The 72,089-nt window shown below is 33.0% G+C and overlaps 6 protein-coding genes across 10 annotated transcripts in view; 4 read left to right on the forward strand and 2 right to left on the reverse strand.

The window, feature by feature from the left end:
- Window positions 1-1,871, forward strand: part of LOC120070653 — a 4,482-nt gene extending 2,611 nt beyond the window's left edge. The window contains exon 3 of the mRNA XM_039022485.1: window positions 1,401-1,871. Coding sequence (XP_038878413.1) covers window positions 1,401-1,587 — 187 coding nt within the window. The 3' untranslated portion in view covers window positions 1,588-1,871. The remainder of the gene's footprint in view (window positions 1-1,400) is intronic.
- A 7,671-nt stretch (window positions 1,872-9,542) lies between these two features.
- LOC120071136 lies at window positions 9,543-14,552 on the forward strand. The gene is made up of 7 exons (XM_039023216.1): window positions 9,543-9,876; window positions 10,083-10,215; window positions 10,409-10,512; window positions 10,762-10,933; window positions 11,041-11,178; window positions 11,318-11,573; window positions 11,716-14,552. Exons 1-7 carry the CDS (start codon window positions 9,845-9,847, stop codon window positions 14,388-14,390), a joined length of 3,510 nt encoding a protein of 1,169 aa, XP_038879144.1. The 5' UTR covers window positions 9,543-9,844; the 3' UTR covers window positions 14,391-14,552.
- Window positions 14,553-16,636: 2,084 nt separating this feature from the next.
- On the reverse strand, window positions 16,637-20,505 carry LOC120071909. The gene is made up of 7 exons (XM_039024327.1): window positions 19,773-20,505; window positions 19,394-19,479; window positions 18,445-18,523; window positions 18,309-18,368; window positions 18,032-18,153; window positions 17,640-17,711; window positions 16,637-17,074 (listed from the first exon to the last, which is right to left on the reverse strand). The coding sequence occupies exons 1-7, from the start codon at window positions 20,133-20,135 to the stop codon at window positions 16,972-16,974; spliced, it is 885 nt and encodes a 294-aa protein (XP_038880255.1). The 5' UTR covers window positions 20,136-20,505; the 3' UTR covers window positions 16,637-16,971.
- Window positions 20,506-23,119: 2,614 nt separating this feature from the next.
- Window positions 23,120-28,022, forward strand: LOC120070913 (protein PLASTID MOVEMENT IMPAIRED 1-RELATED 1). Of its 2 annotated transcripts, none has more exons than XM_039022813.1 (5): window positions 23,120-23,445; window positions 23,579-23,697; window positions 23,783-23,962; window positions 24,184-26,505; window positions 26,649-28,022. In XM_039022813.1, exons 4-5 carry the CDS (start codon window positions 24,202-24,204, stop codon window positions 27,804-27,806), a joined length of 3,462 nt encoding a protein of 1,153 aa, XP_038878741.1. In that variant the 5' UTR covers window positions 23,120-23,445; window positions 23,579-23,697; window positions 23,783-23,962; window positions 24,184-24,201; the 3' UTR covers window positions 27,807-28,022. The 2 variants fall into 2 exon arrangements, with proteins under 2 accessions (XP_038878741.1, XP_038878740.1); XM_039022812.1 differs by having other exon boundaries at window positions 23,588-23,697.
- An 11,569-nt stretch (window positions 28,023-39,591) lies between these two features.
- Window positions 39,592-41,557, forward strand: LOC120070699 (60S ribosomal protein L31). Of its 2 annotated transcripts, none has more exons than XM_039022543.1 (3): window positions 39,592-39,712; window positions 39,854-39,962; window positions 41,042-41,557. In XM_039022543.1, exons 2-3 carry the CDS (start codon window positions 39,880-39,882, stop codon window positions 41,319-41,321), a joined length of 363 nt encoding a protein of 120 aa, XP_038878471.1. In that variant the 5' UTR covers window positions 39,592-39,712; window positions 39,854-39,879; the 3' UTR covers window positions 41,322-41,557. The 2 variants fall into 2 exon arrangements, with proteins under 2 accessions (XP_038878471.1, XP_038878472.1); XM_039022544.1 differs by lacking the exon at window positions 39,592-39,712 and adding an exon at window positions 39,713-39,738.
- A 13,359-nt stretch (window positions 41,558-54,916) lies between these two features.
- LOC120071865 lies at window positions 54,917-57,554 on the reverse strand. 3 transcript variants are annotated; one of them, XM_039024274.1, is made up of 7 exons: window positions 57,350-57,554; window positions 57,219-57,280; window positions 57,035-57,118; window positions 56,761-56,815; window positions 56,277-56,487; window positions 55,359-55,409; window positions 54,917-55,267 (listed from the first exon to the last, which is right to left on the reverse strand). In XM_039024274.1, the coding sequence occupies exons 1-7, from the start codon at window positions 57,459-57,461 to the stop codon at window positions 55,168-55,170; spliced, it is 675 nt and encodes a 224-aa protein (XP_038880202.1). In that variant the 5' UTR covers window positions 57,462-57,554; the 3' UTR covers window positions 54,917-55,167. The 3 variants fall into 3 exon arrangements, with proteins under 3 accessions (XP_038880202.1, XP_038880203.1, XP_038880204.1); XM_039024275.1 differs by having other exon boundaries at window positions 56,277-56,412; window positions 57,350-57,551; XM_039024276.1 differs by lacking the exon at window positions 56,277-56,487 and having other exon boundaries at window positions 55,227-55,267.
- Between the last annotated feature and the right edge of the window lie 14,535 nt (window positions 57,555-72,089).

Here is a 72,089-nt window from a genome sequence, read left to right on the forward strand (position 1 = left end):
AAATGTTTTCCTGCTTTTTATTCTATCTTCTCCGTATATGGTATCACTCTTCTAATCCATTTGATTGGATGAATATAAACCTCCTCTTCAACCTTTCATCAATGTAGTTTCTGGCTTGTTGAGTCCCTTTTTACTCATTTAATTTAATTTACTTTTCATTAATATTAGGGCAATGATTATGTGCAGGATATATCATGCATCCCCTTTTTATAACATAGCAAAAAAATAATACTAATTAATTTTTTTTATAAAAAAAATTGCCACATGGCAAGTTTTCATTGGGTAAACTGGCTGGAGCTAGTACCTATGTTTTTTTCTTTTTTTGATAAAGAAACATTTAAGTCTTTTTTCCCTTAATATAAATATTGGTTGGTACTTATGGTGCTGCGACCTCTATGAGTTTATGTCAACTGTTGTAGAGAAAAAAAAAATAAGTCAATTGATCCTAACATATTTCCTAAATGATTTATAGGCCAATGAATGTGTGATGGCAGTGCTGGTTCTAAACTACAAAATTCATGTATGTAAGGGGACGTTTGGGATAATGAATTAGTTATTATAGTCCTAGGTTATTATAGTTGGGTTATGATAGTTTGTGTTTGAGGTTAGATTATTTTAATTTGGGTTATAATAGTATGTGTTTGAGGTGTAAATTATTTTAGTTTGAGAAGGAAATAGTAAACACTGTAGCAATGAATAAAAAGATATAAATGTTAAATAGTAAAAGCCATAACAAATAGTAAATACTATAGCAAATGAGGGTTTAGAAATAATGTTGACTGTAATTAATTGGAGGTTTTAAAATAGTTTTTACTGTAGCAAGAGGTGATTATTATATTTTGATGATAACCCTTGCCTCAAATGCCCCCTTAAGATTCTTCGATTATTTATAGCATCAGCATATTGCATAATAATATATATATATATATATATCCTTCTCACATTTGAGTTCATAGATTTACTTTATGTGTAGGATAATATTTAGAGTTCTCACTGATGTCCTAGCACTTCTAATAATTTTAGAAATATATGTCAGTACTTTCAGAAGAAACGCACAATAAGTATCATAGTTCATAACAACTTCACATTTATATTTATTATGAACTTTCTTTAAATATATTTTATAATACCATACATATTATACAATTTAATCATTAAATTGAACACAATATATAAGCTCAACTCGAAATCATCCTTTCACATATGAGGTACTCAAATGTATCCTTCTCATTTGAGCTATACAACTTCTTCCAGTGCACGATGGTGTAAAACCTGTTTTATTGTTGTCATGCGAAACTATATTCTTTCATAATATTATATCTAAAGAAATATGAACAGATTCTGTGTGTGGAACATGAGGCCAAAGGAATATCATTTTGACATGCATCTTATCGATACAGTATTCCAGGTAGATATGAGTCATTCCATAAGGAACTTGATTACGTAAAACAACTATGGAAGAACAGACAAGAACTGAAGGTTGAAGATGCAGGAATTGCTGCTCTATTTGGTCTGGAGTGCTTTGCATGGTTTTGTGCTGGTGAAATTGTGGGAAGGGGTTTTACTTTCACCGGATACTATGTCTGAGGTTTTTCACTTTGGGAAAACATGGCTTTAGTTCATCCTTAAGCTTCGCTTTCCTGCATCGTTATCGTTTGTACCATTCGAATGACTTGAATTCTGCATGAAATTTTGTTGTTTTCCTGGAAACAATTTTTGGAAGCTTAGTGTTTGGTGAGGAAATCAGTTTACTTACTAATAATCCATGTATCCAAAGTAACTTGGATGGAGAATTATGCTGTTGCTTTCTTTAATTTCCTGCAGAGTTTCTATCTTGAATCATGATATAAATTTCAATTGAGTTCATATCATACCCTCTCTTGTTTTCATATTTTTATGGATGGCAACCTACTGAGACAAATTTATTGAATTTTTGTAGCACAAGACTTGTTAAGAGTCTTCCATAAAAATATTATATTTTCATTTGTACCATTCGAATGACTTGTTGGATATCTATTTTATTTTCAGTTTTTTTTAGCGGATTTTAAAAGTTAAACTTGAAAAAACTTTTCCTTGCCTTGAAAAATGTTTAGGAAAGTTATATTTTTTTTTTTTTTTTTTTTTTAATTATATGAGTTCAAATGTGTTTTCTAAAAAAGGAGAAAAATACAAAGGAACGTGAGGAAACAACATAATTATTAGAGAATCAACGTAATGTCTTGCCTGTGATTGGGTGTTATGTGTAATTTCATACTCGAACTTGACCGTGGGGGAAAATGTGGAATTTCTTTCTCTGTAGACAGAAATTTCAAGAAGTGGAAGAGTGACTTTTAGGAGGTGTTTGGCCCCCAAGTTGGGTTGGATGTGTAAAAATAATTCATCCACCGTTTGGTTTACCAATTATTAAAAAGGTTTATTGTCTCATTATTCGTGTTAACTAACATTTCTCATCTTGTTATTCGCATCAATTATCTCAATTATTCTCTTCCTATAATAATTATCAACTCAATTCAATTCTGCGCACTAAACGCCCCTTTAAGGAATTATAAAATTTAAGTTGTGAATTTTTTAGGTCCATATTGGGACTCACAAATTCCTTGTGCCGAACCAAGAATGAATGCATACTAACTTTTACTTCCCAACTCCATGGGCATGTAAAATTTTATGTGCAAATTATTATTATTATTTTACTAATTTTGCCCATTAAAATTTCAATATTACTTATAAGTGAGATGACTAAATTTGAATTTTGAATTTTTAGAATTAAAGAGAATGCAAACTGGATTTTAACCTTAAATTGATTTGTTCCTTGAACTTCTAAAAATGTCTAATAAGAAATTTTCATAGATGAAAAAAATGGTAAACTATTTATAGAAATAGTAAAAGAAATTGATAGATTTCTATCCGCGTCTATCAATCATATATTTCTATCCGTTTCTATCAACCACAGATAGACTTCTATCAGCTACCGATAGACATAGATAGACTTCTATCATCCTCTATCAAATAAGATTAAATTTTTGTTATTTTGTGTAAATAGTTTTATTTATTTTTCAATTTTTGAAATTTCCTCTTTTAAAATGTTAATTATAATAAAATATATTTTTTTAATACAACTACGATACGAAAGATTGAACCTTTAAACTTACTAGTAATGTTTTTTCTTTTTTTAACAATAGAATACTAGAATATTTTTACTATTATTATTATTATTATTATTTTGATAAAATATAGAATACTAGAATAATTTAATAAGGCAAGGGGCGAAAATTTTCAGGGGAAGTAATTTATTTAAGCGTTATAGAAATTGCTCCTTGTAAGTTTATAACACGACTTCCAAAGCTTTGACCATCGATTGCCGAATACTTCCCCGCCTTAATATTTTATTTCAGTTTTTTTCTGTTGCAATGTTTTCAATTCTATAAATAATAAGCTTGATTGCACTAAAAAAATAAAAATAATAAAAACTTGGCTCATGAATAATAAGCTTTCTTGTACCTCTATTTGTTTTTGTTTTAAATCCTTCTTTTTAAAAAAAAAAAAAAAAAAAAAAATCAAAACATTTTTCAACCTATAATTCATTAGTAGAGCCTTTCCTTCTTTTCCTCCATTTTTTTTTACCAGTGTTCATGGTTGAGTTAGATTGAAAGACTTTTTAAAAACCGAATCTAATTTGTATCGTGTTTATATTTGTAATTTTCAATCAAAATAACGGCCTTATTAATAAAGGTGTTAATCTCCAACCCCAAATATTTAGAAATATGGAGTTGTTGAGGGTTTGTTTATCGGATTAAAATCGATCATATTTAATTATGAAATTTTATTATTTATATAAATGAAGTAAATAACATATAAAGAATATAAAAATCTAAATTTTAAAATATTTTCTATTACATTTGAATTAGATTAAACAACTACAATTTTAAATTTATATTAGTGAAAATTTCTTTTTATAATGCAAAGAAAGAGTATCTCTTAAGAGTTGCTAGTAGAATTAATTAAATCTATTCAAAAAAAATAAAGATGACAAGATAAAGGTAGTTACGTACTAAAATGACCTATATTGATTAATGACAACCTCAATCTCCTCTTTTTTGATAATATATTATAGTAAACGTAGATATTATTGCAAAAATGACTATAGTCAAGAATGAACCGAATTGTTCTGGAAATCGATTCCAATATCTCCAAGATTGGAAAAGGATTCAAATGATTATAATTTGATCAGAATCATATTTACTCCATCAATAACATAAGATCACTTCACGTCTGCTACTCGAAAGTAATCTGAGACCTGTTGCAAGGGGGGTGAGCCGCTCCAAGTCGAATCCTAACTCAATTCTATACATCATAAAGACGAAAAAGACCCTTTGCCACTTCCTTTTTTCGTTGCTTCAAAGGCATATTAGAATTAAATAAAATTAAAAATTGATATATGTATAAATAATTGTGTTATAAGTAATAAAAAATATATTTTAAAGTTAATAATAAATTCAAGTTTCGTTCGGGTTGATTTGGATTAAATTAGGTAAATCCATGAACCAACCCAACCCATAAAATTTTCATTTATTTGAACCCAACCCAAACCGCATGGGTTGGGTTGGATTGATCAGTTTTTTCAGGTCATCGGGTTTTTTGAACACCCCTACTCCAGAGTAGTCTTAAGCTTTAGATAAAACTAATAATAATTCACGTGCAATGTCTGCGTTTATGAAATTTATAGTTTATTTCTTTATTTATTTTATATTTTAAAATTTTAATATGAATGTTGAAAATTCATTTGTATTTATTAATGGTAAATCATGCTTTTGAAATATATTGAAATTGTTTTTATTACTCTATACTTTATAAATATATATGATACATTGAAATCTCTTTCTAAAGAAATAAAAACTATATGATACATTAAAATCTCTTTCTTAAAATGGAAATGGCCAAACAAAACAGAAAAGTTTGTATTTATTCTTTAAAAAATATTTGGTTATTATGTGAAGGGTTGTATACTATTTGTAAGAGACGTGTTTATTTGAATTTTAATTTTTATGTGAAGGGATGCATCAAGAGGATTCCACGTCAAATAAAAAGGTGTGATTATTATTTATTTAAAAAAATATTTAGTTATTATGTGAACATAAAATTAAATTACTTATTCACAAATATTTTTTTTCAGTTATTGTATTTATGTGAAAAATATAAAAATGAGAAAGAAAAGTTAAAAATATCAACAAAAATTCCAAAGAGTACAAATAAAGTTGTTTTTAATTATAAAAGGGTGTAAATATAATTTATAGTTAAGCTACTTTTTCACTCTCTCCTCGCTTCACTCTTCATATTCATATTGTTTTCCTCTCTCCTCCACTCATGCGATCTCTCTATTTACAAAGTTAATTTGTTGAAAACAAAAATAAGAAAAGAAAAAAGCACACATATTTTATGGGAAGGGTATAATTGACATTTAACAAAAAAAAATAGAGAGAGAAAGGTTCTTTCCTTTTTAATATAGTAGAGATAGTATAGATTGATAAATATTATATGAACTATCATGCATTTACTAATGTGCTCACCATTTATTTATTTAAAATTGTATGCCTTCTAAAAAGTAATTCTACATTAAAAAAAATCATCTACCCTAATTTTAATTTTAAAACATTAGAAAAGTTCTTGTTTTGTGACTATTCTAAAATTAAATTCTTATTTTTATTTCCATCAAACATTTGAATGTGATATTTTTAAAGGGTCTTTATCATTTAATATATATATATAGGCGTCACTTTCCCCATCTTCATGATGTCATTAATTAAAAAGGAAAACCAATTAAAATGTAGTTAAAATAGAGGCAGAAAGTTGTTGGCCAGTTCTTTACTTCTTGTATTATTCAGTTTATGAGAAACGGTTGGGATCCAAACAAGATTGAGACTAAATTAAATGAAATTAAAATATCATTTTTTTAAAAAAAAAAATAAACTTCATTAAAGTCAGAAACTAACCCCAATAAAAATTCTTATAAAAAATTAGATGACACATAAACAACGAGACCCTACGACTTTCCTCTTCAAAAGAAGGACCCCAAAGATAAAATAAAATAACATAAAAAAAAGGCCCACATATGCACACACGACTAGAGAATGGACGGCAAAATTACAAGAACGTTTACAAAAACCAAAAGAAACTTCATTAAGCGAGTGCAATAATAGCATTCACCATATTCACCATATTCTTTGTTTCAAACGAAGTTAGCATTAGGATCATTAAGAACCCAAATTATATCATTTTAACCACTAATTTTGTGATTGTTAAATATTCAAATTTAGTTTTAAAACTTTCAATAAACCTTACATACAATTTTTAGTCAATTTATAGTTATATATATATCTCCATTATAATTTTTTTGTGAAATACTTGTTCATTTTCTTGAAAGGAAATTAATATTATTTTTTTGCCAATGCAGATCGGAGAAGCAAAAGATTCGGGGGTCAACTCCGAACTAACCATCTATTTATTGAAAATATATGAAATTTACACATTTGAAAAATATAGGAATTAAAATAAGACCAGAATATGTATCAGATCTTGAATGGACAAATTTTGTACCAAATCTATAGTTTTTTATTGTGTATGGAATCTCTAATGGTCAATGCCTAATTAACTTTATAACAGTGTATCAAATCTCTAATCATTCAACTCAATAATGGCTAATAATTAAGGTTTCATTTGGAATTGTTGTAACTTTGTTTAATAAATTTCAGGATTTAGTAAATAAATACAAAAACATCTACAATAACTAAAATAGATTTATAATAAAAAAAATTGAACTTTTTTTTGTAATTTAAAATTTTAAATAATTGTTTAGTTTGTTTGTTATAGATTAATTTTTAGGTATTAAAAGAAATAGCTTTATTTTAAAAAAATTAATATGGTATACTTTGTTTTTAAAAAATATGGATTTAACTCATAAAAAATAGAAAATAGATTTGATTAGATGAGAAATAGATAAATATATAAAATGAATATTCTTTAAAAATTCTACTAAATTAACTTTTTTTTTTAAGAAAAAAAGTGATTTTAATAGGTTTAATTAATTTTTTTTTATTTTTATCAAAGGTAAAAAAATGGATTTTTTTTTTTCAAATGACTTTTGACACGATTGACCCAATGTCAAATGTAACCTAAATTGGATTAGTTATAAAACATTTTGTTTTCTCTAATATTTTATCATACAATTTAAAATTTCAAAAAGATTAATTTTAATATAAACTATTTTAGGGCAGATATCAATTTATACTCTTAAATTTGGGATATATGAATTTAAACTATGAAATTGTATCAATTTAAATCATGCCTCAATATTTGTTTCGACCATTATCATGTGAAACTTATTAATTATCAAACGTGTAGAATTTTTTAAATGCTAGTTTTACAAAATAGATGATTAAAACAAATAAATGGATTATTTTTAAAGGAAATTTGTCTAAATAGTCTTAAATTGATTTATTTGTAAAAAGTTAGGGCTTAATACAATTATTACATTTAATGAGGATTTTCAAACCAAACATATTGGATGGTGTAAATTGATAAACTTAAAAAAAGTTTATAGTTTAAGTTACAATTATTAATCCAGGGTTTACATTTATACAACCGCTAAAATTTAGGGGTTTAAATTTTTTTTTTCATATATTTTATGCTAACTACAAGTTAGTTTAACGCAAAGTTTCATATTTATATCTATTTGGTCCATAAAATTTCTAAAGTGTTTAATAAAACATAAACTTTCAATTTTGTGTTAGATTGGTCTCTAAAACTTGTTTAAGATGCTCAAACTTTCGATTTTAAGTGCATTGAATTTATGAATTAAAAAAAAAAATCAAATAGATTTTTAAACTTTCAATTTTGTATCCAATATAAATCCATAAAATATTTAATNATATTAAGAGTTCACATTTTTACTAAAAATAAAATTGAAATTTAATGGTGCAATAGACATAGTATATCTAATTGGTCAATTATCAATTATCTTTTTAAATATTAAATAAATCACAAAGTTCTTAAACTTTAAAATTTAGGAACTTATTATGCACAAAATTAAAAGTTCTAATCAAATAGTTACAAATGCGAAGATTTAAAGATTAAGAGTATGTTCAGAATACATTTTTAAATGTTTAATTTAAAAGATAAGTACTTTAAAAGAAATTTGAGTGTTTAGCTAGCATTCAAAATTGTTTTTCAGGGATATTTTGATCGATTTTTATAAAAAAAAATGTTTAAATAAAAATAAATTTTTTAAAGAACTTTTTTCTTAAAGTTAATGCAAATGGACCATAAATTTGTAATTTATCATTTTTGAATGAATATCTTATAACAATTTAGATATAGAGTATCAGAACAAAAATAACCAAAATCATGTTTACTTTCGCCATTATACATAAAGTACAACAATTTTATTAAAATATTACCAACTAAAAAACAAAGGGCTGCACCAAATAGATTAAGGAATGTTCGTCTTTCAAAGAATATACATTAAATTCCTACTACATCGATAATTTTAGAAACATATTTACGTATTATATTTTCTTACATAAAAATTATTTTTATTATATAAGTAATTTCAATGAAATATTAGCGGAATAAATTTACACCATATTAATTTTAAGTTTTTAACTTACTTTTTTTAATTATTTTTTTAAAGTAGGGTTCTCAAACTAACCCTTGGCATTTGAAAATTGCAATTATTCGTAATTCGAAAAGGAAATTGAGAAAGCGTGATTTGGTCAATAAGGCAAAAATAAGGGGAAAAAAAAAGAAAAAAGAAAAAAAAAGTCAGCTATCCATGATTGGTGGGTTACCTTGAACCTTCCCGCACCTTGTTTTTCCCAATTTTCATCGGTTATTACAAATAAAAATTATAAAGGAATAATAAATTATCACTTTTTTTTTCTACATATTTTAGTTCAAATTTCTATTTGATACTTAGATTTTAAAATGCTATATATTTAATCATTAAATTTTGAATCTCGTTTTAATTTAGTCCTTAAATTTTAAAATATTACAAATTTACCTTTGAGATGTTTTAATTTGGTTATTGTATTTCCAGATATTATCTTAATTTTTTTATTAAAATATTCGCTACCTTAATTTCGGTTAATTAATTAAAAATAATTATAAAGTAAAATTTTAAATTTAATTTTAAAAGTGACGAAAATAGCGAAACTTAAATAATTATAATTCTTTTAACGATTTTTAGTTTATTAACATAAAATAACTCTAAACACAGAATGTGATTCATTATTTGGTGAAAAGTTGAGAATAAAAATGTAAATTTTGAAACATAGAGACCAATTGAAACAAAACTCAAATATTAAAAGTAAAATTATATTATTTTGAAATCTAGAGATTAAATTGAGAATAAATTTAAAATTTAAGAACTAAATGTATAATATTTTAAAATTTGATAACTAAATAAAAACTAAACCCAAGACCTAGATTAAAAAGATATCTTTCAATAATAATAATAATATAAAAAAATAATAAAGTTGATGATCGGTACACGTAAAAGAAAGTCCTTTTCAGTTGCTCTTTCTTCGCTCCGACCTTCCTCCTGATTCATTGCCCTCCATTTCTTCTTTTCACTCTAATCTCCATTACTATATCTTCTTCAATCATACAGATTTTTCTTCTTCTTCTTCTTCTTCTTCTTCTTCTTCTTCTTCTACACAATTCAATTTCATATCCTTTGTAGAAAGGATTCTTGTTAGGAAAAAGTTTTTCAGTTGAAGGATTTTTGTTTGTCCCGTCGGTTGAAGGTGTTTTTTGTTGCCGCGTTGAGATCTGGTTTTGAATTCCTGCTACGATGCTGCACAAGAGCTTCAAGCCTGCTAAATGGTTGGTTTTTTATTGCCTGATTATTTTTTTTGTTTCTATTCGTTGTTGAGAATGAGATTGTTCAACTAATTGCTTGGATTTTGGTTTGTTTCCTTATAATTTTCGATTTTTTTTTTGGATTTTTTTGGCTTTTCTGTTCGATCAATTGATCGAATTTTATGCAAATTTGTTTTTCATTTGAATTGAATTTAATTGGCTCGGTGCAGTAAGACGTCGCTCAAGTTAGCGGTTTCGCGGATTAAGCTTTTGAGGAATAAGAAAGATGTTCAAATCAAGCAGCTGAAGGGAGATTTGGCTAAGTTGCTTGAGGCTGGACAGGATCAGACTGCTAGAATTCGGGTACTGTAATGTTATTCTTCGTCTCAGGAATTGATTGTATTTATTTGTGTCTTTATCGAGCCACCATGTTTTTGAGACCTAATGTCATATCGGTAGATGAAATTTATCGTTGCTGTATGATTTACGCTTTAATTCGATGATCTTTGCTCAAATCTCCTTTTCCTGAAGAATTTATATTTTAATCTTATTTCAGGTTGAACACTTTGTTAGGGAGGAGAAATCGAAAGAAGCTTATGAACTCATTGAAATATTTTGCGAGCTAATTGTGGCGCGCATGCCAATGATCGAGTCACAAAAGTATGTCAATCTCTTTTCATCGAAGTTCTTTTTGTTGATTTCTTCTTATCTTTTTCTTATATGATATACTTTGATTTCAGAATGTGCCTTTGTATTTGATTTCATATGAGTTTTGGTTTCTCTTAAAGCAAAACTTCCCCTAGTGTTGTATGTGTTAACTTCTGATTTCTGAACATAAGCAGTAATTTCCAAAGAATGAAAAATTCTTTCACGTACAATTATTAATTCCATCTATGTTTTCATGTTCAGAAATTGTCCCATCGATTTGAAGGAAGCAGTTTCAAGTGTTATATTTGCATCGCCCAGATGTGCAGATATTCCCGAGCTCATGGATGTTCGTAAACACTTTAAATCAAAATATGGAAAAGAATTCGTCTCAGCCGCAGTGGAGCTACGCCCAGAGTGTGGAGTGAATCGTATGGTAAACGTGTTAGCTGTTTTGCGTTGATAAGCTTGGGAAGTGTGGATTCTTTCTGTGAAAATAACTCAGTTTCATTGACTTTCCTTTCCATTTTTACAACTTTCCAGTTAGTCGAAAAACTATCTGCCAAAGCACCTGATGGGCAGAGCAAAATTAAAATCTTGACTGCAATTGCTGAGGAGTATAACATCAAATGGGACCCCAAATCCTTTGGTGACAACATCAACCCTCCGGCTGACTTCTTGGTAAATTTTAGTTTTCATAAAAATTATTTCCTTTAATGCTCAAAGTGATTTTTACCAGGAAATGAAGACTTGGCTGAATTATTTATTTTAGTGTTGAATTTCTGTTTTATTAATACTAGTTATGAACTTTGTTGAGCAGAATGGACCAAATACTTTTGGGAAGTCTAATCAAATACAGATGGAGTCTATTGGTGGCCCATCCTCATTTGATCACAATAACAAAGAATCTTCTAGAATACACGTTCCATTCAAATTTAATGAAAGGCCTCATATACCTGAAAAATCCCCCGAGCACAGTTTGAGATCAAAACATCATTCCCAGCAATCCAACTTTGCTCATGTCGATGCCAATCAAAGAAACATCACTGGCCATCATAATTCAGAAACATCTTCTCGTACGTGAAAAATATTTTTGATTTAATCATCTTAATTTCTTTCCTCTCTATGAGCACATACATATTGAAGATAGTTACTTTTGCTTGGATTTGCAATCGTTGAATATATACTGAAGCCTGTGATATGCATAAATTAATGCAGAGGGGACGCATAGGCACTCAAATTCTGGTGAACAAATTAATTATTCTTCGAGTAGGCAGCAATGGAGTATGGATTTTAAAGATGCTACCTCCGCTGCAAAGGCAGCTGCTGAATCTGCGGAACTAGCAAGCCTCGCTGCTCGAGCTGCTGCAGAACTTTCTAGTCGTGGAAACATATCCCAACCATCCTCTTCAGAGTTCCAACATTCTTCGTCTTGTAATTTAAGGGCAGAAGGACCTCAAGGATACGCTAGTGTACATTTGCAAGATCAACAGCTTCCTAAAGACCAAGACGTCAGAGCCCCTTGTAAAAGTTCTACAACGGATGATAATTCGAGAGATGATGACACAAGAAGATACATGGGGGATGATTCCAAGAATTTTAGTTATCCGTCTTTGAGTGCTAGTAACAATGATGTTAACACATCTGCGACCAATTTCAATGCAGCAGACAGATACTCTTTCAAGAACTCATCCGAACCTAGGTTTAGTGATTCCCTTGGTAGTAGTGCCACTGTGGAGAAACAACCCAGAAAACAAGATGCAGACACGTCTGTGGCCAGTTTCAATGCTGCAGATAGATGCTCTTTCAAGAATTTGTCCGAACCTGTGTTCAGTGGCTCTCTTGATAGTGTGGATGAACAACCCAGAAACTTTGATTCTAATGCATCCGTCACTGATTTTAATGAATCAGACAGATACTCTCTCAAGAACCCAACTGAACCTGAGTTTAGTGGCTCTCTTGGTAGTACCCACATGGAGAAACAACCCAAAAACTTTGATGTAGAATATGTTAGCGATAAGCCGTTTGGTACGGGTTTTGACAGAACTAGTTCCTATGGGGATATGAGGATTGAAAATGATTCAATTAAAGTGCCTTCCCATGAGAAGTTGGGGAATGATGCCTATGAGAACCCTTTTGCCATGGATAAACCAAATGACAGTGAAAGTACTGTTGATACGAGTTTTAATGATCATGCCAGTGTGGTCTTTGATGATTATGGTCAAGATGATGATTATCTTCCAGACTACGATTTCCAGAGAAGAGAATCAATTCCGGAACTTTCATTGCCTAAGGGGAAGGTGCTAATAAATTCATCAACAGATGATACTTGGATCTTCAACCAAAACAAGGATGATTCTCCTGAGAAGGCTGTTTCACACTCGCAAAATTTTGATCGTACTTCTTTGTTTGCTGAAAATATAGGAAGTTTTGAGGATCCTTCCCAGTCTGATGACTTGTTGCCGGCAACTTTTGACCATTCAGATGGACCTAGTTCTGAAAGTGAGGAAGAGTCGAAAGAATCTGAGCTCATTAGTAAAGAAGACTCTAGTGAATTCTCCAAGAAGCAGGATTTGTACTCTGAAAAATCGGAATGCACTCGAAACATTACTCATGGATTATCTGGATCTTCAGATGAGGAGAATAGTAGCATGCCATCCCGGCAGCTCTCTTCTGAGCTAAACCCTGTGCATGAATTGAAGAAGAATGACAGCCCACCAAGTTCTCCTGATATTGTAGAGGAATCGACTTCAGAAGGCTATAGTGGTTTGAATTTTGGGAAACTGAAGGGTGGCCGAAGAAACCAAAAGAGTAATAAGCTTCCATATGCAAATAATTCATCAAAAAATGACTTACCATCAAAACAAGCATATGAAAACGATGCCTCAAAAACTGAGCAGTCTACCTCCGTTTCTTCTTCCACAGCTAGGACTTCGTTTAGATCAAATGCTTCCAGTGAAGATATATATGATAGAAGTGTAGAAGAAAAACCAGTTAAAGAGAAGAGATCACGAGCCAAGCTTAATAGCTTTAATTCCAATCTTGACGATTCGAAGGAAAAGTTCTCGGATTATACTCTCAGAAGTGATCAAGAGTCGCAGAACAATAAAGTGGTTCATGAAGTCTCGAAGATGCCAGCCCCAACAAGAGTTGCAGTTAAGTATCCTGGTTTCTACAATGACGATGATTCTGAGGAAGATTCACATAGTCAAAATATGAAAAACAGTCCTCGTCGAGTTATTGGACTTTCTAGACGGACCAAAGCATCTCCTAAAAGTCCAAGTCCACAGTTAGAGGACTCATACGGGATGCCCACGAGTCATGAGGATAGAACTGAGAGAAAAGCTTCAACTAGTTTCTATGCATCCGCATCACCATTAAAGGCAAAAACTGGAACAAGATACTCTGATCGCTTGGAAACTTCAGAGCAGCCTCAATCATCTAAACCTTTCAAGCAAACTCATGAAACTAAGAGGTCCTATATTGAGGAAAGGTTAAAATCTTCTGCACAGGAACAACACCACATTTATCCTCCAGAGTTAGATAGGCCAGACAATTTTGAGAGTTCAAAGTTTTCTTCTTTTTCAAGAGAGACAACTGCAGCTTCAGTAAAAGCTCGGGCTGAATCATGTAACTTAGAGCAGCCTCAATCGACGAAACCTTCCAAACCGATTCCTGAAACTAAAAGGTCTTTCCATGAAGAAAGATTAAAATCTTCTACAAAGGAATTGCCATCCAATCCTTCACCAAAATTAGCAACACGAGGCAACCCTGAGAGTCCGAAAAAGGAGAAGAATAAGGCAGTTGAGAAAGCTAGTCACGTTCACCCAAAGCTTCCCGACTACGATAACTTTGCAGCTCACTTCCTCTCTCTTCGACAAAATCCCAAGTAAATCCAGTTCCTTGGCATTGATTTATACTTATACATACACATAAGTATATTTTTTGATTTATTATTTTAATTAGTCCATGGTTTTTTGTTAGATAGTTCTTATTCATGATTCAAACACTGAAGGATACATCAGATGTGCAGGTTAAAGGATACAGTTTTCTGACACTTCGACTAATAATTTGTAGTTTAGGAAAAAACATTCAGTAAAAGAACCAATTAGCCAAAAGGTCAGGTAAGCGATAAATTTGTAAATGGAGAAAATAAGTATCTACACCACAATAAAGCTAGCAAAAGAACCAATTCTTAGGATCTACTAAAAAACGGGAGATGTGTTGTTGAAAATCTGATTGTTACTTTGAGTCCCTAATGACCAGAAAAAGGCCCTGACAGGCTTAAGACACAAGCTCTCCTTTTCCTTTCAAAAAGAGTGGTCCATAAAAAGAGAAGTATGGATGACTCCCATATTTGATGCCAAAGGAGTATACCAAACAAGATGATAGGATCCAAGCCCCCAAAATGATAGAAGAGTTTACTTCAGAAGGTAGATATTCGTATGGTAGAAGAATTTTCATGAAAGAACTTGTCATTTGTTGGTTAAAGTGCCATCCCTTAAAGGTCATAAGTTCAAATCAATTTAAATTAGTTGATTAAAGGGCAATTACTAAAAGGTCATAAGTTCAAATTCTATTTAGAAATCATAGGAACTATTCATTTGAAAGAATGTCTTCAAGGCCTAGGTTTTCCATTCTCTCTACAAGTGCTCTTTTCCTGCTCCGGTCTTTCTTCAGGAAGAATCTTGAGCATTTTCTTCATGAGAAAGAAATGGTATGAATTCGTTCGATTAGTAAAGAAAAACAAACTGTAATTAGGTGATTTTATCATCGGAAAAAAGTCAATCTATACTCGTAAATTTAGAGGTTGAGAAGTCTTAAACTTGGAGTTTCTTCATTAAAATTCAAACTAAACTTTCACAAATGATTAATGTAGACAATAAAAATAATACTTATCTGCAGTTAAATGGACAAAATGGTGTCTCAATTAGCTAGTATATTATTATTATATAAATATTACATTTAAATTTCAAATTTGATTATTTATTGAGAAAAATAATGAATATATTTAAATTGAATGTTTAAATTTAGATTATATAGGTGAATAATTTGATTTATATTTATTTCTTTCTACTAAAAAAATTAATTAGCTTTCTAGTCCAAAATTTGAGTAATTTATTTTTAAATTCAAATTATCATTCAAAACTAACCAAGTAATCATGATAAACAATTTAATGATAAAATTAATTATTTAATTAAAATTTCTTCACAATAGTAATTTAAATTAATTGTTTTTTTTTAAAAAAAAAGTAACGAAAAAATTCCCCGTGGGGAATCCGATCCCTGCAAATTCCCCGTAGGGAATCCCGCCCTGATCCGACATCTCCAGTCTCGTCTTGTGGAGATCAACATGTTAAATTGTATCAAATTTCACCAATTTCACCAAATTGACGTGAATGTTAAAAAGTTGTGAGAAGATGCAAATATAACAATTAGATCTAAAATATTAATAGATATAACACAATGCAAAAAAGTTGTAGATATGGCAAAATTTTGATCAAGCTCTTTGAACCATTGATATTGTCGGTAAGAAACTAGAAAATTAAGTGGTCAAATGATTTTTTTTTTTTTAAAAAAAAAAAATATTAGCAATGGGTGATTGTTCCTTTCGTTCTGAGTAATCCATAAGAAAGCTGGGAACAAATCCATCTAGATAATCCCCTTCTCATCAATAAATGGATGGCCAATGAGAGTATGTGAGAAGGGTAATATGCTCATTAGAGAGTGCGGTGAACCATCCGAAGGAGAGATAACTCCTTCCAAAACTACTTTGCAAAAACGCAAAACAATAAAAAGGTGACCCATCGTCTCATGGGCGGCATGGCAAATGACACAACAGTGTGGGAAAAGAGTCATGTGAAGGAGGAGTCGCTACAATTTATCGCAAATTGCTTAATGAAGAGAATGTAAAGGAGCTTTCGGGTTAATTCCCATATTGAGGGGCAATGATTTTTTTGAGAAGGCACCCTTTGCTTCAAGATTCTAGACACATCTATCCTTTTGTATGGTAATATGGACCTCAATGAGACTATCCATTCTTCAATCTTCTCTGTAGTAAAGTTTCTTCCGTAAGTAATAGACCATCCATGTTGTTCGCTCTATAGCTCATGGATAGTAAAGAATTTTTGTGTGGGTATAACTCAAATTCTAGAAATCACTATTGAAATATAATTCTTGTTTCCAAATCATCGTGCATGAATTGGGGAACAAATAGTGAGCCAACATTGGAATACTATCAACCATACTATAAGGCATAATATACAAATTTTGGGTTAATTTCTCTCCTTCATTACTACAAAATTGCAAAAAGCTTCTTACTACTTTCCTAGAGACTAGCTAACAATGATGTGATTCATTCCTATCCTTGACAAACAGAGGAAATTCCCATACAATCTCAGTTTATTCATCATAATATCTCCCCACATTTCCTCTTCATCAACGGAAGCATTCATAAGATAGTAAGGAAGTTCACTATATTTTGTGAGTGCTGTAACCAGCATCTTCTGATGTCAAATCCTCTTTCCAATTTTCAAACTCAGATCCACCAAATACCAATTGTTTGATTCCAACATAGCTGATTTGTAACATAAACAAACGTTAGGAAAGTAAATGTTAAACCCAATATCCATAAAGAGCTCATATGAGTATAAGAGAGTGCATAAGCATTAGAAGAAATGCAAAATCCAGATCAAAAGAATTGATGTAAGTGCATGTTTGGGAGTGGCTTTAAAAGGGTTAAAATCACCGTTGTCATTTTGGAAATCACTCTAAAACATGCTTTTAATAATTCAAAACCAATTTGTATGATATGAAAATTGCATTTAAAAATGTAAAATTAAATATTAAATTAATTTTGAGCTATTAAAGGTGTGTTTTAGAGTTATTAGGAATACGTCAAAAGTGATTTCTAACAATTTTATAATCGCTCCAACATGTTCTTTAGAACTCAAGGACACAGTTGTACAACCTATAGAACAGCTCCTACTCAAGTAAGGTCGTAATAACTCCATCATATTCTAAGTGGGTGAAAATCTAGTGATTCTATTACATACTTCACAGGCAGCAGATGAGCAAAAGTATTTAAATGGAAACTAAATTTGGGCAAGAAAACATTGGTAAGAAGTGTAGTAGGAACTTACTCGGAGCTTATCTGGGTTAGTGCATTTATCAAAATATCTAGAAGCAACGGCTCGCTGGTCCCAATATCAACCCTGTGCATAAAGTAAAGCAGATAAATGAGAAAGAATGTGAACACTGGCATCTTTAGCTCTTTCCTAGTAACAAAGAACACCTTTTAATCATTCAAAATCAATTTTAGTAGCATGAAAAATACATTGAAAAGAGTAAAGTTAAACACTGAATTGATTTTGAGTGATTAAAAGTAGGTTTTGGAGTGATTTTAAATACGACAAAAGTGGTTTTCACTATTTCAAAATCACTCCAAAAAATGCATTAAGAAAACAATGTCTGAAGGAGGAAAAACACTAGAGCTGGACCACGACATCAAGGAAATTAGATTGAGAGATATTACCATATACGAGCCAAGTTGTCCTGAACCTCAAAATCCCCAATGTTATAAAATGTGGTTGGGGTAACATTAGCTCCCTGAATAGCATCATAACTTGGTCGTTTATCCAAAGGAGATTGAGAGAGCTGTAGAGATGAACTTAAATGAACGACAACCAATGTGATTCATAAAGTTTGATGATCTTCCAAACAAAATCAGGCAAACCCTTTTACTAACTTGAAACAGGGCATAGCTAAAGAACATATACGGCGAAATTTAGATTAGGGATATTGGAGTTTACCTGCATATTCATTGAATTGCATCCACCAAGGCGTCCAATGACGTGCCATGACCTTATGGTCTGTGAACAAAGATAATAAATCTAATTCACTGAAGTTCTCTAGGCAGAAGGTAACATAACAGGAACAAAAACTTACATCACAAATTAAGGTGATATCTTTTGCCAATGGAGTGTTGTAGAATTCAAACCATATATACGAGTTTGAGAAATCAAATCTGGAAGAAACATGAAAACTTATATATGTAATGGAATGGGGAGAATGTCATGCACAATTATGTTAGACGACAAACATTTAACAGAACATTCTCATATATAGAGAAGAAAAAGAAAAGAAGACTCAAATGCAAAAATGTTACAAATTATTTTTATTCTCAACTATGTTCTAAAGATTAAAGAGATAATGGATGTGACGTACGTGGGAATATAACTGGGAAATATTCATGTATTCTATCGGTTCATACAGCCAGGATTCAGCATACACGAAGCAATAAAATTCTCAGTTATCAGAAATATACCAAAACTATTTGTGGTGCAATTGCTATGCATACAAAATGGGTCATAAACTACAGTTTATATATGCTTGTTGCCTAAGAAAAAACTTCCTAAATTAGAATTTAGCTCCCAACTCTAGTGCAAACCAAGGAGAAACCATATGCATTTATGAAATCGTGGCTGTATAGATAGTCCAACATTAGAGTTCTCTGTTTTACTGCCTCAGGCATTAGTCAGATGAAATGCATTCATCCATAGATTACAAGTTACATTAATTTCTTGTCCCGCAGTATCTTGACCTTTAACCATTTTAGTGTTGTAAATATTAAGCATTTTGCCTACGAAAAGCTAAATCTAGTACTGTACCAATGAAACATGTCGAAACTTTTTGTAGGACTATAAGTCGTAGGATTTATTCTCATAATAAAATGAAGCATGTCTGAAACTTTTTTGTTTAAAAAATGACTGAAATCCAAAAATAAATGTGCGATGGAAAAGCAAGTTGAGCGGTTGCTTCAATAAAATATGAAATGAGAGTTCGCACTTGATTTCATTGGACAATCCGTCAATTCAAGTCGTAAAACTAATCTTACTTATTGAATGTAACTTTTATTGGAACGCCTGATCCCGTCTTTGGCTGCAAAATCTTGTTTCTTTTCTTCCTCAGCCTCTCTTCCATCTGCAATTTGGACCTCGTACAAGTTAAAACACCGAGAGCTGAAAACGAGAACGCTTCTAATAAACAATCTACATGTTTATCCAGACATTTCAACTTAGGCCATCATATTTGCACTCCTAAAACGAACCAAATACATAAACAGATGACCCAATAAACAGATGATTTCTATTAAGCGGTAGCAAGAATTTGAAGTATAAAATCTCCACTTATTAGTTCGTTGATAAACCCACAATGGGATAATAGAAAACAAAAGTGAAAAGGTGATTGACGGGGAAGAGATAAGAAAGCTTTACTTTGGACCGAGCTTTCTCTGGATCATCAAGACTAGCTCCGATAATTTCAGCGAATTCAGGGTCTCGATCGTAGTCTTTTTCCCCTTCTCTTCCTCTAAATCCACTCTCACTCCAAAATCTGTCGTCTCCATCGTCGTAATCTTCGCGTTCTTCATCCACCGCCTCGATTTCAGTGGAGGGGAAATTCTGGATTTCCGATTTTTGGTCGCGGGTAGCTGTGGTTAGAAAACTCCGAGGAAGGGGTCTAGAGATCGAAGATGGAGAGAAGAAATGGTTGGTTGGGCGGGAAATTTTAGCGTCAATTGTTGTGACGGGAAGACGAAGCGAGGGGAGAATAGAGTTGTAGAATGGCAAGACAATCATTTCGTTCGGTGGAAGCGATGGTGGAGATTGAAAACCTTGAACGATAGAAAGTTGAAGATCAAATGTTCTTCTAATCTGGAAAGAAATGGAAGTTGGAATGAACTGGAAATCAACCTGCAAGCGATGCTGCTGATTTGGGTATCCAAATAACGATTTAGCTCTCGCTTTTAACAGGCTTGGTGTTCAAATTTCTGTGCTTAAAAGTCCGGAAGAGCATAAAGAAAACCAGGATAATTGAAGTATGGACTCCTGCTACTCTGAGCAAAGAGCGAGAGAAATTAGAGAGTTGGGAGAAAATAATCAACCCAAAGTAATAACAGGAGCGAGAGCGAGCGAGATAAATAGAGATGAGGATAAACTGGGAAAAAAATAAACAGAAAAACATAACTCAAAGGAACGAGACAGCTATCTTAATTTGTGTGTAGATGGGTCTATTTTGGTAATTTCACTCCGATATGATATGAGCAAAGAGTATAAATCAAATAAAAATTTAAGATACATTTGAGTCAATAATAGAGATGTCTAATTTTCGGAGGAGATTCTTTGGGGTCCCGCATTTTCGATTAGGCGGGGAATAGAAAAGGGAGTGGGCAAAAAATTTACCGTGAGACAGGGCCGTCCCCGGCCCACCCCGATTGGTTTTTACCTATTTATTTAGTATAATTATCTAATATTATGTTATTATTTTTATTATATAAATATTACAATTAAATTTTAAATTTGATTATTTATTGGAAAAGATAATTAATATATTTAAATTTAGATTATATATGTGAATAATTTGATTTATATTTATTTATTCTATTAAAAAAATTAATTAGTTTTTTGGACAGAAATTAGATTAATTTATTTTTAAATTTAAATTGTCATATATAAATTAATCATAATAAAATAATAAATAATTTAGTGATAAAGTTAATTATTTAATTAAAATTTGTTCATATTAGTGATTTAAATTAATTGTTTTTTTTTTAAAAAAAAAGAGGGGGGGTAACGAAAAAAATTCCTCGCAGGGAATCCGATTCCGTGGAGAATTTCGTGGGGATGGGGAATAAAATGAGGAGCGGGGATGGGAATGAAATGGAGAGCGGGGACGGGAATAGGGAATGGCATCCCCGGCCCCATCCCACCCCGTGGATATCTCTAGTCAAGAACTATGTTAATTCTCATCAAATTAAAATAGTTTACATCTTAAAGACATACTATTATAACTCAAACTAAAATAATCTACACCACAAATATAAATTATTATAATCTAAATTAAAATAATTTACACCACAAACACCAACTATTATAATTAAGTTATAATAACGTAAGATTAAAGTAACAACTCATTGCTCATCGTGTGTTTGTACTTTAAAGGTACAATATTTATTTTGAGTCATCGAAGTAATACTCACAAAAATAAGAATCGAGGTGTCTCGTTTTCGTTTTTTATTCTCTCCTCTACTCTACCCGATATTATTCATTTTATAGCTCATCGTCAAAGTATACTTGGTGGAACCGCATTATACTTATTTATTTGAATAGAAAAACTTATGAACTTGGAAATTTAAAAATTAAAAGGAAATGTTTTATGTTATAATGGATCATTTAAATAAATAATCTAAACTTCAAGGATTTAACTAAACTTGTCGCTATTTTACAAATCAATGACATGTTAACCATCATAAATGGGTTTAACAAAAAAGAAAAAAAAAAAACTGAGTTTCTTTAAAGAAAAGCCATGAATTTAATAATAAATTAGACAGAATGCGTTCAATTTATGATGACCACCTACTTAAGATTTAATATCTCACAAGTTTTCTTAGGAATTAAATGTTGTAGAAATGCATAAACTAACTTCGACACTCACATATATGTATGTATATATATAATAAGCCATGACTTCTTCGTGTCATTTAGGGTTGGCAAAAAATCCTGCATGGTCAGGTCTCCTGTTTGATCGTGGATTGAGTCAAACTGAGGATTCTAACCGGGTTCCTAGTTGGGGATAGGGTGGGAATGGAGTCCCCTGCCTCGTCCCGATCCCGTTGCCAACCCTAGTGTCATTATCACTATCTAGAACAATGTTCTAATTAGTTGAGCTACAATCCCAGCAATCTAACTCGTTATTTTAGTGCATTTTTCTCATTGATTCGAGACTTCATTCAAATCATTTGGAATATCATAACACAAAAGCAGGCAATGGAATTTAAAACTACATATTATACAAATTTTAATTTAATTTGATAACACATGTAAATTTGTAATTAATCTCAAATTTATCGATCATCAATATAAATTAATAACATGATAATTTGTGGTTGACCGAAATTTCTCGGACAATAACCTCAAAATTTTGCCAATATATATGTATGTATATATAACAATGCTCACGTGCCTATAACAGGATGCTTCTAAATTCTCATAAATTAGAGGGTTTAATTTTTTTTTTTTTTAATGATAATATAGGATTTTAATTTTAGTGGTCGTAGAGTAAAAGAAATATAAATGTTGAAAATAAATTTTTAACTTTTTTAGAATAAAATTAAGGTGAAATATCAATTTATATTTCGAACTTTAAGAATTATATCAATTTAAATACTGAACTTTCATAAATATATCAATATAAGTTCCAAACAAATAATTGTATCAATTTAAACCATAAATTTTCATAGTATATTAATTTAAACCATGAATTTTCATAGTATATTAATTTAAACCATTTACTATGTTTTATTTACATACACTTATAAAAATTTAGGTTTGAATTGATATACTTATGAAAATTTAGGATTTAAAATAATATAATTATTAGTTTGAGGTTTAAATTGAATTGATACAATTATTAATTTAGAGTTTAAATTGACACTATCCTAAAATTTAGAATTTAAATTGATACAACTATTAATTTAGAATTTAAATTGATACCACCTAAAGTTCGGACATAAATTAAATTTAGTTGACAGCAAATCAAAATGTGGAAAGTTGAAAGGTAGAAAGTGGAAATAATGGAAAGATCATGTCGCTTACTGAAAACTCTTTATTCATTTGGATTTGAAAATGAACAACGATGCAGCGGCAATTCAAAATTGGGGAAGAAACAAATTGATCGAGAGATTTGGGGGAGATTAAACGCGATGCCAACATCGCGTTCTCTCTAGGGTTTCGTCTATAGTTTTACTCCTCTTCACTTTCCCATTTCTTCATATTTTCGATCATTATCCTTCAAATTCATCGATTTGAATATACTTCTCTGTCGGAATCGGAAGAGGTGTGAGGCAGAAATTAGGGTTTTGTGTACCATCTTCACTGCCTTCAAACTCTCGTAAGTTTCTCTCGATCTGCCATTTTTAGGTTATTTGAAGTTTATTGTTGGTTTTGCTTCTATGCTGTTTTCACTTCCGATGGTCAATTGTATCGGTTTTATAATGTTTTCATTATATCTGATTTGTATTAAGTGGTTGCAGGGGTAATCAAAGAAGTCGACTGCAGGTATGGTTGAGAAAACGAATGGAAGGATGGAGGAAGTGGTCAGCTGAGAGTACACCATCAATGTACACAAGCGTTTGCATGGCTGGTACCATCTCATTCGTATTTTTAACTAATTTATCTTTATGAACTAATGCCATTTGCCGCTCATTTATCTTTCTCTGATCCAACAGATTGAAGTTTGTATAAGATTAGGGCTTGGGGACAAAATATATTCAATCATTATCGTTCAAATTCATCGATTTTGAAATACTTCTCTCCCGGAATCGGAAGAGGTTATGATTTGGGTTTGGTAGTTCAGGGTTCCTTCCTTGTTCGCTTCACCAGCATAATTTCCGGCCAGCTTGAACCTGGTAATGATTTCTTCATCGGGGTTTTACTTATGCACTATAGCGAAATGAATTTTATACAACTAGAGGTGGATTATGGGGAGGCATTTCAATTATTTGTTGAATTGAATGAGAAATGTTTTATTTGTATGGTTTGAATAAAGAAGATCAATTGAACTGGATGTATCTGTGATGTGTGAGTTACTTTTGAATTGCTTGTTTATATTGGTTTAATTTAATTTCAGAGCTCTTGGTGAGAGACGATGCTGTCGAAAGTTGATTCGAAGAAGATTGGGAACCGTTCGGGCAGTGAGAAGTTGTTGAATGAGATAGAAACCATAAGCAAAGCTCTTTATCTGAACAAAAATCTATCGAAGAATTCAAATCCTGTTGCCAATGTTCGACAAAGATCTACTGGGAAAACCAATTTTCCTGATCCCAAGTTGAAGCCAAAAAGCAGTAATGAAGATCCAACACGCAAGGATAAGAAATCTATATGGAGTTGGAAGACTTTGAAGGCATTCTCCCATGTTCGAAACCGCAGGTTTAATTGTTGTTTCTCTCTCCAAGTTCACTCAATCAAGGGGTTACCTTCTGACTTGAACGATTTTAGTCTAAGTGTGTTCTGGAAGAGGCGGGATGGCTTATTGGTTACTCGCCCCAAGAAGGTTGTACAGGGAAAGGTAGAATTTGAAGAGGAGTTGAACTGTACTTGTACAGTACATGGTAGTGGGAATGGACCCCATCATTCTGCAAAGTATGAGGCCAAGCATTTTTTACTCTATGCTTCTGTATATGGTGCTTCAGAGGTTGATTTGGGAAAGCATCGGGTTGACCTCACAAGGTTGCTTCCCCTAACATTGGAGGAGTTAGAAGAAGAAAAGAGCTCTGGAAAGTGGGCTACAAGTTTTAAATTATCTGGTAAGGCTAAAGGTGCCACCATGAGTGTTAGTTTTGGATACATGGTAGTGGGTGATAATTTAACCGCCTCTGGAAATCAGATTGGCGATTCCTTAAAGTCAAAGCAGAATAAGTATGATATTGGAAAATCCGAGATGTTGGTTGGTGAATCTGGTGGTAGAAGCAGAATACAGAGTACTGAGAGTATTCCTGGAAAGATGAACAATAATTCTCTCATATCATCCCAGTCAGTAGATGATATAAAGGATCTTCATGAAGTTTTACCAATACCTAAGTTAGAACTTGCCAAGTCGGTAGATTTATTATACAAAAAATTTGATGATGGTAAGTTGGAGGCTTCAGCAGACAGCAACCCTGAGCTCAATGTAAGTACTGAATATTGTCGTCCAATGAAATCCGATTCTTACCCTTCTGCCCCTGAGAATGAAAATGCTGACGTTGATTGTGGAACTGAGTTCTCATTTGTTGAACGAGGGATTGAAGTGCCATTCAAGGAACAGGTGGAGAAAATTGAAGTAGGGGTTGAAGTGTCATCTGAGGAACAGGTGGAGAAAATTGATGTAAAAGATGTTGATTCCTCTTCAGATGGACGCCCTGCAATTGAAAATGAATTATCGTTGGCTCATGAAGAGGGTAGCAGGGTCGATCAGCAGGAGGAGGAACATGATAGCTGCACTGAGGAGGTTTTTGCATGCAATAGTTCTTCCAATGATTATGATATTTACACCAAAGAATCAATCCTGAAGGAGTTGGAATCAGCCTTGAGTTGTGTGTCTGAACTGGAGTCAGCGGCAATGGAGTCTCCCGAGGAAGAGCAGGTGATCTCAGAATTTAAGTCAAGTGATGAACCAACTGGAAAGGGTATGTCCCTTGATTTGGAGGATGAGTTTTTGGAAAGTGATTTCTTACGTATGTTGGGGCTTGAGCAAAGTCCATCTGGTTTGAGTTCTGAAAGTGAGCCAGAGTCTCCAAGAGAGCGGCTGTTACGACAATTTGAGGAAGAAGCTGTAGCTGGTGGTTATTCCTTGTTCAATTTTGATATTGAAGATGAGAATTATCCGGCATGTGGTTATAATTTTAATGTAAGTTCTGAGTTTGGAGACATGGTTGATACAGCTTTTGATATGCCCTCAACCGTTGATGCTAATGAAGGCATGTGCTTCATAGATGATGAAGCAAGGAGGAGCAAGATGAAAGCAAAGATGTTGGAAGATTTGGAGACAGAGGTTTTGATGCACAAGTGGGGCTTGAATGAGGAAGCCTTTCAGCAGTCACCATCAAGCAGCTCTCATGGGTTTGGAAGTCCAGTTGATATGCCTTGTGGAGAGCCGTTTGAATTGCCTCCTCTTGGAGAAGGACTGGGTTCATTTATCCAGACAAAGAGCGGAGGTTTTTTGCGATCTATGAATCCTGCAATTTTTCAGAATGCTAAGAGCGGCGGGAACTTGATTATGCAGGTTTCTACCCCCGTGGTAGTACCTGCCGAAATGGGTTCAGGGATAATGGAAATACTACAACGTCTGGCCTCAGTTGGAATTGAAAAACTCTCTATGCAAGCAAATAAGTTGATGCCTTTGGAAGATATAACTGGGAAAACAATGCAACAAGTAGCGTGGGAAGCCATTACTACTTTGGAGGGTTCTGAGGAGGTTTTGTGGTCTCATTTTCCAAAAACTCCCCAACACCACCACCACCCCACCCACCCCCCACCCACCCCTCTTCCCCCCTCTCTCTCCTTATGAGGTTATTTATTATCTTGTCTAACTATATGTTATCTCTACATTGGAATAGGCAAGGTATTCCTCAGAGCGAACCGGTGTTCAAGCAAGATCCATTTGATAGAAGAAAAACTTCCATGGGAAAATCATCCGGTTCTAGGCACGAAAAGTTTAGTTCAAACTCTATGCGTGGTGAGCCTGAGACGGAATATGTATCCTTAGAAGATGTGGCTCCTCTAGCCTTGGACAAGATTGAAGCACTTTCAATGGAAGGGCTGAGGATACAGTCAGGAATGTCAGAGGACGAGGCACCTTCAAACATCAGTGCACAGTCTATAGGAGAATTTTCAGCTCTTCGGGGCAAGGGAATTGACATTAGTGGGTCGCTTGGACTGGAAGGAACTGCTGGATTGCAATTGTTGGACATAAAAGACAATGGTGATGATGTTGATGGATTAATGGGTCTTTCTCTCTCTCTCGATGAATGGATGAGATTGGATTCTGGGGAACTTGATGATGAAGAAATTATCAGCGAACATACTTCTAAAGTACTTGCTGCTCATCATGCTAATTCATTAGACTTCATTCATGGTGGCACGAAAGGAGGAAGGCGAGGGAAGAGTTCTAGCAGAAAGTGTGGTTTACTAGGCAACAACTTCACTGTGGCACTCATGGTGCAACTCCGTGATCCATTGAGAAATTATGAACCAGTTGGTGCCCCAATGCTTTCTCTTATCCAGGTGGAGAGAGTGTTCATCCCACCAAAACCCAAAATCTACAACACGGTTTCGGAGGTACGAAACAACTACGACGAGGAGGACGAGATTGTTGCAAGAATAGAGAGAAAGGAAGAACCAGAGGAGAAAGCTTCTGAACAACAAGGCATTCCTCAGTTCAGAATCACGGAAGTTCATGTTGCAGGTATCAAAACTGAGCCCAATAAGAAACTATGGGGAACCTCTACATCCAACCAACAGAAATCTGGTTCACGATGGTTGGTCGCCAATGGCATGGGAAAGAGCAAGAAACATCCGTTTCTGAAGACAAAGGCTGCTGCTCCGAAGTCGTCGGCTCCCGAACTGTCGAAGGTGCAACCTCCTGGGGATAGAGAGAAAGATTCCTTGTGGAGCATCTCATCTGGGGCCAAGTGGAAAGCTTTCTCTGCACTAAATCCACTTGTAAGGAACCCAAATGTTGTATTTCCTAATGAAAATTTCAGGTTAAGGTGAGTGGTGGGTGTATTGCTTCCTAGCAATTGGGCTGTTCAATGTACAAATATCATTAGTCCTTCAGGTGGAGTGTACTCATCCAAGAGGTAACCCATCAGTTCTAAGAACTATGAGAAGAATCTGTATTGATCTATAAATACACACAAATTATGAGATTGAGTGGTTTTCTTCTGTAATTTATCATTTTGGATGTGAGTAATTTTTTTTTTAGTGCAACCCTTTTGATCCCTTCAAGGAGAATATGTATGCTAATGAGTCAGTTCACTTTGATTACATTTGGGAATGATTTACATAGAAATTTTAAATCCTAGTTCTCTTGTTAGGGTCACTCCCTCCAAGTATTAAATATAGGAAAATATTTGGGTGTATTTCGGACGATACTTATCTTCGGTGTGATTTAAGTAATAAATTCGTTTTATTTCTTTTTTGAAATATTTTAATTTATTTTTTATATGTGTGATGATAGTAGATGTATAAAGATAGGTACACAAGTATTGCTCTTAAAAAAGGAGGAAAAATTTGACCTTTTTAGTTTTTGAGTATTAGGCTCTATTTGGGATTGATGTAACTTTTAAAATAATTGCTAACGGCAGTTTTTGTAAAATTAACTTTAATATGAAGCGTATTAGTATTTGATAAATTTCAACTTTATACTTGAACAAGTTGGTTACATATGTTTGATAAATAAATATTAAATTATCGCGTTTTAGATATAATAAATAAAATGAACTTCATATTTTTTTTATAACTTGAGATTAAATAATTGTTTAAAATAGATATATAAAATAAAATTTAATCTTAATTGATAAATTTAAAATTTGAGTTTTATTAAATGTTTTCAGGAGAATCTAAAAGTTAGTAAATAACATATTTTAAAAATGGCGTGATGTGAACATGTTATAATCACTACTTCTCTTCCCTCAACAAGCCACACAAGCACCTAACACTCAAAATTCTGTGACTAAAATTGTAATTCTTTCAAAAAGAAAAAAGAAAAATCATCCTCAAACCATTCCGTAGAAGTCTTAAATATGTAATCAATTCTAGTTTAGAGTGACCAAGTCAACGTAAGAAAAATTTAAACTCCAAGTCTTAATTAAGAAATCAAAAGTTTAAATCTCCCGTATGACATTATTATTAAACTAAAATAGCGTAAATAGATTTTCAAAAGGAAAATTATTTCAAATGGTAAAACTGCTGAAAATATTTACAAAATATAACAAAATTTCGGAATTATGAATGATAGACGTTGATAGACACTGATAGAATCAGTGTCTAACAATGTCACTGATAAACACTTGATAGAAGTCTATCAGTCTATTAGTGTCTAATAGTATCTATCATTGTTAGTTCTAAAATTTTGCTATGTTTTATAAATATTTTGATTCATCTTTCTATATTTAAAAATAACCATTTTCAAAACTTGGCTTGATTTTTGAAAACATTGATAGAAAGTAGATAATAGAGGTGGAAGAGAGGTTTATAAACTTAATTTTCAAAAATAAAAAATAAAAAACTAAGGCATCGTTTGGTAACTATTTGGTATTTTGTTTTTGTTTTTGAAAATAAGTTTATTTCATCTACATTTCTTACAATGATTTGTCTTTCTTAAGAACAATGGTTGAATTCTTAGCAAATTTCAAAAACAAAAAAAACTTTTTGAAAGTTATTTTTTTTAGTTCTCGAATTTTGGCTTGATTTTTTAAACTATTAGTGAAAAGTAGATAATAAAGAAAAAAATTTAAAGGTGGAAATAGTGTCAAAAAACTTAATTTTCAAAAACAAAAAATAAAATAGGTACCAAATGGGACCTAAATGGTTATCAAACAAAACCTTAATTTCTTAAAAATTAATATTTCTAAACATACTTCCACCAATTTAGGTTAAGATTTGAAAACTTAGAAAATAAACCTATTGTGAAAAACCAACCATAAATTTTAAATCAACTATACAATTATACTATTTTTTTAGTACAAATGAGAGAGGAGATTCAAACTACCGATCTTGTGGTTACTAACAAATTCGTATGCTAATTGACCTACACTCGATTTGGCTACAATTATACTACTTTGATGTAGAAGTTAGCCTTTTGTGTCATATGCAATATGGAATGATAGATCATACGATAACTTATGATCAAACGATTCTTTCCTTGCAATATTGATTCACTATGATTACTCGCTTGCACAAACATCTTATTTTTTATTTTAAAGGTTTCATCCGATAACCATTTAAGAATTTTTTTTTTGTAATATCTTTTTTTTCAAAAAACCTATTATAATTATATAATAGATTTCAAATTAATTAGGGAAGTATGTTTATTTTTGTCGATCCTCGCATTTCAAAATGTGAGTAATGAACTTTTATGGATCTTTTCATTTTCAGAATATGATGATGCATTAAATATTTTTAAAAAAGGATGTGAGAAAAAATGCAATTGATCCTTTTTTCTTCCACTCATAATTCCAAATCTAGCAAAGAAATAATTTTGCAATTCCAATTAAGAAGTCGAAAACTTACATCCTTTGTGAAATTATGAAACCAATGGTAATTTCAAAATAAAATTCATGCCTCTTTAAATCATGTAACCAATTCTACCTTAAGTATAAAAGGTAGGAGTGAAATTAAAAATTTGAGTGTGTATTTATCTCTTTGAAATTTCTTCAAGATCGAACTCCTTTTCTATAGATATAGGTCTTTGTACTGAATCACGTAACTTTCTTTTATTCGTCAAATCGATTTTCTAGTTATAACGGTAAATGGCGGAGTTTGTAGAGTGATTAATGATTAAAAACAAAAGGTAAGGTGGCTAAATGTAATGCCATTAGAGAGTGAGAGGTTTGAGAGTAATTTTGTTTGATCAATTCAATCAGAAGAGTTTGGTTAGAGACCGTGTTTATGTCCGTCAAGCTAGTTCAATCAACTCTTATTTCGGCCTTAGTTTAGGCCCAACACCCTTGATGTTGCCAAAGTCGCTAGGTGTTTAATTCAGGTGAAAATGGGTTTGAAACAGGAGGGGAAGAAAGAAAAAAATCATTCCTTTTGATTTACATGTGTTGGAACAATGTAGGTAAGATATGGGTAGAGAAATTTGATAGAAAATGAGGTTTTGGCTTGTGGAAAACCAAAATTAAGGACATTCACAAAGCTATCAAAGATCCTACCATGTTAATGAATTTGAACCGTCAAAATTTTGATTTTGTCATAGACTTGGTTAGAAAATCTTCTGTGTTGTCTTATGTCTTGACTTTAGAAACTATGATTGTTCCTTTTTCAACTATGTCTCTGACAAGATGTAATTAACATCTATGTGTTTCGATCTTTCATGGAATTGTTGGTTTTTTGTTAAGTGAATTGCATTTTGATTGTCGCAAATTAACTCCACCTGTTTTTGTTCATAACCAAGCTCACTGACCAATCCCTACAACCACGTAGCTTCTTTCGCTGCTTCTGATGTAGCTACGAATCCAGCTTCAGTGGTTGGAAGAGCAACCACCTATTGTAGGTTTGATTTCCAATTGATAACATTCTCTTCAAATAGGAAGGTATGGCGTGTTAAAGATCTTCTCTTGTCAATTCAACAAAATTAGAATCTACAAAGCCTCTTAGAACTAGATCAGTAAAACTAGATGGCTTGTAGAGTAAATCAGAATCGGAATATCTACTTGGTGACTTCACAATGAGTCTTTATGACTCATAAAACGACTGATAAAACTAGAGCAACGGAGAAGGTCTAATCTTATGATGACCTTAGATACACAAGGCTTTCAGTTGCATTCATCTTTAGGCTTGTCTTTGATTGAAAGTCTAAAATGTTGAGCCACGAGAGTTCTTGCTGGTTTTGTATTCAACATATTGAACTTGGTCAAAATCCTTTTTGTATATTCCTTTTGAGAAAAAGTTCACATGAGATATTCTTTTGCTAATGTTCATGCCAAGGATTCTTTTAGTTGGACCAAGGTCTTTCATTTCAAACTCAGAGCTTAATTGCTTTTTAATTTGTTTTACTTCGGTAGATTTCTCCAACATATCATTCATATAAAGTAAGAGATATACTAAGCTTTGATCTTTAACTTTCCTGAAGTATACACATGCATCATATTGACTTCTAATAAAACTGATCTCGCACATATAGTAATTAAAACGTTTGTACCGGTGCTTGCTTTAGGCCTTACAAGGACTTATTTAATTTGCACACAAATTTCTCTTCTTTTTCAACTTCAAACCCTCTAGTGTGATCCATAAAAATTTCTTCATCTAGCTTTCCATGTAGGAAAGTAGTGGTCACATCCATTTGCTCCAACTCATAATTTTCATAAGCAACAATTGCAAGTAGCAATCCAATTGATGTATGACTAGAAGGGAGAATATTTCACTGTAGTTCCTCTTTTTGTTTAAAGCCCTTGGCTACTAAACTTTACCCTTTCAACATGATTTTTAGCTAGTTTCTTCTTGAAAATCCATTTACAAGGAATGAACTTTTTGTGGGGAGACAGAGAGACTAGTTTCCAGTGTTATTCTTTTGCAAAGAATTCATTTCACATTTCATAGCCTTAAGCCATTGGTTCTTCTCTTTGCTTAGAATAGCTTCTTCAAAGCTTTGTGGTTCATCTTCTAGAAAATTTTCAACTAGATTAGCATAGTTTATTACACAATTAGCTTGCACAAATCTAGCTGGTGGTTTAATTCTCTTATTCTTCTGTCCTTAGTAAGAGTGTAATTAGATAGATCCTATGATGGTGAGATTTGCTCTTATTGAACTGGTTCAACTGTTTCTTCAAGAGTTTCTTCAATTACATTCTCCTTTTCAGTCAAGTTATTCCCTATTCTAGGTTGGAACTCCACCGAAAGCCAGTATAGTTACCTATATGATGTTTCTATGGGTTGTTTTCCTTTTTCATTCACCATATAGAACTCTTCTTCTCTAAATATCACATCTTTGCTGATGATGCTTCAATTAGAACTAAAGTCCCATCGCTTAAAGCCTTTACTTCCTTCAGGGTACCCAATAAATACACACTTTAGAGCTCTTGTTCCATTTTACTTTGTCTAACACGTATATAAGCACTGGAACCACTCCAAGAAGAAATTGTAGATGGTTCCCAAAGATATGCATGAATGTAGTCGAGAATTTCTTAAGGTGTGATCTCCCTTGTAAATTTAAGCTTATTTGATTTTCCATAAACACAATGTTCACAAAAGTTTAACCTTTTAGTGCTTCTAGGTTGGATTAACCCCTGTTTTGTCAACTCATTCAACCCCTTTCTATGCCATACTTCAATATCTCTTCTTTGCTTGCTTGGGATAGCAAAGCAATGTCGGATAAAGTTACATTTTTTAGGTAGTAAAGGCCATTCAACCTTTCTCCCAACAATATAGTTTTTTCATCTCTTTTAATTTGAAAATCCACACTGTTGTCAATGAAATAACAACCTTGATCAGCCAGCATACCCAGTGATATAAGACTTCTTCTTAGATTAGGTACATGCCTTATCTCTCGAGTATCTCTCTATTGTCTTCAAGTTTTAGACATATAGAGCCAATTCCCACCACTTTGCAATCATGGCCATCCCCATGTAGACTGAGCCTCTTTCCATGGTTTGTAATTCACAAACCACTCTTTAATGGAAGTCATATGTAGGCACACCCTGAATCTAATACCAAGCCTTCCTTCTCCCCAGTCTTATATCCCACGGGTCTCACACTGGTTGTGGTCAAAATGTCTGTGTATTCATAGACATCTTCCCTTATTCATACATTATCTCTCTTCTGTAAGGTTTGTTTCTCCCAAGACAATTTCTTTTGAAGTACCCCTCTTTGTGAAAAATGAAGTACTTCAAAGTTGGTCTTTCATTTTGAGAATTCTGAGATTTCTGCCTTCTATGGTATAGATTTCCCTTTGAAAAGGGGTTTCACTTTCAATACCCAATGTTTCACCTGTTTGATTGAACCCATTAGTCAGCTTCTTGAATTCATCAAGATTTTCATCCAGGGTCTTTGTTGGATTCATCTTGAAAGAAAAAAGCCTTTCGCGAACATAAATCTTGTTGGGTAGATCATTTTTATCATAGAGTGGCTTAAGTTTTACCCAAATACCATGAGTAGAAGTCTCATCAATGCTCTGTCTTAGGACACAATCTGACACATTAAGAATAAAAGTTGTATAGGCTACTTCCATATTCTTTTTTCTTCTTCAATCAGTTTTGCAGGGAGCTTCTTTGGATTTTCTAAGGCTTTCGATGCCTTCTATGCTGTGAGTATGGCCTGGACTTTCTTAGCCCACAAGGCAAAATCCCCTGTTCCACTGAATTTCTCAATCCCATACTTCATTGAAGCCATTATTGATTCTTTCCCAATATTTTCTTTGTTAAAGGCTCTGATACCACTTTTTAATGAATTTGAGCTGTCAAACTTTGCAATACGTGGCTTACAAAGAAAATTCATATAAAAGCTTGTCCCTCTTTTACTTTACTCATTTTCACCTATTTGAACATGCAGATGAAGTAGACTAAAATGGAGATGACAAAATTCTGAAAACCTTGATCAAAATACCTTTTAATTACTGCAATGATTGGAGAAAAATGAAGCAGAAAAATGGAGATGACAAAATTCTGAAAGCCTTGATCAAAGTACATACAACATGGGCAAAATCGATGACAAATGAAGATAAAGAGAATATGAAACTCACTGCTTATGGTACACATGATCTGAACCTAATTGAAAATGTTTTAAGACAACTAATCAACCAAGAAACAATATATTTAAGTTGTGGACAAAACTTAGAAACTATTTATTACTAAAGATCTCCTTAATAAGATGCATCTTAGAGAGAAATTATTTACATTTAAAATGAATTTATCGAAATCTCTCTTAGATAATTTGGATGATTATAAAAGGATTGTTTGTTCAAGAATCTTGGAGAAAACTTGGGAGATGAGAATGAAGCTTTTTTTCTTTTAAATTCTCTTCCAAAACCATATAAGGAGATTAAAAATACTCTACAATATGGAAGGGTATCTATCACGATAGATGCAATCATTTTTGTCCTAAAAGGCAGGACGAAGATTATTTATGAAGGGAAAGTCTAAGAATAACCATTGGAAAGAAGGAAAACAACAATACCAAGATGAGAATAAAGGAAAACAAAAAATCCCATATAATTACTATAAGGTCACATTACGAAAGAGTGCTATGGTATAAAGAGAAAAAATTAAAAGAAAAACAAAGGAAAAGCTCTTGACGTTTTTCTAATGCCTTAGTCACAAGAAAAAAAATTATACAAGTAACCCCTTGACATGGATCTTGATGGAGGACCAATGTATATGGAAACGATGAAACATGTAACATTATTGGAATTGGCTCAATTACACTAAAATTGAGAGATAAATCGGTAAAGTTCTTTGGAAATGTGAGACATGTACCAAACTTAAAGAGAAATTCGAAGTCTTTATGTATACTAGACTTCGTTGGATGTAAATACAAGGGTAGAAGAGGTATATTTGAAATAACTAAGTCTTCGAAAACCATCCTAGTTAGTAAAAAAGTGAAGGGACTCTTTGTGATCAAAGGTATGGAAATGATTCAATCAACCTTATAGTTACCGAAGCTACTCTCTGATATTTGGTACAAGCGTTTGTCTTACATAAGCAGCAAAGGTTTACAAGTTTTGTCAAAATAGAGATACTTCCTCAAGGAATTTGTGATAGCCTTTCATTTTATGAACGTTGTATTCTTGGGAAGTCAACTTGACATAGCTTCACCAAAGCTTGACACACCATATAAGGGATTCTTGACCCATCTTTAAATGGATTGTAAGTACTTATTCTTTGAAACTAATGACTATTCTAGGAAGAGTTGAGTCTAATTTTTTAAAACTAAAACCCAAGTGCTAGAAAAATTTAAAGAGTGAAAATTGATGATTGAAAAAAAATCTGTATCTAAGAACTGGCAATGGTCTAGAATTCTGTGGCAAAGAGTTCAATAAATTTTGTAGAGAGCGAGATACTATAGGACACAAAACAGTGAGATATACTCCTCAATAGAATGATATAGCTAATATATTAAATAGAACTATTATGGAGAGAGTGAGATGCTGACTTTCAGATGCTATTTTTTACATGAAAAATTCCAGGCAAAGACATCTTTTACTCCTTGAATAGGTGTCCTACCTCTTCAAAATTCTAATCTTGAAGAAAAAAAGACCAAATATCCTCCAACTTAGATGAACTAATAGTTTTTGGGTGTGTTGGCTTTGTTCATCAAAATTACAAAAAAAAAAAAAAAAGACTTAGAGCTGTTTGTGGGCCTTAGTTAGAAATTAAAAATGGGGGCCATCGAGCACTTTGTGGGAGTTATTCGGGCCAAGAATGTTGTAGTTGTTAGGTAAAAAAGAAAAATGGTAGCCAAAGACAACTCTAGGGAAGTTAATTCAGCCAAGGTTAAAAATTTAGATTGTGGCATCCCATTGAAAGAAATAGAGGAACTACAACCAAATTTGAGTGATTATTCTCTTGCAACGACAGACAAAGAATACCCATTGTACCTTCATTCAGGTACACTGAATCAAATTACATGAACCATGTCCTAAATGCTATAGAGACTCCTATTGATGATAAACCTTGTAGAAGAGGGAGGCAGTGGCCCTAATGCTAGAAGTTGAATTGATGCAATCAATAAAGAAGTGAAGTATTTTAAATGTCAATGAGGCTTGGAGTTTGGCCCCTTGAAGCAAGCTAGGTTGATTGTGTTGGAATAATATTATCAAGGTTTGTTACTAGTCCAGTCCAACTAAAGCTTTGATTCCCAAAGCTTTCACCCAATGGATATTCCATTTCCACATTCATTAGTTTTTAGAAACCAAACTTGAGTATCAACCGTATGACCCGACTACAAATAGTGAACGCAAAGTGCATAAAGTTTTTTGCTTCATTAAACCTTATCCAACAGATTTAATCTAGTCGATCATCCTATGGATGGTGTCTAGTATACAATTGAAGGCAGATATAATCGACAAAGAATTAAAGACTATGTCAACTCAAATCAATGTATTAAATATATGCATCGAAAGTCTGATGGTATAAGAACAAAAGAAGCATGTCGAGCTAAGCTAAGCTGTCCAAATCTAGACACAGTGTCAATGAATGATAAACAGAAACTACGGCCGCCCAAGTGGCATTGGAATCTATTATACAGTTATAGTAAGTCTTAAAAAAAACAATATTAAAAAAAAATCACAATTTAGGCATTATTTGGTAACTATTCAAATGTTAGAAAATTATGTATATTTTATCTCATTTTTTTATTTTTCTCGGATAAAAAAGTTGAATTCTTAGTCGATTCTAAAAACAAAAACAAAAAAAAATTTTTTAAAACTATTTTTTTAGTTTTAAAACTTGACTTGTTTAGAAATGTAGAGGTATAACGGTATTTATAGACTTAATTTTTTCTTTAAAAAATAACAACAAAAGAAAAAAAAAGTCAAATGTCATCCGATAGAACCTTAAATTTTAAAAATTAAGATTTTTAAACACTAACTCTATCGATCTATTTTAAGATTTGATATTTTTAAAATTTGTCGAAGAATTCAAATATTTCTACTTAAAAAATAGAAATCATACTAAACAATTGTAAAAGAACACCATATTTTTTTTTTTAAAAAAATTCGCTATTTAGCACTGTTTGGTAACTATTCAAGTGTTCAAAAATTATGTATATTTTATCTTATTTTTTTACTTTTTTTTAATTTTTTTTTTTTGGAGTAAAAGAGTTGAATTTTAGTCAAATTCTTAAATAGAAATAAAATTTTTAAAACTATTTTTTAGTTTTTAAAACTTACTTTAAACGTAGAGATGGGAGGAGTGTTTATAAGCTTCATTTAAAAAAATAATAATAAAATCAAATGCCATTGAGTAGATCTTAAATTTTAAAAATTAAGATTTTTAAACAATACCTCCACCATCTATATTAAGATTTGAAAACTACAAAAATAATTTATTTTTATTCTTAAAATTTTGTCCAATAATTCAAATATTTCTATTTAAAAAAATAGAAATCATAGTAAAAAAAAAAACCATTATTTTGAAAATTATATATATTTCATCTCATTTTCTTGCCATTTTCTTCATTTTTTTCGAGTAAAAGAGTTAAATCCTTAATCAATATCTAAAAATAAACATAAAATTTTTAAAATCATTTATTTTTTAAAACTTAACTTGATTAGAGTTGTAGGGATGGACATAATTTAAAAAAACAAACATCATCAAATAGAACCTTATCTTTTAAGAAGTAAGATTTTTAAACACTCACTCCACCAATCCATGTTGAGATTTGAAACCTAAAAATATTATTTGTTTTTATTTTCAAAATTTATTCAAGAATTTAAATATTTCTATTTTAAAAAAATAGAAATCATGGTAAAAAAATACATTTAAAAAAAAAAGAAAAAAAATCAAACGGAGGTGCCTAAATTATCACTGTCATAATTTCTAGGGTTTTGACATAAAAGACCTTAAAATAGGGGCTATATATTTTGTTTTTCATTTAATGTTAGTGGCTATTTATAATTTAGCCCTTGTTCATCGTTAGATTTGGCCGACTACCACCATCGCCGTTCACTAGTTTGTCATTCGCTCGTCGAATTCAACCGTTGTTTGCCAGTCTGCCGCACGCAATTCGTCCTTATTCATCAATTATTTGCCATCGGAAAATCAATCGTTTGTCCTTGTTCATCAACCGTTTTCCATCATCATCGACTTCTGGTCATTGAGGTAAACCGCTAGTCGTTTTCTCGTTGATTCTCTCCTATTCACAATTTGCTTTCTTGTTTGTGCCACGCACCAAGATCTAGTCACCTATATAAATCCGTGGTGCCTGTGGCTGAAGAAGAATAAGAGATGAAGATGGACAATTATGTGTTATAAACTCCTATATGAAGATGGACATTGTTGCTTATATAGATCTGTCGCACCAAGACCGAGGATAATTTTTTTTAAACCTTAAATATATATGTTATAAATCCTCAAGGGAATATGCATTATTTACTTGATATATGTGAATTATATATTGTTGTATATACAATTGTTTATTTGATATATACTGTGATTTATGTTAAATATTAAGTCAATACATGATTTATATACTGTGCGATAACTGATAAAGAATTTCGATTAAACAATATATACTCTTAATTTTGTATATTGTAATATCTACTAATCTTACTTCCAAGGTATACTGATAATGTTTCAAGGTATCTGTTAGAATATAAAAATTAACTGAGAGTTTTTTTTTTTTTTTTTTTTTTTTTTTTTTTTATTTAGATTTTATGTGTATTGTGATATATACAAATTCTGATGTATTGGAATTTCTTATTACTTAAATGAATTTTATTTAGATTTTATGTATATACTGTAAATGAAATTTAGGATATAAACTGAACATTAAGTCAATATTAAATACATTTTCTCTCCCAAATTAAATTAAGTAAGGGTAAAAAACTTAATAAATAAATGCATTTTCTCTCTTAATTTGAAAATATGAAAAAAAATCATATTAAAAACATTTTTTTTCTCTCCATTATAAATGCAGTTTCTCTCCATCAATAAGAAAATTTCAAAAATAGGGAAATGTATATAAAAATCTAGAATAAAAATTATAAAAAAAGATTCTAAAAATAATATTAAAAATCTTTCTTTAAAAAAATTAAATTTAAAGACATTTATTAAATATACGGCGTATTGAGGATATTCTTACTTTCTAATTTCAAATTTGGGCTTATTTTTCCATCCGGGCCGCAGCCACAACCAAGCCCAATGGATAACACATTCATAAAGTGGTGGAAATTAGGGTTTCGCTTTATTGTTCCTTCTCATCTTCACTCCACGCCTGCTGCTGCATCGCTTCAAACCCTCGTAAGCTTTCTCTCTGCCATTTTTAGGTTATATCTAAAGTTTCGATTTCTTTGCTCCAACCATTTGTTTCTTCTGACATTTTTGGCTTTGGTTTTTATGGTGCTTTCACTATTTCTGATTTCTATTAACTTGTTGTTTCAGTGTAACTGAAGAAGCCGACTACAGATATGGTTGAGAAAACCAAGGGAAGGAAGGAGGAGGTGGTTACCAGAGAGTACACCATCAATCTACACAAGCGTTTGCATGGCTGGTACCATCTCATTCATATTTTAACTCATTCATCTTTATGAACTGATGCCATTTTCCGCTCAGTTAAAATTAGCAAGCTATTTTATAAGTTTCTTTCAATCTATGTGGCGAGAGATTTTCAGTTGTTTATGTTTTGAAACCGACATCTTTATGAGACATTAGTTTTCTTCATGGTTTTGATTACGGATTAGGAATTTAGCAACTGGTCTGGTCGTTCAACGTGGTTGTTTGTACAGTATATCACAATATGTTTATTGCGAAATTTGTTTAGATCGGAGCTTGGTGACAAAAGATAAATTTCATCGCAGAATTTATTTAGGAACACGTATTGGTTTGATCAAAGGATGTTAGGAATTAGAATACACTGGCTGTAAATTATCCGAGGAGGGGCATTGAAGGACAAGATCACGAAGAGTGATGAAAGCAAATTTTTGTTCAATAGAGGCACTTGAAATGTTTCACTTGGTTTCCATAAGAAGATGGAAGATCAGAGTATTATTTAGTTTGTAAGATTGGACAAACGGCTGGTGGATGGTTTACACGCGCATTTTCATGAGTAATCTCTAGTCTAGTATTTTTCTGTTTGTAGTTTTTCCCTTTCATTGTACCGGTAGATCTTAGTGTCCAATTTCAATCGTGGAATTTCTTTTAAGAACACGTGTCGGTTTGATCAAAGGATAGTAGGCATAGAATATATGGCTGCAAATTATCTGTGGAGTGCATTGAAGGACAATATCAAGAAGAGTAATATAAGCAAAATTTTGGAGTGATTTTGCAGTTCAATATAGGCTCATGGAATGTTTCATTTGGTTTTATTAGAAAAAATGAAATATCAGGAGTCTGTTATATAGTTTGTAATATTGGATAAATGGGCTGGTGGATGGTTTATGTGCTATTATTTTGTCCCCACACGTATTTTTCACGAGTAATCCCGAGTTTAGTATTTTTTTCTGTTTGTAGTTTTTCCCTCTCATTGTATTGGTAGATTGTGGCATCCAATTTCAATCGTGCATTTGTTTAGGACTCTGTAACTGTAACAACTCTTTAGTTCTCATGATTTACTGTGATTCTAAATTACAGTACCTTCAAGAAGAAGGCTCCTAAGGCCATCAAAGAGATAAGGAAGTTTGCCGAGAAAGCAATGGGAACAAAGGATGTCAGGGTGGATGTGAAACTGAACAAGCATATCTGGAGCAGAGGAATTCGAAGTGTTCCAAGGAGAATTAGAGTTCGTATTGCACGCAAGAGGAACGACGATGAAGATGCAAAGGAAGAACTGTATTCTCTTGTTACCGTTGCAGAAATCCCGGCAGAAGGTTTGAAAGGATTAGGCACTAAGGTTATCGATGAAGAAGATTGATCTCACATACCCATTTGCCTTGTTATCTGTTATTTCCAACTTTTGGCAAAATTTTTTGGTACAAGACTTGTTTGAGGCAGAGTTATTCTTCATTGTCCTTCCTTTGGTGCACGTGTTTATTTTACTTCGAATCCTTAGCTGAAGCAGCTTTTTTTAGTTATAATAGTGTTTGTAATGTGTTTTAATTTGAGAGTTTCTTCTATTAAGATTGATCGTGGCATTAACTTCACCTTTAATTCCTGAACTTGCATCTTTCTTACTGTGAGGGTGTGTTTGGTTTAACTTTTCATAACGATTGAGAGTATGTTTGGTTTAATTTTTTAAGTGTTTAATTTTGAAAATAAGTCATTTTGAAAAAAATAAGAATGTTTGGTAATATAGCTTTTGAAACAGATTCAAGTTTATTTGTAACAGGTTTTTTTTAAAAAAAGTTTTCAGAAAAATGACCTTTGAAAAAGTACTTTTTTTTCCTTGTTAATTCAAACAAGCTGTAAACGGCAGGGTCAAACATTGTTAGTAAATCACTATAAAACTTGAGTTTCTTTAGGTCAAAAAATATATTCCGTGTACAGTTTCTTTACACATCTTGCCATCGACAGAACTTATCATGGACTGTGTCTTATGGCGAGCAGTTATGATACAAATTACTTTTTTTTTTTTTTCTTTAGATTTTGAGTTTAATTTTCATCTGATTTTGATTTCAATTTAGTTTTAGGTTTTGTGTTACAATTTTCACAGATTTAGAGATTTAAACTAACCTCAAATTCTTTTGTTAAATATTTTTAATTTTTTACTAAATATTTATAACAGTCTAAGATGTGGATTAGGGTTATTTAGACAAGATAAATATAAGATAAAAATTAACTATTTGTTGCAATAAATATTAATAATACTTTATAACTGATTGATCAAATATTTAATTCTCTCACAAATTAATTTTAAATCATAAGCAAAAGTAAATTTATATTATAACATTTAATTAAAATATAAACTTTATATTATAATGTATCATTATACATTATATTAATTCTCTAAGTGAATTTGAATATTTCAAACTCTATTCAAAACATAGTTACCTCAATTCTCTTAACGAACTAGGAAGGGAATGAATCTATAGATTCTCTTAACGAACTAGGAAGGGAATGATATACTCCACCTATAGTTGCTATTTCTGTATCCATGGATAAATTAGTCCTATTTGTAACGGATCAAATTACCGTTTTACTCCTAGGTTACCTCTGTATCCTTGAACAACCTGTTTATGGTCCAAAACATTAAACAGAAACCCTCTCGGGAAGGATGATTTCCATCTCGTGAATAGGGAAGGATGATTTCCATCTCGTGAAATTATGTTCCCAGCTCCCGCCCGATCTTGTCCCCAAAATGGTAGGCTTATTGAGTCGGCAAAATGACCACTCTCACCCATACAAATCAAAAGACAATCCCTCATGAACATGAGTCCATAACTCATTTAGGATTAAGACTAAGTTGCCTAGGTCATCCTAGTGAAATAGAAACCTAACTAGTCAACGGAGTTACATCTAGTGGTTACTATTTCGTGGTCTGACGAACGTGTTGGATCATTGCAGTTGTATCAAATACAAAGTGGACCGTATCCATAGTGTCACTAGGATAAGGTACTCAGCTTTATCCATATACTATATGAAGGAAATCGAATCCGAGATTTCCATAAGCAGCGGAAAATAGATCATTCCAAATTACAATCATGAATGAACATTTCAAATCAACACCAAGAACTGATCCTCAACTGAATCCATTGAGCTACCAAAGGGACCTTATGAACCTGTAGCTCGAAGCTCTAACGGTATGTGAATAACTGACTAAACTTTTTAGTCACGGGATCCACCATCAGTTAACTGCCAGGCACTCCACTAAAGACCGATAACTGAACTCTCCTTACCACAGATATATTATGTGTCCATCTTAACCAATCAGAAGTGCGACAACCCTTCACAGATCGCTCGTAAGTACAGCTTGACCAATAAATGTTATGACCCTGTAGTTACATCTAACTCCTTAAGTACCATTGATCCCTCTAATGAACATAAGTCATAGTCCTACTATGACTGAGTCTTTTCTTCCAAAGAGAAGCTGTGGCCACTATGTTCAAGCCACGAAATCGACCCTTAAGGGAGCAATCTCTCTACTTATCCCTGCTCCGGGAAAGAAGTGAATTCCATCTTGTGGATTGAGTTCTCAGCTCCCAGATCAGACAAGTCTCCAAAAAGGTAGGCATGTTGAGATGGCAATATGGCCACTCTCACCCATACTAATCAAAGGACCGCCCTCAAAGGCAGGAGTTCCCAAAACACTCAGGATTGAGGTCGTGTCACCTTGGTCGTTTAGGTGAGATGCAAGTCTTTAGTATCAATGACGTTATATACGGTGTCTAGTCATCTTGTGGTCCAGGTATTATACAAACTCTTTGTATAGGACACCCCCGCTCGCACGTCTCCACATAAATTGTCAGGATCTACCATTTATAGTTAGTTTACAACACTTGCAAACCTCTACAAAGCGGGCCGTATCCGTAGTGTCACCAGGATCAGGTATCCCACCTTAATCCTTATACTATAGACCCATTTAGGTTATCACTTAAGGCATGATCCACTTGTATATCACATATACATACTTAAGTTAACATAAGATAACCAAGAAGCTTTTTTATTAGATATGAGTAAATGCCAGAATTAAATAACACTTATTTTATTCATTAAACAATGTGTATCTTTACAAAACAATGAGACTCCAGGAGAATTAGGACACCAATCACAACACTATAGACCCTTTAGACTGTATCTTGTACGCTGATCCCTATATGTCTCCACATACAGTTCAAGATTCACACAACAATCTAGGATGATAGTTTATTGGATTAGGGTTATTTAGGCAAGATAAATACGAGATAAACAATAAATATTTATTTCAATAAACATTAATAACACTTTATTAATGATTGGTCAAATGTTACATTTACTATTTACGAGTTTTAGGGCGTAAAATCCAATAAACTCCCACTTGAACTAAAATTCTAGTTAGTGGAATGTATATACAATAAATAATCCAAAACTAAAAATGTCAAATGTATAATTATATTACATGAAAAGTACATATACAAATACAATAAACTAGGACATCCTTATATCCATTATACATCTCCCACTTGCCCTAGATTAAACTATATACGTGTCTTGTAGACTTAGACTCTCTAGATGACCCTCGAATACTTTAGCCGAGAGGGCCTTCGTAAATGAATCAGTGATGTTGTGCTCTGAAGTGATCTTCATGACAATAACGTTTCCTTGTTTCACTATTTCCCGTATTAGGTGATACTTCCTCTCTATATGCTTTTCTCATTGGTGGCTACGAGGTTCTTTCGAGTCAACTATTGCCCCATCATTGTCATACTATAATGTAACAGGTAAGTTCATATCTAGAACAACTTCCAAATTTGTTAGGAACTTCTTGAGCCAAACTACTTCCTTAGCTACTTCACAAGTAGCTACATACTCAGCCTCCATAGTGGAGTATGAAATGTATCCTGCTTGATGCTTCTCCGAACTACAGATCCCTCATTAAGGGTGAACACTGACCTTGACATAGATTTCCTAAAATCCTTGTCAATCTGTAAGTCAGAGTGGTGTACCCTGTAAGGATCAAATCCTTAGCCCCATACACTAGCATGTAGTCCCTCATTCTCCGAAGATACTTAAGAATGTTCTTAATCGCCATCCAGTGGTCTAACCTTGGATTAGACTAGTACCTACTGACTATTTCCACAACATAAAATATGTCAGGCTTAGTGTAGAGTATAACGTACATTAAGCTGCCCACAGTTGAGGCATAAAGAATACGTCTCATATCTTCAACTTCTTGAGGTGTCTTAGGACACTGTTCCTTAGACAAGTGAACCCCATCCCTGAAAGGTAATAAACACTTATTGGAGTTCTGCATCAAATATCGAGCTAACATTTTGTTGATATATGCTTCTTGAGGCAATACCAATGTTTTGTTCTTATGATCCCTAATAATTTGGATCCCAATAACATACTGTGCCTCTCTCAAGTCTTTCATTTGGAATTGGGCCGCTAGCCAGTTTTTCACTTTAGTAAGGTACCCTACATGATTCTCAATTAGTAGAATATCGTCCACATAAAGTACTAAAAAAGCTACTTTATTCTTGTTGATCTTTTTGTATACATAAGGCTCATCAACATTTTGGTCAAAACTAAAAGATTTTATCCAAGTATCAAATCTAATGTTCCAAGACCTGGACGCTTGTTTCAACCCATAAATGGATCGATTTAGATTGCAAACCTTTTGCTCCCTGACCTTGGACTATGAACCCTTCAGGCTGAGACATAAAGATATTCTCTTCAAAATTATCATTAAAAAAAGCAGTCTTAATGTCCATTTGCTATATTTCATAGTCATAATATATGGCTATGAACAAGAGAATTCTTATAGACTTTAACATAGCAATAGAAGAAAAGGTTTCCTCATAGTCAACCCTTCTCTCTAGGTATAACCCTTTGCTATGAGTCTAGCTTTGAAGGTTTGTACCTTCCTAGCTGCATCTCTCTTTCTCTTATAGATCCATTTGCACCCTATGGGTTTTACCCTTAAAGTAGATCTACAAGTTCCCATACTGAGATGAAGTACATCGATTCCATTTCAATGTCGATGGCTATAACCCATTGCTTCTTATCTACGTCATTCATTGTCTGTCTATATGACAATGGATCCTTAATGCCATCATCAGATATGACGACTTGAGATTTAGTTAAACCCAAGTAACGGTCAGGCTGTGATACAATCCTCCCACTGCGTCGAGACACTCTCAACGATTCAAAAGGACAAGACAGACTTAAAAAACTAACTCCTTCATCAATTTTTGTTTAAGGATCACCAACAAATTTTGTTGACTTGTCAGTAGCTTCTTCTAATACTAACTTACTACGTGGTTTGTGATCCCTCATGTGGTCTTCCTCCAAGAAAGTAGCGTTTTTCAATACAAACACCTTTATTTTCTTGTAGATCGTAGAAAATATCATCTCTCGTTTCCTTTGGGTAACCAACAAATTGGCACAACCTTAAACGAGGTTCCAGTTTCTTAGAATTTGTCACAAGCACGTGTCTTAAACAACCTCAGATCTTGAAGTAGCACAAACTAGGTTTACGCCCCCTCCATAACTTGAAAGGTGTTTTAGAAACACTCTTCGAGGGAACATTATTCAGGATGTGAGCTGCACTTTCTATTTCATTCCCTTAAAACGAGCTAAGAAACTAATCATCATTGAACGAACCATGTCTAACAAGGTTCTATTTCTCCTTTCCGATACACCGTTTTGTTGTGGTATACCAGGAGCTGAGAGTTGGGACTAGATTCTATGTTCTATCATATAGTCCTAGAATTTTTTATTCATATACTCTGCACCTTGATCAGATCGAAATGTTTGAATTTTTTTTACCTAATAGGTTTTCAACCTCAGCTTTAAATTCCTTGAATTTTTTAAGAGCTTCAGACTTATGCCCTATCAGGTATAAGTAACCATACCTTGAATATTCATCTATAAAAGAGATGAAATATTCGTATCCTCCTCGAGCTTTTACATTCATTAGGCCACAGAGATTTGAATGTATTAACTCTAAGGGTTCTTTGGCCCTCTTTTCCACTCAAAATCTTTTGGTAATTTTTCCCTCAAGACACAATTCACATGGAAGTAATAAATCATCTTCTAATTCATTTAGAAGTTCATTCTAAACCAAACACCCAATCCTATCGAGGTTTATGTGACCTAGTCTTAAGTGACAAAGATAGGTGTTGTTATTTTTAAAAGAAATATGCTGCCTTTTACTTTAAGTTTCAGCAGTTTTAAACATCTCATGATATAAAATTGTTTTTTGTTTCGGTTGGTCTTAATACATACAAGTTATTTTCTATTTTAGCTAAACATATAAGTATACCATTTTTAAGAATGAACGTTCCATAACTTTGAAAGTTTACAATGTAAGATTGTTCAAGTAGACAAGAGATAGAAACTAAATTTCTCTTAATTATTGGTACAATATACAAATCCTTAAGAAAAACAAATCTATCTCTAAAAAATAACATTGTAGCTTCCACTGCACTGGTTGAAACGACATCTCCCATTCCAAGCTTGAGCGTCATTTTACATTCTTCCAGTTGCTGAAAGGAACTATTTCCCTGTAAAAAGAACAAACATGATTAGTTGCTCCCCAATCAAGTATCTAGGCAAACTCATAATGTTGCACAAGACATGTTTCTAAAACAAGTAAATTGTATCTGTCTTTTTTTTCTTGGTGAGGTACTTAAGGCAATTCCTTTTCCAGCGTCCATCTACGTTACAGTGGAAACACCTGCTTTTGTTAGCCACCTTAGCCTTTCTTTTGCCTTTTACAGCAGCGATGAAAGCTTTCCCCTTATCTTCTCTCTTCTTCTGAATCTTCTTCAAAGTAGAAGATCGAGGAACAAAATTAGTTCCAGAGGATGAGCGCTTCTGAAACTTCCTTTTGGAATGGGCAACGTTCACCTATTCTTCAACTGGTCCCTTATTTTTCATAAGTGACTAGAAAGTTTGTTGCTCATTAAAGAGATTGGTCAGGTTATATTGGATTTTGTTCATCATCGCATTGTTGCGAAATTGTAGGAAACTCTTCGGAAGAGATTCCATGATGAACATAACCTGATTGTGCGACTGAACCTTGAGGTCCACGAGAGCGAGATGGAAATTCTTTTTCTTCTATTTATATAGAGTACTGAAAAGAAGGTCTCCCTTTGCTTGACAACCCCAAGTATGGAAATGTGCTAAACTTGCTTTCCTTTCTCATTACCTTCGATTATCGGTTGAGACTCTCCGACATTCATCAAACTCTTGGTCTATTCCTTAGTTCCATTTCCTTCTAACCCTGTCCCTTTGAGTAGTGCTTGACGATAGAAGCAAACGAGTTGGCTATGATAGATTGGGCATGTTCTCGCTTACGACTTGGGAGAGTCTAGGATATTCCCTCATGATGGAACGCATCTAACCTTCTTTGTGTTGTCTACTCAAGGAAAGAGCGGGATACTTAGCTGAAAGGATGAACAAGGTCGAGCACTTTCAAACGTTGCTCCAGAGTACCCTCTTGGGCGCTCTGCCTCTACCACGTTAAATTGGACCATCATGTCCAAGACGTGTTCCTGAACAGATGTGCCCTCTTTCATGCGATAGTTGTAAATGTATTTGAGGACATCATGGTGGAGCTGATAGAACGGTTGTCCAAACATCTTCTAGAGAGATTCCATAATCTCCTTGGTAGTTACTATGACCTCATGCTTTTTGGAAAAAACTTCAGATAAGCTTGCCAAGATGTAGACGCGTGCCTTTTTGTTGGCCTTTATCCACTGGTCATAATCATCCTTTGTAGCTTGGGATGCATTACGAGTAGGGCCAGAGGACAATCCTCCGATAAGAAGAACCGCAGATCGGCAATAACAAAAACCATATTCAAGTTGGACTTCCATATAGAGTAATTTTTGCCAGTAAATTTTTCATGTTTAAGTAGTGTAGGAAGACATTGCTGAAAATAAAAAACAAACATTAACCGTATTGGTTATCTTTGTCTTAACCTATCATACGAGCAAACAATTGCAAGCTATCCAATCAATGTAGCAAAAAAAGTAATCAAAGAATCTTAGTAAACTATTGATTTAGTTTTTGCAATAATGCTTCAGGGGTTTAGAGCAACAACAACAACCGAAGGGTGATCAACCACTCCTCCTCTGAAATGAGACAATTTTCAACTAATTCTAATACCATAATAACTCATATTTCTATAGAAATTAGCTACAATTGTTCGATCAAGGATTGTTAACTTTTAACTCATCCCTGTAAATGTAACCCTCCCATTTTTAGATCCCAGAAGTATGCACCAAGATGCTACTGTTAGGAAAGACAATTGTTGGTAATTAACCTAAGTGACCCTATCCTTTTCAGAAGTTCATCGTGTTCTGAAACCTATAATCGGACTCTCTGAAGGGATGGTTGCTCCAGGACAACATGCAGGCAGATCATGGGAATCTCACAGTGTGACCTAGGAGTGGAGATCGAAGTATACGTTGGCACGCGTCCCGCTCTCACTTACTATAGACACTTTCCCCACTCATCTTGTTATTAACCCATGCAAACACTTTCCAAAGGGAGGTCGCACCCAAGACGACATGAAGTTAAGCATGGATCTCACGTTGTGAACATACAGGGACATAGGAGTAAAATTTGATATAAATATCTCATTTTGTACTTTTTCTCCCACTAAAGTGTCCTACTGTATTTTAGAGTTATTTAACTTAGATAAATCCAACTAAGTCAATCTATCTAAGTCTATGCCTATTATAACTCTTACAAAAAGGTCTTTTACACTATTTTCTAGGTTAGTTCCCAGGTAACATTTCATGCTAACATTAAACTATGATTAATTCAACTCAAGTTCTAGGTTAGTTCCTAGGTAGGAGGTGTTCGGTAAACCGTTAACTTAAATACCTCAAGCCTAGACAAAACCTACCTGGTAGAATTTCCTTATAATCATAGTAATGTTTTTCCTACTTAGTTCATTAACTATTTAAAAACTAAGTAAGATATAATTCTAATCCTATTAGAATTAAAATGATCTTAGGTCTAATTAATTTTAAACAATTTAAAATTAATTAATTATCCTATGATCCTATGTTTGCATGCAATTCTTAACTATGGATTGACGGTTTCTAATAATTAATTTTTAAAAACATTTTCAAATTTTAATGATTAGCCCTATAATCATTCTCTCTATAGTTTAATTTAATTAATAATTATATTCTAATTAATTAAATAATCCATACTATATGCATTGCATGAAAAATATAACATTTATATTTATACTATGGATGTTTCATACTCAATGCATCTTTGATTTTCATAATTTTATTAACATGACACTTTATATTAAAGCCAATCATGAAAGCTAAACAAGCATGCTCAAGACATTCAATTAAATATAACTTTTATATTTAAACTAAGTAATGTCATGCTTCATGCTTTATTAATTTCATTAATTTAAGATAATAATTACATTAAATTACTCATAAAATTAAATATATATTATGCATCAATACCATACATTATAGTACTTATAATGTATTAAAATGCATGAACATGCTTAACATATGGTGAGATTTATCTAAATGACATCTATAAAACATTTAAATAGTAAATGAACCGGTAATTTTGGCCCCTAGGATAAATAAAACAATTAAATTACAATAATTATGCTAATTTATCCTAAAATAAACTTCTGCCACTCTAAAACTGGACCAGACCAACTCAAATTTCTTTGAACTGGACCCAAAAACGCAACCAAGCCAAAATAGCATAGAACCGGACTCAACCAGCTTGAACCAAAATGAATTGGCTTGAACCGGATCCAACATCTTGAACCAGGTCTCTATTGACGTCATGCCTTCTGCTTCCTACAACACCATTTCCTTTTTTTTTTTTTATTTCTTTTTAGTTTTTTTTTTCAATTTCTAGCCTCTGTTCAACGGAATTTTGCAGAATTGGTCTCAATCTTCATCGCCAAGGGTCCTAATTCTAGACACGGACTTTCAAAGACTCGATTTACATAATTAAAACGCTCAAACCACTAGGGCCTTTACAACTAATCAAAGAATGTTGCAGAATTAGTCTCGATTTGCATCGCTAAGGGTCCTAATTCTAGACACAGAGTTCCAAAGACTCGATTTACATAATTAAAACACCCAAAAATACCGGGGCCTTTACAATTGATCAAATAAAAGACATGTAAATCCAAGGCAAAAAATACAATAAACATTCATTCGTAATATACATTCACAATCCAATTAATCCCATCCAAACCCAGTGCAAATTTTAGAATCTTAATTAATTTATGAGAAGGCTTTGATACCAATTGTAGGGATGAAAGCCCTCTCATAACAGAAAATACAACACCAAGATTCATTATCAATTTGGGATTTCTGAAATACCCAGGTTAAGCATGCTTAAAAATCACATAAAATGGATAGAAAACCTTTACAACCAAATGAGAATCCAATTCCGATTTTAGAACACCACTAAAAAAAGTAACTTTCCTATCCTCTTAGAAACATTTGGTAAATTTTGGTTTGTGGGAACCCATTAAATTGGGAAAAAGAAAAGAAGCATGAGGATTTTTCTGAGAGAAGTAAAAAGCGAGAACGTGCAGGATTGTTTCTTTTCTTTGATCAAAAACCAATTTTTTTTTATCAATCGAGATAGAGAGGGAGAGAAATGTGGAACAATAGATATCTCTCCTACGTGGTAATTATCTAATTAATTAATTATTAATTAATAAATAAATAATTAAACATGAATTAAATCTAATTCAATTAATGATTTTATTTAGATCATATTAAACGAAACATCTCTCACATAATCTATAGTTTAAATTCAATTGATAAATAAAATAAAATAAAATAAAACATAATAATTATTTAATTCTCCAATTAAATTTTCTCTAAATTAAACATCAAATATTTAATTTGACTTACATTTGAATTATATTCAATTGTATTTCTCCCATAACCTATAGTTTTAAGGTGCATCAAATACACATTAATTGTAACCTATAGTTTCAATATGAATCTAATTCATTAATATTTAAATTCTTTCAAATATTTAATTCCCCATAAGTTAATTTTGAATCATATCAAAAAAATAAATTTATATTATAAAGTTTAATTAAAATATAAACTTTATATTATAATGTATCATTATACATATATTATTTCCCTAAGTGAATTTGAATATTTCAAGCTCTATTCAAAGTATAGTTACTCAATACCTTTATGAGCTAGAAAGGGGACCTCATGGATTTACTGCTCCAACGATATGAGATTAATTGGCTAAACTCATTAACAATTAAACAATATTCGTTAACTGTGGGTACACTCCATTAAAGATCCATAGTTGCACTCTTCTCACTGCAGATATATTTCTATGTCCACGGATATAGATCAATGACAACAAGTTAGTCCTTCATTAAGTGCTCGTAACACCAGTTTGGTCAAATTAACATTTTACCCTAAGTTACCTTTGTATTCTTAAGTACCAGTGTTCCTCTAATGAACAACCTATTTATGGTCCAACCATTAAATAGAAACCCTTCTCGGACCAGTGAGAGGGTAGGACTCTTTGTTCAAGTCTCGGAGACACCATTTAAGGGAACACTCATCTACTTACCCTAAAGTCGGGAAGGAGTGAATTCCATTTCATGAAATTATGTTTCCAGCTCCCCACTCGGGCTTGTCCCTAAAATGGTAGGCTTCTTGAATCGACGAACTGGTCACTTTCACCCATACAAATCAAAGGACAATCTCTCATGACCAGGAGCCATAACTCATTTAGGTTTAAAACTAAGTTGCCTAGGTCATCTTAATGAAATAGAAACCTAACTAGTCAACAAAGTTACATCTAGTGGTTACTATTTCGTGGTCTGTTCTTATGAAAACTCATTGTATAGGATACCTCACTCGCATGTCCCCTACATGAATGCGTTGGATCATTGCATTTGTATCAAATACAAAGTAGATCGTATCCATAGTGTCACCAGGATAAGGTACCCAGTCCTATCCATATACTATAGACCCTTTAGGCTGTATCTTGAACGTTGATCCCCATATGTCTCCACATACAGTTCAAGACTCATAAAACAGTCTAGGATGTTAGTTTATTAGATTAGGGTTATTTAGACAAGATAAATACAAGATAAACAATAGCTATTTATTGCAATAAACATTAATAACACTTTTGATTGATCAAATATTACATTTACTATCTACGAGTTATAGGGCATAAAACCCGATAAAAACTAAACTCAAAACCTAGTTTAACATTTTGAAACACCGAAAAAATATTTACAGTTCCAGAGTCATATCAACTTTGCTCTAAATTGAAAAAATATATTTATTCTTTCTAAAATAAAAATATTAGGGGTCTTTTCATATATAGCATAATGGTAAACATATTTACAAATATAGTAAAATGACAACAAAATTTCATTTTGCTATTTTAAATATTGTTATATTTTTAAAAATATTTTTAGCGATTTTTTTATTTAAAATCATTTCTCAGATAATTTATCATTCAAAAATGTTTCAAAATTATCATCAAAAATAGAAATTCCTTCAAATTTAAAACAAAAAATGGAATTTTAAGATTTTAAAATTTTGATTTTTTTAAAAAACCTAAATAGACAACATTTATGTAAGGTCGCAAGTAATATTTGGTCTTCAAAATTTTGTCTATTTATGTCTTTTTGATTAATAGTAAATTCTATGGTAAAATATACTTTTAGTCCATGGAGTTTAGAGTTCATGTCTATTTAGTTTTTCAGATTTAAAATATGTCTATTTAGACTTTCAGGTTTAAAATGGAACACTTTAAGCCCTTGAAGTTTGAAAAATAATTCAAAATGGTCCCTAAAATTAGTTTGACCGTTAGCTGATCGTTAAAAAAGTTGATATGGCAGTGATGAATGACCGTAATACTGATGTGGCATTTTTTTAAAAATGAGGTGTAAAAATAATGAAATTTTATTGGCTTATTTTATTAAGGTGGACCTTTCACTTTCCTCCCTTCTCTCACCTCTCTTCTTCTTCTTCAGACTAATCGCTACAGGAGTTCGGAGTTAATATATAAATCAAATGTTGATGGAACTAATAACCAGAAGACAACTGAAGAGCTCATGGAAAACAATTTAGTGGATTGGGTTTGGAAATTTAATTATAAGTTTTTTTTAAAAAAATTTCTCCAAAATTTTAAATTAAAGANAAATAATTGGACTAAATGTAGTCAACGCCTCTTTGCTTGAAAGCAATGAGTAATGAAGATCCATTGCTATCAATATCATGGTACCGTTGCTACCCAAATTTACAATAAAAGAAAAAGAAAAGATCTGTATATTGTAAGGCAAACAGACCAATCCTATTAATTTGTAGATATGAAACATTGAAGATCCAAATTTTAATTTTTTTTACATTTTTTTGCAGATCTTAGGCATCGCATAGTAGTGGCCACGAGGAGTTTGCTGGAAGACGAGAATGATAAAGAGGAAGAAGGGAGAGATTGGATATGAAGAAGAAGAAACACTGTTATTTTGTAGATCCGCAACAAGTTAAAGTTGTAAATCAATGTTTTTCTTTTCCATTTTTCTTTTTTGCATATCTAGATGGAAGAGACGACAATGGTATTGTGGCATTAGCAGCGGCATAGTAGCGATGGTTGTAGCAACAAGTTTGCTAGAAGACGACAATAAGAAGGAAAGAAGATGAAAGGAGAAAGAGAGAGGAGGGAAAGTGAAAGTCCACCTCAACTAACTCAAACTAATAAATTTTCATTATTTTCGACACCTCATCTGAAAAATGCCACATCAGTATTGTACAGTCATTCAGTGACTGCCACATCAACTTTTTAACGGTCAACTAATAATCAAACTAACTTTATGGCCCATTTTGAACTACTTTACCAGTTTCAGAGGCTAAAATATCCCTTTTTAAATCTCAAAGACCAAATAGATATGAAATCCAAACTTAGATCAAAAGTATATTTTGCCCTAAATTTTAAAACCTATACTCTTGACAAAATTTCCTGAAATGTGAAAAACTAAGCCTCCCTAGGTAGATAGGAAAAATGGAAAAATCGGCTAATCAGATTCTACTTCATGGGACTTTTAACGTTACAACTTGGTAGTAAGACCAAGAGATAAAATGCAAATTTATAAGAGGTTCCTTCAGTTTTCAGTTAGCTTTATAAGAATACATATAGCCTCTAAGTTTTCGTATTTCCTCGGTCGATTCAGCTAGCAAATGATCTACATACAAACAGATTCCAGTACCACTGCAATAAACAAAATCGTATGAACAGAGAATGAGTTCCAAAGTACAATACAAAGTGAAATAATCATTCATTATCATTTTATAAAAACTACCTGAGAGGACCAAAAGGACGCCAGATAACATCCCATCGAAACCTAGGCAAACTGCATCAAAATACAACATTACATACTGTAACATTGATCAATACCCTTATAAAGGGGAAACCAACAAGAAGTATCCATCACCAAGTAATGAAATATTCTCTTTTATTGCCATCTCTTCTGTCACTACAAGAGGGGTGTATAGCCTCTTGTAAGTTAGTAACTCAACTGACTTGCTTAGTTGAAAACAGGTCTCTGTCCTGTTTTTGTATATTTCAGCAATGAAATTTTCATCTTGCCAGGAGAGACATGTACATTTTTACAGGAATGATATTAGACTGTTAGAAGAATATTAAGTGTATATTAGTAATTAGTTAGAGAGTTTCATTTTGGATATTAGTTAAGAGTATTTGTTAGGCTTGTTAGTTATATAAATAGAGTGAGAAGGTAAGGAGGAAGATTGGAAGGGTCAAGTACCTCAAACACTTTGTTTATTTGGTAGTTTGATTACCTATTATATCTCAATATACCATATACCCTCCAAAAAGAACATAACTCAAGTGGCAGAATGTTTATATTATTAATCTCAAAGCCAGATCTTCAATTCCCCTACCTAACATATTGTCAATATAACATATACTCTCCCCCAAGCAAGCACACACCCTTAGGTACCCTGGCTACGGCCATTTCTAACTAACAAAATTTCTGGGCCAGTAACTACACCCCTCCTCACTCGCTAACGTGTCAGTGTACACACTTCGTAATTGGGGGGCCTATGAGAAAAAGGGTAAAACAACCAAAACAAAGTATTTACATCCAAAAACAAACGAGGAAAAGAGAATTTAATTGACAAGTCAAAAGTCATACCCAATACATCTTCCGTTAGAAGCATAACTTTTGATAAAAAGATTATGAATTTCCAAACCATACCTCATCATGAAATATAGCCAGAAAACTGAGAGTAGGATGCCAATAAAGAATGAGCACCAAAGCCATCGTCGGTGGTAATTTGACTTGCTCACAATCCCAACTATCGAAAATGTACAAGCTAAAATAGCAACCCAATCTGTCGAATTTTCAATTGTGGACATTAACAAGATCCCAGACATGGCCTGACAGCATAACTTAAAAGACATGGTGGCTACAGTTCAAAAAACTTCATCATTTGCAGGAAAAATACATCTAACGCATTTATCAGCAGCGATAGAACGAGGAAGTGAAATTGGGCATTGGTTTATTAGATACGAGTGGCCCCTTTTGTATTTCAATATTGTCAAAAAACCGTTGTGGTTTATAGAAAATAAAAATTGAACTTCGGTATGAATTTGTCTTTAACGTTTGAAACAAATCGGAGGGGTGAGAATCAATGATGCAATAATGAATTGAAACTAATGGAGAGATTTGTAAGAAAAACCTGCTGCTATAATCATCCATGAATCAACGTCCTCCATGAAGTAAGCATGATAACGCTGCAGAAGAAGAAAAAAAGCATGAAAAGTTGCACTTCTGTATAATACAAACGATGGAGCCAAGAGCATAAACTCAATGTATCCTTTACAAATACTGTATCCCTGACTAACAGCATATAGAACTAGAACAATGAAATTGGAGTTAACTTCTTAGAAGAAGTTGAAATTTCATCATTTCACGATAGCAATTTAATAAGATTCTCAGCAAAATTGACATACCAGCTCCCACGGAGAAGAAACCTGCTGAACGATTGAGTAAAGAAGAAAAGCCGCGTAGCAAAAAAGAAATACCGCAAACACAGTCTGATCATGATGAAGAGTTGGACACAGAGAAGAACAATCAGACATGAGCATCCCTAATTTTCTTTAAAAAAATCCGGAAAATCATAGGATAGTTCGATACCCTCCATAAAAGACTCTGTTGATCATTTGCCCTTTCGAACGAACGAACCATCTCCTCTTGCGCTGTAAGTCAAACACCGAAGTAGGGTTTAAAAACACCTCTGCAAAAGAACTTCAGAGAGGATCGATTACCTTGGCTGTCAATGGGACGAAAATCGTCAAGGGACGGATCATCCCGAGTGGGAAGAGACACCGTATTATCCCGAGATTTCATCAAAATTCTTGCTAACTTCTTGATCGCCATCTTCAACACTGCGATCTGGCTCTTCGTTTTGATGAAGAACGCCAATTTTGAAGTCAGATAGGCGGAGACCGGAGACTGCGGCAATTGCCATTAGTTGGGAAATTTATACGGACGATGGAGGTATAAAATGTCAAACGATCCATTTTTAAAAAATAATGTCAATTGACCATATTTTGAAAATTAATGATATGTATAAAAGTAGAAAGTTGAGTTGAATTAATTATTATTTGAAGAGTTAATTGTACAGAGTTTAGTTGAGTTTGGAAGTCGATGTTTGAGTGTAGAGTGAGTTGCAGTATCTTAATGCAGTTTTTATAAATGAGATTGGTTCTTTTTATTTTATTTTATTTGTTTTGTTTTGTTATGCTTTACTATGTTGATTAATTTTCAACTATACACCTATTTTTTTCAAATCTTTTATGACATAAACGGGATAATCTTAAATTTTTATCTCAATTTGCAAAACATAATCGATTATTTTCAATGAATTCTTTTAAAAAACTATAATAATTCTAATTCTCTTCAATCTGTAAAACATACCACCAAAATACATATCATATTGTTGTTCAATTACTAATGAATTGATATATTGTATATACGTATATTGAATCTTGCTAACTAAACATTATTATTTCACATATTGTACACATGAACTTGAATAACTGGATAACTTAATAGTTTATGTTTATATAATATGGATCGTATATCTGAAACTGAAATTGTACAAAGAATAATTACCTTTCATTTCATAATGATGGTGAGAATGTGATTGTGTAGTATAGTAACATTGTTCTGAACATCACAAAAATAATATCAACTGACCGAATTGAAGGAACCTTTGAAGGTCCTTGAGCGGAAATGTGTATTGTTCCCAAAAATTTATTTTCATAGAATCATTCAATTTTAAAAAGAAAAAGAAAAAGAAAAAAGCAATCAACATAAAACTAAAACATGCTTTAAAATAAGAAAAGGAAACTTAGGGTTTGAGAAGCCTTAACCTTGAAGAACCATTCTTCACTTCGAATCTTGATAGGTACAATCTCGAACCCTCAAATCGTCAATGAGGACACCACCACGAATGTTACCTCTATATTATCTATGATGAGAATCACAAGAGTTTTGTGAGCCGTGTATTTTGGTAGAGAGGGAAAGATTTTGGGTATTTTTTTTTTCAGACACCTTTTTCTTTTCGTGAAGTACAAGTGAGCATACCAACCACACCCCTATCACGATCGAAAGATGAGAGATTTTAGGGGGAGGGAGTTAGAAAAAAATATAACTCCATCCATTTTAAATTTAAAAAATTTAAAATAAAGTTAAACAAATTAAAACTAATTTCAATTTATTTAATATATATAATGCAGTAGCTAACTTAACATATAATATATACTTACTATATGTTATATCCAATATAAAATATAACCTATAGTTTAATATTGTATCATATACAATATAACCTATAGTATTAATTCTCACATCAATGGGATTTAATATAAATCCTATTTAAATTAAATTCAATTATATGAATCCAATTCACATCACTAATATTTGAATCATATTCAAATATTTATTTCCTGTCATTTAAACTTTATATTATAATATATCAAATATATTATAATAATTATATCATATATAATTAAGTTCAATCAATTATATCATATACTTAATTCCCTCAAATTCCTATAGTTCTTAGCTATCGTTTTTGCGGCCAATGATTCATTAACTAGCTTATTTCATCGCGTAGGTGTGACACTACCATTTTAAGATCCCAGATGTATGCTTAAATAGGCTACTGTAAGGAATGACAATTATTGAAAATTAACCTAAGAAACCTTATCAAGTAATGAAGTTTGCATTATTCTGAATCCTATGATCATGCCCTCCGTAGGGGTGGTCGCTCCTGGATGACGTGTAGGTGAATCATAGGAATTTCACGATACAATCTAATGGAGGAGACCATAGGATATATTGACACGCGTCCTTCTCCCACTTACTATGAACACTTTTCCTATTCACCTTGGTATTTGACCCATGCAAACACTTTCTGAAGGGAGGCCGCACCTAGGGTGACACGAAGCCGAGCATGGATCTCATGGTGTGGAATCTTAGGGACGTGAGAGCTAAAAATTGATATATTACATATACCATTTTTCTCCCAATAAAGTGTTATACTGGTTTAGGGTTTTTGTTATGCATAGTTAAATTCTGACTAATGAATCTATCAAAGTCTATGCCTATTATAACTCTTATAATTTGATCCTTACTCTGATATTCTAGGTGAATTAAACCATTTAATTAACCTAGTGAAAATACATGCTAACAGAATTAAGGTTAATTTAACTCAAGTTTCGGTCAACTCCTAGGTAGGAGGTATTATGTAAACTATCATCTTAAATACCCCCAGTCTAAACAGAACTTCACAGGTAGAGTTCCCTTATAACCTAAAGTACTGTTTTTCTTACTTAGTCATATATTCTAATCTTATTAGAATTAATGTGACCTAAAGTCTAAATTAATATTAAACATTTTAAAATTAATTCCAATTCCCTAAGATCCTAAGTTTACATATAACTCTTTATTATAAGTTGACGGTTACTAAATATTAATTTTATAACTATTAGAAAATTAATTATTAACCTTATAATTATGCTTTATATGGTCTAATTAATTAACAGTAAAATTCTAATTAATTAGAAAACCATCTGACATGCATTTCATGACTTTAATATAACAATGATATTATACTATGGATGTGTCATGCTCAATGCAAATTGATTTTAAATTTATTAATATAACACTTATATCAATCAATTCATGAAAATCAAACAAGCAAACACAATACATTAATAAATATAACTCTTTATATTTACCTAAGTAATTTCATGCATTATCCTTTTTCAATCTCATATATCTAACATTATAAACTATATCAAATAACTCATGAAATCATATATCATGCATTAATACTATACATTGTAACTCTTATAATATATTAAAATGTATGAACATGCTTAACCTATGTTGAGATTTATCTAAATGACATCTATAAAACATAATTTAAACAACAAATGAACTAAGTAATTTGGTCCCTAGAATAAAATAAAGCAATAAATTACATTAATTTTGGCAAACTTTATCCTAAAAAGACTTTTACCGCTTAAGAACTAGATGAGACTAACTCGAATCGATCCGAATTGCTTCAAACCGGACCTCAAAACTGCGAACCAAGCCAACCCAACACAAAACCGGACCCAACCAGCTTGAACCACCCGAAATAGACCATACCATCTTGGATCGCAGCTAAACCGGACGCATTTCACCAACCCTCATGAAATTGAGTCAGCATTGCAACGCTGAGCTGCAACATTGTAATGCCGCGACATTTGGAAGCGAATCTAGGAAGATTTGCGATTCGTCCATTTTGGCCAAAAATGGTCTCGATCTTCATCGTAAATAACCCTAATTAAAGACACGGACTTACAAAAGACTCGATTTACATGATAAAATGCCCAAAACTTTAGAGGCCTTTACAAATTGATCAAATCAAAATATGTAAATCTCTAGCCAAATTATACCGTAAACATTTATTCGCAAACCACATTCCAGAATGCAATTTAACCCACCAAACTAGTGCAAATTTTAAAATTTCAAAATTAACTATATGAGTTGCTCTGATACCAATTGCAGGTATAAAAGCCCTAACGAAACGGAAGAACCAAGACCCAACTCCAAATTAATTAGAATCCAAAATACAAGTACATTGGAAACACATACAAAATAAAATAGAGATAAAAGACAACCTCAACCTACAGTATAAATTAGGTTAAACATGCTACATCTTTTTGGGAACTTAATCTTACAGAGAGAGAAAAACGTTACTTACTCTCGTTGACGACTAAGATGAAAAAACCAAATCTTCTCGAGATGGAATTCAAGAACACCAACACTTGGGAACCTCCCTATTTTCTGATAAATTGGGGTTATTAGTTTGTGGGAGCCATAGCAAAATTGGAAAAAGAAAAACACCAAGATAATATGATTTTCTTGAGAGAATTTTATAGAGACTTTTTCTTTTTTCAACAATCATTTTTCTGTGAAAAAAGAAAACTTCTTCATCTCCCAGGTATATTTAGGCATGGGATCCTAAACGTGGGTAGTTATCCACAATCTTTTTTATAACTCCTATGGATCTGTCTCTTATACACATCTAGATGTGTATAAGAGACAGATTTTATAGAGACTTTTTCTTTTTTCAACAATCATTTTTCTGTGAAAAAAGAAAACTTCTTCATCTCCCAGGTATATTTAGGCATGGGATCCTAAACGTGGGTAGTTATCCACAATCTTTTTTATAACTCCTATGGATATATTATTATTTAATTTAAAATTTTAATTAAATAATTAATAATTAATAATTAATTTAATTCACTAATTTACTAACTAAATTAATAATTAATTAAATCCAATTTAATTAATGTTGGGTTATATGTCCTAAAACTCGTAGTTTGTAACTTTTAAACATATTTTTATTTCAATGAAGATGTTATTAAAATTGTTTCAACAAAGATATTATTGAACGTATAAAATGCATTTATATATTCCTAAATCTAATAACCCAACGAACCCATGACTATAAGATGAATACTTAAACTTTATGTAGAGACATAAAAGAGGATCAGGTTTGGGTATATAGCCAAAACGGTCTATAGATATATGAATAGGATTGGGTACCTCATCCTGGGGACACTATGAATGCAGCCTGCTTTGTATAGTGATACAAACAATGTAATCCCAAAGTCGTTCATGTGAAAATATGCGAGTGGGTATATCCTATGAAAAAGATGTTTGCAAAAGACCGGATCATGAAATAGTTACTTTTCTTTATAACGACTGTTTACTGTTAAAACAGACTATTCAATTCAATGACCTAAGGTAACTCGATCTTTTTCCTGAGCTAACTATGAACTTCTGTTTATTCGAGATTATCTTTTAATTTGCATGGGTGAAAGTGACTCAACATTGTAGCTCAATAAGCCTCCTATTTTAAGGGTAAGACCGGATAGATAGCTGGAGACATAGTTCTATAAGACGAAATTCACTCCTACCCATTTTAGAGTTAGGTTCCCTTATGGACTAGTTCTTAGTCTTGAACAAAGGGGCTCCGACCTCTCTATGGCTGAGAGGGGCTTGGTTTATTGGTAGGACCATAAACCAATAGTTCATTAGAGGATCAGTGGAGACTTAAGAAGCAAGATGTATTATAGGGGTAAAACGATAATTTTTACCTAGCTTTAAATAAAAATAACCTGTGAAGGATCGACTTACAGATTATGGTTACATCAAGTAGACAGAAATGTATCAACATTGAGGAGAGTGCAACTACTAAGCAATAGTGGAGTGTCTCGGTAGTTAACAGATATTGATTAATTCGATTTAAAGAGTTTAACCAATTAATCTCAAAACGTTGGAGTTCATGATTTGTAGGTCTATTAGGTTCCTCTACTAGCTCGTGTAAGGATTGAACCTTAGAATAACGTGTTTTGGATTAGGTATTTAATTAATTTAATATTTGATATTAAATTATTTATTTATTTAATTAAATTGTTTAATTCATTATTTATTTAAAATAAAGTATTCTAAATAAATTTGAATTTGAAATTACCAAATTAAAAAACTATATATTTTTTAATTTAAAATCATTTTTTTGGAAAATTAAATTAATTAAAAAGAAAATTGTTTAAAAAAGTGGAAAGTGAGTTTTTCCCACTTTACCTTTTTACTATACTTAATCCAGTCAATTGGTGGAAGATTGAGGGTCAATCTCTAATATTAACTCATTTACATGGCTACTTTACTTAAATACTAGCTTAATCAAAAGAAAATTCGTGCATGCAAAACCAAAAAAAAAAAAAAAAAAAGTCGAAGAAATTTTTCTTAAATTTTCTCTCTCCCTCTCTTCAAGCCTCATGCAAAAATCTCATTCAATTTGGATCCCACAATCCAATCTAAGGCATGAAAGTAGTAGAGAAGGCTCTTGTAGTAGTCTACTTCAAGGATTGAAAAAGAAATTCATGGAGATTTGGAGTAATTAAGTGGATTCAATAAAGGTTGTATTCTTGAAACCATATTTCTGTCATTATCAGAACTTGCATGTTTCTTTACCAAAATTAATGTAATTAGAATGCTTAAGATCCTAATAGCTTTTGTATGTTGAATGCCAACTCCATCAATTAATGAGTCCATTTAAATCATATTTAAATGAACATCTCTCACACAACCTATGGAATTAATTCAATTAATTTAATAAAATAAAATAAAATAAAATATAATTTAATTTAGTTAAATAATTAGTTAATTCTCCAATTAATTAATTGTCAAATTAAATATTAAATATTCAATTTAGCCTAAATTTGAATCATATTCACCTGTATTTCTCTCATAACCTATGATTTTAATGTACATCTGATACACATTAATATTAACCTATAGTTTTAATATGAAATATGAATACAATTCATATTAAATTCATAGTTGAACTTTTTAAAATATTTAATTCTCTCACAAATTAATTTTGAATCATATCCAAAATTAAATTCATATTATAAAGTTTAATTAAAATATAAACTTTATATTATAATATATTGATGACGGAAATTTTGATTACCAAATCGCCAAGGACTTGATAACTAAAATTCCGTGGATTCAATATACAATGCATGTTCTTAATGTATGCGTTGATTATCATGCGTCGGTGGTCATGCGTTGGAATGACTATGAGTTAACAGATGTATGCGATGACCATGCGTTCCTATTACAAGTTTTCTGTCGCTCACGCCAAGTATAACGTGAATGCAAGTTTCTCGGGTGATCCAAGGTCAAACTCAGGGACTTGTAGCTAGATGAATGAGGTCATGTGCATGCGGCGGTTGAATAAAAGAATGATGGAGGGGTTGCTAAGCTAACATTACTCCTACTCCTAACTAACAGACAACACAATGAGAATATGAATGAGACGGTTAGAGATACGACAAACTATTGACAGGAAGTAAATAGATGTAAAAATAGATAAAATGTGGAGATGTCTTCATTGCAACCCTTAAGAGTGACTGCAAGGGCAACCTTAGTCAACGTAAGCCATGCAATCATGCTACACACACTAAAAGCCTAAACCTAGGAAGTATGCGATGTGTATGCATAAGGGTCGAGATGACCGCATACAACCACCATATCCTACTTCTGGACGCAGCCATTGTCCTCTCCGTAGAGTGCATACGTTGTGTAATAGCAAACGGAGCTTATTCCTAAATCTCCATTCTTACTTATGCAAACCTTAATCTAGCCCTCTCGAGCATCGATTCTAACCTAGCTCTCTCGAGTCTTAGGTTCTTTCTTTAGACTCTCTCTCGAGTAGCTCTAAAGTATGATGGGCGCATACATAAGACAAGTAACCACACAAACTTGGCTGACGCAAGATTATTCCTATCTCTAGTGAACAATAGCTTACATTGCTTAATGCGACCAACCACTTACCCTTCCGGGCAGTTGGTTGTTGCTGACTTTACTCATAGACAAGCATTGTGTTAGCCTATAGAAAGGCGTTGCTACAGCTTCACACTAAGAAAATAAGATTTTCTCACACATTCGCACAACGCAACCACCTCTCGGTGGTTTGCTACATGCTTCATATCTCTTATCCACATGACTAAGTATGCGATACTCTAGCAATATCACTAAGTGATGAAATGAAAGTTAAGGATGCTAAGTAGAGAAGGATGGGGATGGAATTGAAGGAAACACAGAACTGCATTGAATACATAATGTATTAATTCCTTAATCATCAAATGTAATACAACACAATATAAGAAAAGAAGAGAAAATGAAATGACCGGCTGGAAGCAATGACTTATTTCCAGCGGATGTGCGTCAAGGCTGCCAGTGGTGCCATGGATGGGCGGTGGAGATGACTCTCCCGAGATCTAACTCCGGTCGAAGCTCCGATCATCACTCGGAATGGAGGAAGGAGATGAAGAACTCTCAAGCTTTCTTCTCACACATTTTTCTGGATCACAGGGATAACTCTAGATGATTTGAAATTCTGCTCATCGACTTTTTTATATAGAGCTTGGATCGCCGACAACATTAATGGACTGCTCTGATTTTGACATTCGCGACGTATTAGTCCTTTCATAATCTTTGCTGCTAACAGCGTGGTAGGTGAAATGTCAACATCAGCTTTTGATTTTCCCGAGATGTATGTTGATGCATTCATTCCACCAGCCTTGCGTTGATCCCTCTATTATTCGTTATTGATGCGTTGTTTTATGATGTGGAATTATGGATGAAATGCGATGATGAAAATCCGTTGAGCACTCAAGTTTTCTCAGTTAAATCCAAGTGTAAATATAACGACCCGAGTTCAGGAGGGGTACAAGAATGAACCGATATCACATATGAATGAGAGGGATCTTGAGGTCATGAAAGTATGGTTAAGAAAGACTTAAAAGAATTGAAAGTTACTACCTATACCAACAAGGTGCAGCTTCCTTTTCGGTGGCTCAACCATAAGAAATCCAAAGTTAAGTGTGCTTTGCTTGGAGCAATCCTATATTGGGTGATCTCTTGGAAATTTTTCTAGGATGCATGTGAGTGAGGACAAAGCATGCTGAAAGGACTCGTGTTCGTTTGTAGGGACAACTTTTACTTCTAAAAAGCATTCAAGGCAAATGAGGATGACGTAGCCAGGTCGCGGGGGACGTAAAGGAATGTCGGGGCCATCAGATGCCGAATTCGGATTCTGAATTCTGGTCCGAATCCTGGGCCTGGGGTGTTATAGATGAGATGCACTGGCGATGGACAAGCGAAATTCGTGATCAAGCCACTGGGACTAGTTTTTACGATTCCGCATAATGAAATTTAAAGTTCTTTTCATGTTTCTCTTAACTTTTAGTTTTGATGTTTAAAACTTACTTTTAAGAATCGTTTTTTAGATTATTTACTATCCTTTATGATTTCTGGATACCCTATTATCGTTTTAATATTTGAATTTAATGAAAGTCTTTTGAACTTATCTTATTTAATTAGCATTTATTTCGCCATAACAGAGTGTCGTTTTGAGTTCCATGCATGCATGTATTTAGTAACGGCCTAACTTAACTCCTAGGGGGTCGGGTCGTTACAGTTGGTATCAGAGCGGAACCTCTCCTAGTAAGATGTGGTTCGGGGACGAACCAAGCAGAAGCTGGTGGACATGTAACGACCCGAGTTCAGGAGGGGTACATGAATGAACCGATATCACATCTGAATGAGAGGGATCCTAAGGACATGAAAGTACGGTCAAGAAAGACTTAAAAGAATTGAAAGTTACTACCTATACCAACAAGGTGCACCTTCCTTTTCGGTGGCTCAATTATAAGAACTCCAAAGTTAAGCATGTTTAGCATGGTAATTTTCAAAATACACACACAAAAATATGGCGATCACATAATATCATTCCTATCTCTAGGATGCATACGATGAAGGTTGGCAAATAGAGCTTATCTCTAAGTCCCTATCTCTTGTTTATGCAGTTCAAATCTTGTTCTGTCGAGTCTAGATTCTAACCTAGCTCTCTCAAGTCTTAGGTTTTTTCTTTAGACTCTCTCTCTCATAGCTCTAAAGGGATGTTTGGCACAACATAACACAAGATAATCGCAATCATAGTTCTTCTCAACCCATTCGACAAGTTTAGCTACTCATGCGTGCCAAGAGAGTGAACAGATGTAGAATAAGAACTTCCATTGTATAAATATAAAGTTGAAGTACAAAATAACAATGCAAGAAGAGAATAAAAAGCCTGGTAACAATCTCTTGCTTCCCAGGCTTTTACACTGTCTTTTCCTGTCTCTTATACACATCTAGATGTGTATAAGAGACAGCTTCTGGGGTGAAGGCGGCTTCTCTCTTATGATTGCATAGATGGGATGGCTTTAATTCTCTGACTGATGCGCCGAATATTTGTCACTGAAAAGCTGAGTGTACATACTGTCTCTTATACACATCTAGATGTGTATAAGAGACAGGTATTTATAGAGCTTCTGGGGTGAAGGCGGCTTCTCTCTTATGATTGCATAGATGGGATGGCTTTAATTCTCTGACTGATGCGCCGAATATTTGTCACCGAAAAGCTGAGTGTACTTGTTATCGTTAGTGGCTTGTCAACTTAATTCGGATTCGACCGTCATCAGCTTTCTGTCCCATCGTGTTTAATTATGCCTGTCTCTTATACACATCTAGATGTGTATAAGAGACAGAATTTGCACCGGCTGTAAACAGAAATTCTTTTTGAGCAGATGTTTGCGAGCACAAATCACTGCAAAGCCTTGCGGTAATGTTGTGCTCGTTCGTTGATTTCTTGTGATCGCGCTTTTCGCCTTGCGTCAATGCATATTCTGCATAAAAACATAAAAGTTAACTGTTTCTATGCGATAGACGCATGCGACTGCAATGTTATAAACTTAATGCTTTTTGGATGCAATCTAACATATTTCATCAACGCATACCTTCATTGTTTAATAACTTAGCAATGTAATAACGTGCATTTCTGCCCGTTATCAGTTATCATGTAGCCGCAATCGTTTAGTGACCGCATTTGCTGAATACCGCAACTTCGACACGATGACCGCAATCGCTTGATGAGCGCAACTTCCCATGCGATGGACGCATGCGATTGATTACCGCAACACCCATGCTTTGATTGAACGCGTTTGCCTTTGCGATGGAGAGTTTCTCCGTATGCGGTCGTCTATGCGGTAGTCCGGCTTCCGCGTTTGTGTCCACTTCCTACGTTAGCTACAAAAATAGAACATTGAACGCATAATAACACATAATAATGGGTTAGCCGAGATTCATCATGTCGAACGACACAAGATCATTTTCTCATGAATTCCTAATATAATTACAGCGTATTTTGCTTAATAGCCTTCATAATTCTAAATAAAAGGCCTAAGATGGCATGCATTTCTGCATGTCATCATGTATCATTATACATTATTCTATTTCCCTAAGTGTATTTCAACATTTCAAACTCTATTCAAGGTATAATTACCTCAATACCCTTTACGAGCTAAGAAGAGGACCTTATGGACCTACAGATCAAAAGCTCCAACGATATGAGATTAATTGACTAAACTCATTAACCACAATATTTAATATTCGTTAACAGTGGTTACACTCCACCTAAGAACCACAGCAGCACTCATCTCACGACAGATATATTTTTGTGTCCATGGATATAGACCAATCACAGCAAGTTAGTCTTTCATAAGTGTTTATAACATCAACTGGGTAAAAATTACTATTTTACCCCTAGATTACCTCTATATCCTTAAGTATCAGTGCTCATCCAATGAACAACCTGTTTATGGTCCAACTATCAAACATAAACCCCTCTCGGGCCAGTGAGAGGGTGAGACCCTATGTTCAAGTCTTGAAGACACCACTTAAGGGAACACTCATCTACTTACTCTACAGTCGGGAAAGACTAAAATCCATCTTGTATTATTATGTTCCCACATCCTCACATGGTCTTGTCCCCAAAATTGATCTCCTTCACTTGATATGTCTCTCTTTTATCCTATTTTGTTATTTTCTTTAGTTTTAAATGATTTTTAGTTTAACGAATCGTTCCAAAAATCCATGCCATATTTGGCTTTTTGTTTGTTTTCTTTGAACATAAGGTTGTTTACATTCAAGTTTTTTAAACAATTTTCTTCTCACTTTCAAAAAACATTCATGAAATCTCCATGCCTTAAAAAAAAAAAACCATTCTTCCAAAGAACCTTCTCCAAAATATAATAATTTTCTTTTACGATGGTATGATAATGGACACTCTTGTTTGAATAATTAAAATTTTACCACATGATAAAATATATTTCGTAAAAATGTCAAAGACTTTCAAAAGAAGTATCTAAGTTAGACCTTATAGTGCAGAAAAGGATTTTGGAGAGTTTGAGTGATGAGAATTAAGTAGTTAAATGAGCCCTTGAAATCAACCCATCCTCACTTTTCATCCATAAAATACCACGGGCCTCACATTGAAGAAATTTGGACACGAGGATTTCCATGAGCAGCGGAAGGATCTTTCCAAATTTCAATCGTATATGAACATTACAATTACAATCACAAACGAAAACAAACGGTTATGCACAAAATAGAAATTACAGCATGCTTTGCTACATGATCAAGGGAAGGAATTGACAAACCTTTGAAGACTCATCTTCAAGTTCCTTGATCATAAACGCTCGATCACAGCAACACAACAACAGAGAACATTCGTCCAACACGACCGCTACACTGCACGATTACAGCGAACTCGAACTAAGCGATCGCCAAGGTCACGAACACCCCGAACACCGTGAACAGCCTCCACAGAACCTCTACTGTGTCGAGTTGAGTATGACACCACCAAAAATGTTACCTCAGTATTCTCAGTGTGAGAATCCAAAGGATGGGCTCTGTGTGGACTTGGTTAGAGGCAGAAAACCGGAGAAAGAACAATTATGAGCAAGTGGGAGATGAAACAACCTATCGTATAGGTCGATGCCCAATCGTTTAGTAAAAGCTATGCGATCATCTAACAAAAGCTATGTGATCGTTTAGCTCGTCGTCTAGCTGAATGTCTATTGGTAAGAACACTCCACGATCGTTTAGCTAATTCCAAGCTGTCTCTTAGTAAATCTGATTTACTTGACAACTATCCGTGAGTAATTACTGAGAGTGAAATCTCAAATAAAACAACTTTGCAAATCATTTTAAAATTAGGAAAACATTTTTCCTTTTATTTCACGGTTACCATGAAACCACCCATAACCTCCCACTCAATTGATTATTAGAGAAAAATAGATAATTATCCAATAAGTAATATTATTATAATTATAAATGATAACCAACTTATCATACTATATTTATAACCTATAGTTTTAATATTTCATCTCATGAAACATACAAACTGAAGGATCTCTTAACGAAGAGCATCCATGAGTGTGTTCAAATCTCTCCGATTTCATCGTGATCGAAATACAACACATACATTCTAACAGATAGTTATGCAAATTAACATTAATTAAAGGCATGCTTCGAACAATAAAATACAAAGGAAAGAGTTCTCATACTAGTCGAAGACCCTCTGCAAACATTGAACTCAGACGTAGCAGAAGACCTCTACGCGAACTCTATCACCCAGCAAACCAATCGGCTGCAACAGCAGGATTGTTTACATGAACGACAGCATTACGAACAGTCACGAACAAGAAAACAGCAGGGACGACACCACCAAATGGAGCCCTTGGTATTCTCGGAGTGAGAATCCAAAATGTGGTCTTTGGTGAATTTGGTAGAGGTCGGAGAAAAGATAAATCGTGCAGATGATAAGCAAGTGGGAGAGAAAGGGCTATTGTATAGCTGTGTGCTTATCGTTTAGAAGAAGCTACATGATCATGTAGGTTTTACTAAGAAATCGTTTAATAAATGGTAGATGATCGTTTAGAAAAATTGGCACGCGATGCGATCGTTTAAGGACGGGCGTGCGATCATTTAGGCGCTGGTATGCAATCGTTTAGATGATGAGTGACTATCGTATAGGCTCTCAAGCTAGGCGATCGTTACGTTTTCACACCGATAGCGAATTTTTCGAACTTTGGCAAAATGAAACAAATTTTCGTTTTATTCTTCGGTTACAATAACTGACTTCGTATTCTCCCACTAACGCATGACCGAAAGAAGTTTTAGGCCAATTATCTATAATTAACCAATTTAATAATTAATGAATATAATCATATTATATTCTTACCATATAGTTTGATATCATGTATCTACTATAATAATTTCTCCTCTACTTGATATAAATCATATCTATATTTAATTTCCTCCAAAATAATGTATCTCATACATTTAGTCAATTATATCATATATAATTAACTAGTTTCGCTTACATCATATATAATCGAACTCCCTCTTGTCAATTTAAACATTTCAAACTGACCCAAACGCTGATTCTCGACTTTATCCAAGCTACCCAGGGACCTAATGGACCTGTGGCTCGAAGCTCCAATGGTACGTGAATAGCTGACTAAACTCTTTAGCCACGAGATCCACCATCCATTAACTGTCAGTCATTCCACTAAAGACCAACAACTAAGCTCTTCTTACCACAAATATATTTCTGTGTCCATCGGATATAACCAATCATGAGTACGATGACCCTTCACAGATGCTCATAAGTATAGTTGGGCCAATTTAACGTTTTGCCCTTGTAGTTACATCTCACTCCTTAAGTACCACCGATTTCTCTAATGAAATATACAACATAGTCCAACTATGTGTGAACACCTCTCAGACCAAGAGAAGGTGTGTGGCGCCACATCGTTCAAGCCTTGGAATCAGCCCTTAAGGGAGCTATCTATCTACTTACCCCTACTTCGGGGAAGGAGTGAATTCCTTCTATGTAGTTGAGTTCCCAGCTCCTAAATCAGACGAATCCCCAAAATGGTAGGTTTGAATCGGCGACCTGGCCACTCGCACCCATACAAATGAAAGGACCGCCCTCAATGGCAGGAGTTCCAACTCACTCAGGATTGAGGTCGTGTCACTTAT

Source organism: Benincasa hispida, chromosome 2, assembly GCF_009727055.1.
Source record: "Benincasa hispida cultivar B227 chromosome 2, ASM972705v1, whole genome shotgun sequence".
NCBI lineage: Eukaryota > Viridiplantae > Streptophyta > Magnoliopsida > Cucurbitales > Cucurbitaceae > Benincasa > Benincasa hispida.

What these genes read in the sequence shown, in the direction of transcription:
- LOC120071136 (XM_039023216.1), top strand. Translation starts at nt 9,845, where the DNA reads ATGCTGCACAAGAGCTTCAAGCCTGCTAAATG. An exon ending in AGTGTGGAGTGAATCGTATG is followed by an intron (nt 10,934 to 11,040) that starts GTAAACGTGTTA and finishes ACAACTTTCCAG; the next exon opens with TTAGTCGAAAAACTATCTGC. An exon ending in TAATTCAGAAACATCTTCTC is followed by an intron (nt 11,574 to 11,715) that starts GTACGTGAAAAA and finishes AAATTAATGCAG; the next exon opens with AGGGGACGCATAGGCACTCA.
- LOC120071909 (XM_039024327.1), bottom strand. Translation starts at nt 20,135, where the DNA reads ATGATTGTCTTGCCATTCTACAACTCTATTCTCCCCTCGCTTCGTCTT. An exon ending in ATATCACCTTAATTTGTGAT is followed by an intron (nt 18,369 to 18,444) that starts GTAAGTTTTTGT and finishes CTTTGTTCACAG; the next exon opens with ACCATAAGGTCATGGCACGT. An exon ending in CTAACCCAGATAAGCTCCGA is followed by an intron (nt 17,075 to 17,639) that starts GTAAGTTCCTAC and finishes GTTACAAATCAG; the next exon opens with CTATGTTGGAATCAAACAAT.
- LOC120070913 (XM_039022813.1), top strand. Translation starts at nt 24,202, where the DNA reads ATGCTGTCGAAAGTTGATTCGAAGAAGATTGGGAACCGTTCGGGCAGT. An exon ending in CTACTTTGGAGGGTTCTGAG is followed by an intron (nt 26,506 to 26,648) that starts GAGGTTTTGTGG and finishes CTACATTGGAAT; the next exon opens with AGGCAAGGTATTCCTCAGAG.
- LOC120070699 (XM_039022543.1), top strand. Translation starts at nt 39,880, where the DNA reads ATGGTTGAGAAAACCAAGGGAAGGAAGGAGGAGGTGGTTACCAGAGAG. An exon ending in CACAAGCGTTTGCATGGCTG is followed by an intron (nt 39,963 to 41,041) that starts GTACCATCTCAT and finishes TCTAAATTACAG; the next exon opens with TACCTTCAAGAAGAAGGCTC.
- LOC120071865 (XM_039024274.1), bottom strand. Translation starts at nt 57,461, where the DNA reads ATGGCGATCAAGAAGTTAGCAAGAATTTTGATGAAATCTCGGGATAAT. An exon ending in ATGGATGATTATAGCAGCAG is followed by an intron (nt 56,488 to 56,760) that starts GTTTTTCTTACA and finishes TTTGAACTGTAG; the next exon opens with CCACCATGTCTTTTAAGTTA. An exon ending in CGTCCTTTTGGTCCTCTCAG is followed by an intron (nt 55,268 to 55,358) that starts GTAGTTTTTATA and finishes TGTTTATTGCAG; the next exon opens with TGGTACTGGAATCTGTTTGT.